The following is a 72089-nucleotide window of genomic DNA, read 5'->3' as shown; positions in this document are numbered from 1 at the left end:
ACAGGGCTCTATCTGGCACTGTGAGTGTCTGTGGCTGCAGTGGGAAGAGGCAGCTGCTGGATGGGCCCTGCCGCTGACCCCATTCATCCCAACAGCAGGTGTCATGTCGCGTTGCCCTCACATGCACACAGATGCACACACAGATGAGGGTATATGTGTGTGTGTGTGTGTGTGTGTGTGTGGGGGGGGGGACCTGGAACTACTTACAGCATAGCTGAGAACAAAGGGGGGAAAATAAGGAACAAATGCAGCCTCTTGGAATAACTCTCACCACAATGCCCAGACAGAATCCCAAACTCACCCCCAGAAGCGCGAGAAAACCTGATTTCTCTCTTTCAAAGCAGCACAAATAGAAAACCTTTTAGATGAAAGGTTCCAGACCCCCTTTATGAAAAGGACCTCACACTAAGTTGTGTGTAATTCCTACTAGAAACAGGTTTATTTACCAAAAAATAATAAGATTTAATGCCAAGTGTTAGACTACAAATAAAGGACAACAAGGAGTGGGGAGAGAGAGAGAGAGAGAGAGAGAGAGAGAGAGAGGAGGATCGGGAAGGAGTGGAAAGTTTCTCTTTGCTTGTGCTTGTTGTTCTCCGTCCTGTGTTTACGTGACACAGTGTGTTTTCACATGGAGTAGCTACGGGAACACAGCACTGGGACCGTCTGCGTAGAGAGAATGCCCTCTTCTGAAAAAAAATAGGAAAACAATAAATATGCTAATTGAATTTGGACATCTGCGATGACAACAAGCTCTCCGGTCCTGCGGGCTGTGCTGTGTGTGTGGGGGAATTCAACAACGTCCCTCTCGGCTTTCATTATAAAACAATATTAACATTTTCCGAGCAAGTGAGCAATGGCTCTGACAAGTGCAAAGAGCCAACTACAATACTGGGGAGAGATGGTAGTAAGAAGAAACCTTGCCACCCACGTTGCTGAAAGAGCATGCTTTCAAACACAGGCACTGAACTGCTAAACCACTAAAACCCCTGTCTTACCCATACTGTCCTATTCACTTTAGGTGAAATAAGCCCGTCTTTTCTCCCCTCGGCCTGGCCCATCCGGAAGGGATTTTCCATGTCTAATGCTGTATTATGTACCCGGTGTGGGACTGGGTTGGCGTCTCAAATGGCACCCTATTCTCTATATAGTGCACTACTTCTGACCAAAGCCCTATCAAAAGTAGTGTACTAGATACGCAACAGGGTGCCATTTGGGACTCAGCCTGGGACTGCCACTGCTTCGACACCCAGACAGTCACTCTGAGTAATACAACACAGTCACGGTGTGTTTCCATGAATGAATAATTAAAATGATACATGCTGACCTGGCCCACTCCAGGGAGCTCCGGCACAGCTTCAGATCATGTCATAAAATGAGAAATCTTGTTAGAGGACCATTTGCTCCTGATTTTAGCTCGCACACACACACACACACACACACACACACACACACACACACACACACACACACACACACATACACTAGCTCTGCAGTAGAGCAGGCGTGATATACAGTTCTATTACACAGCCTAGTGTGACACTCTTTCACAGGTTCAGAAAGTATTCAGACCCCTTGACTTTGTCCACATTTTGTTAGGTTACAGCCTTATTCTAAAATGGATTAAATCATTTTCCCCCTCATCAATCTACACACACCTCTCAAGCTCTGTCAGGTTGGATGGGGAGCGTCGCTGCACATCTATTTTGATTTTGATGTTCGATCGGGTTCAAGTTCTGGCTCTGGCTGGGCCAAACAAGGACATTCAGAGACTTGTCCCGAAGCCACTCCTGCGTTGTCTTGGCTGTGAGCTTAGGGTCGTTGTCCTGTTGAAAGGTGAACCTTCGCCCCAGTCTGAGGTCCTGAGTGCTCTGGAGCAGGTTTTCATCAAGGATCTCTCTGTACTTTGCTCAGTTCATCTTTTCCCTTGATCCTGACTAGTCTCTCAGTCCCTGCTGCTGAAAAACATCCCCACAGCATGATGCTGCCACCACCATGCTTCACCGTAGGGATGGTGCCAGGTTTCCTCCAGATGTGATGCTTAGCATTCAGGCAAAAGAGTATCTTGTTTCTCATGAATCGAGAGTCCTTTAGGTGCCTTTTGGCAAACTCCAAGTGGGCTATCATGTGCCTTACTGAGGAGTGGCTTCCGTCTTGCTACTACCATAAAGGCCCGATTGGTGGTGCTGCAGAGATGGTTGTTCTTCTGGAAGGTTCTCCCATCTCCACAGAGGAACTCTAGAGCTCTGTCAGAGTGACCATCGGGTTCTTGGTCACCTCCCTGACCTACGCCCTTCTCCCCCGATTGTTCAGTTTGGCTGGGCGGCCAGCTCTAGGTAGAGTCTTGGTGGTTCCAAACTTCTTCCATTTAAGAATGATGGATGCCACTGTGTTCTTAGGGACCTTCAATGCTGCAGAAATGTTTTGGTACCCTTCCCCAGATCTGTGCCTCGACAAAATCTTGTCTCGGAGCTCTACAGACACTTCCTTCAACCTCATGGCTTTGGTTTTTGCTCTGACATGCAATGTCAACTGTGGGACCTTATATAGACAGGTGTGTACCTTTCCAAATCATGTCCAGTCAATTGAATTTACCGCAGGTGGACTGCAATCAGGTGGTAGGAACATCTCAAGGATGATCAATGGAAACAATTTCGAGTCTCATAGCAAAGGGTCTGTTTTCGTTTTGTCATTATGGGGTATTGTTTGTAGATTGATGAGGAAAAAAAAATATTTAATGCATTTTAAAATAAGTCTAATGTAACAAAATGTGGAAACCGTCAAGGGGTCAGAATACTTTCCGAATGCACTGTAGAGTCTCAGATCAGTATATAGAACCTGACAGAGGGCTGTGAGAAACGACTGTGGACATCATGCCTATATCCTCTAGCTCACATCTATATTGGATTTTCCATATGTATCACTGTCTATACACACTGTCTAAACACCTAAAAGGGTTTTCGGCCGTCCCCATTGAAGAACCTTTTGAAGAACCCTTTTTGGTTCCAGGTAGAAGGACCCCTTTTGTGTTCTATGTAGAACTCTTTCCACAGAGGGTTCTACCTGGAATCCAAAAGGGTATTTCTACCTGGCACCAAAAAGGGTACTCTAATGGGACAGTTGAAGAACCCTTTTGGAGCCTTACTGTCTAAGAGTGTATGTAACACTGTCTCCACTGGAACACGTCCATGTACAGATATTTCATCTCCCACACTAGGGTGTGCAGCGCTCTTTTGTTGAAATCCTCATTCATATTACTAACAATCCTGACTGATGAACGTAAACCAGCTTTGCGGTGGGTAACGTCGGTCGGTGTAGCTGAAAAATGTGGAAATACCCCTCAGACTTCAAACCTCTTAATAACTTCACTCCAGGACCCCTTGGTTTCAAACCACACACTCACACACTCACACACACACTCTCCTCCGAGGGCTCCGACTCTGCCCTTTAACAGTGACTCTAATTCATCTACTCACGGCCACACGATGACTTTGAACTCTGTTTCCACAGTATAAGAAACATACATTGCCCACTTTCTTGCCCCCCTCTTCAACGACAAAAGACCCCCCTCCCTCAACAATGTAAAACAATCGGAACACCCAAATCATGGGGGGTGCAATGAAAACTAAGGTCCAGCCATGTCCTGCTCTGGCCGGAATACAGTGTGCCTAAATCATTCCTAATACACGGTCAAGGGATTATCCTGGCAGAGCAGGAAAGATTTCCAGCTAATCTATATCGGAATGCTTGGTGAGGACAAGGTAAAGGAAGTGGCCGAGACTAGGAGGGTTGCTGCTCTTGGAAGCCAACACTCTTCATTATTTTTTTGCATGGCAATTATGGGGTGGATGGATGCGAGAGAGAGAAGCTAGAACCTATTTCTGGTCCTCTGGAACAACAAATTTGCCATGAAATTACAGAAGGAAGCTATCACTATTGTGTAATTTTGTGGTAAGTGGAAGGTTTCCGAGCACCGAACGTGGAGGTTGGCAACGTGGGAAAACTATAACACCAGGGATATGTAATGAACACCTGATAATACCGTGTCAGTTGGTGGCCTGACCTTATATGGTATTTCCTGACTTCTGAGATTATAACTGAGATGTTTTAATTAGGCCAAGATCACCTACTATTATGGCACAATTGGTATTTATATGCCTTGCTGGCAGCAGGGTGCACCACTGCCCTGCGCTTAATTTCTCAAGCAGCTCTGTAAAGGCATACTGGGAACATGAGGTAGGGAGGGGGAGCAGAGCAGAGAGAAGCCCACAGAGAAGGAATCAATTACATGATGATTTAATCAATGGAAGAAAGCGTGAAAGCAGTAAATTTAGTTTACAATTAGGCTGGTCAATAACTCAATTCAACTGTGCAGTGGAGGCAGCTGTTGGGGTGGGTTTAGGAGGGAGGAGGAGTTGGGGGTAGAGGAGGGAGGAGTGTGTGTGTGTGTGTGTGTGTGTGTGTGTGTGTGTGTGTGTGTGTGTGTGTGTGTGTGTGTGTGTGTGTGTGTGTGTGTGTGTGCGTGCGTGCGTGCGTGCGTGCGTGCGTGCGTGTGGGGGGGGCGTCCTGGCAGGGACGGAGATGGGCACAGTTTTAATTAGTTCTGTATTGGAAGTGGAACAGTGGGAGCGTTGTGGAGCGGGACGGAACAGCTGCAGCGGGGTGCAGGGATCGCTGGCTGGCCGACTGGCTGGAAGTCTGGCTGGGCTCTCCCTCCCTCCATCCACCTTCTCCTTCTCTGCTGTGCCAGCTCAGGTGTCTGGGTCTGCCTGGGGAGCGCTGGGTGGCACACATGGTTGTGTGGCTCTGCGTTGGTTGGCAGCGGGTGGGTAAAGGCCTGGGGCTGGGGGCGGTGTGGGGGAATGTATGAAAGGGCTGGTGGCTCGCTGGGCAGGCTGCCCCGAGGGGATCACTGTATGAGAGAGGCTGGGAGCCAAGGGCCTGTCACCGGCCAGCCAGCCCGGCACTCTGCCCTGCTCTTACAGGGCCAGGGCCCAGGGGCCGACACAGACAGGGAGACTACAGTGCCTTCGGAAAGTATTCAGACCCCTTCCCTTTTTCCACATTTTGTTACGTTACAGCCTGATTCCAAAATTGATTAAATAAAACATTTTCCTCATCAATCTACACACAATACCCTATAATGACAAAGCGAAATCAAGTTTTTGAATTTTTCCAAATGTATTACAAATAAAAAAAGAGAAATACCTTATTTATATAAGTATTCAGAACCTTTGCTATGAGACTCGAAATTGAGCTCAGGTGCATCCTGTTTCCACTGATCATCCTTGAGATGTTCCTACAACTTGATTGGAGTCCACCTGTGGTAAATTCAATTGATTGGACATGATTTTTTGGAAAGGCGCACACCTGTCCATATAAGATCCCACAGCTAACAGTGGCATGTCAGATCAAAAACCAAGCCATGAGGTCAAAGGAATTGTCCATAGAGCTCCAAGACAGGATTGTAGAGTGGCCAGAAGGAAGCCACTCCTCAGTAAAATGCAAATGACATTCTCTTGGAGTTTGCCAAAAGGCACCTAAAGGACTCTCAGACCATGAGAAACAAGATTCTCTGGTCTGATGAAATCAAGATTGAACTCTTTTGCCTGACTGCCAAGCGTCACGTCTGAAGGAAACCTGGCACCATCCCTACGGTGAAGCATGGTGGTGGCAGCATCATGCTGTGGGGATGTTTTTCAGCGGCAGGGACTGGGAGACTAGTCAGGATCGAGGGAAAGATAAACGGAGGAAAGTACAGAGAGATCCTTGATGAAAACCTGCTCCAGAACGCTCAGGACCTCAGACTGGGTAAAGGTTCACCTTCCAACAGGATAACGACCCTAAGCACACAGCCAAGACAACACAAGGGTGGCTTCGGGACAAGTCTCTAATTGTCTTTGAGTGGTCCAGCCAGAGCCTGGACTTCAACCCGATCAAACATCTCTAGGAAGAGACCTGAAAATAGCTGTGCAGTGACGCTCCCCATCCAACCTGGCAGAGCTTGAGAGGATCTGCAGAGAAGAATGAGAGAAACTCTGCAAATACAGGTGTGCCGAGCTTGTAACGTCATACTCAAAAAGATTTTAGGCTGTATTCGCTGCCAAAGGCGCTTCAACAAAGTACTGAGTGAATGGTCTGAATACTTATGCAAATGCAATATTTCCGTTTTTTTGTGTGTAGATTGATGTGTGTAGATTGATGAGGGGAAAAATCAATTGAATCCATTTTAGAATAAGGCTGTAAGGTGACAAAATGTGGAAAAAGTCAAGGGGTCTGAATACTCATGAATGTTGTTCTGGAGGCAGCTCTGCAGAGTGGTCACTAGCTGGCGCAGCCACAAAGTCATAACATCTGATTTTAAACCTAACCTTAACCCTAACCTTAACCACACTGCTAACCTTAATGCCTAACCTTAACCTTAAATTAAGACCAAAAGGCATATTTCTGTTTTCATAAATGTTTACAATATAGCCAATTTTGACTTTGCAGCTGGCCTATCTAGCAGATATCGCTAAGTTCTGTGTTCATCCAAATAAACGTCAATCTGCCACACACAGACACACAGACACACACACACACTCCTTCGCACTACACACTGTATTCCTCCACCCATCAAAGCGTTTCTATACACAGGCACAGCAACCTATTGCATCCAGACACGTTTTCGCAATTTTTTTATTCTGCCCTGCGTCGCTGTAGTTAGCCTATCAAAATATCATATCAAAGCCTACCAAAACAGATTATTTTTTTTTATCTTTAAAATATTTGTGCATGACAAAAGAACATGAAAACTTAGCTTAATGAGCCCTAAAAGGTGAACTAGTATTGCTCCATGTTATAGCAACCAGGCCAAACAGAACCTCAACTTCCACTCAAGTCTAAACCCCACGAACAACCCACAACCCAAGACCTCACCTCGACCTAACCACACAGCACCACACTCTCACTCCGGTCCAATGTTGAGATCTTATGAACCAATTGGTTTAGATATTATTTTACTTTCAGCCTCAACTCTGTCTACTTTGGCTCTGTAGACATCAACACTGGCCTGTACTGACTGTACGTTTAGCTACATGAATTACTAGCACATTATTTGAGATTAAAAGGGTTTCTCAGAACTTTGGCTTGTTTTAATGGGGAAAGTGTAAATCATTTGACATGGAATGTTTCTTGAGGACTGAGTCAGAGTCCAACTTTCCGCCCAAAGGTACCAGCAGCGTCTGTCTCACTGTTGGGTCAGATGTTGCCAAGACACTCTCAAAAGCTCCATTGACAAAGCGTTTTGGATTTAGAGGAGAGAGCTGTGGTGATGGTTTTATTTGCCTATGATACAATGCTGACCTCTTGTGGATAAAAATAAAACTGGCATTCTGATCTCCAATCAAATCAAATCACATACACATGTTTAGCAGATGTTATTGCGGGTGTAGCGAAATGCTTGTGTTTCTAGCTCCAACAGTGCAGTAATATCTAACAAGTAATATCTAACAATTTCACAACAATACACACAAATCTAAAGTAAAGGAATGGAATTAAGAATATATAAATGTTTGGACGAGCAATGTCAGAGCGGCATAGACTAAGATACAGTAGAATAGAATACAGTATATACATATGATGACCAATCTGATGGCCTTGAGATAGAAGCTGTTTTTCAGCCTCTCGGCCCCAGTTTTGATGCACCTGTACTGACCTCGCCTTCTGGATGATAGAGGGGTGAACAGGCAGTGGCTCGGGTGGTTGCTGTCCTTGATGATCTTTTTGGCCTTCCTGTGACATCGGGTGCTGTATATGTCCTGGAGGGCAGGTAGTTTGGCCCTAGTGATGCATTGGGTAGACCGCACCACCCTCTGGAGAGCCCTGTGGTTGTGGGTGGTGCAATTGCCATACCAGGCGGGGATACAGCCCGACAGGATGCTCTCAATTACGTGCCTTCTTCATCACACTGTCTATGTGGGTGGACCATTTCAGTTTGTCAGTGATGTGTACGCCGAGGAACTTGAAGCTTTCCACCTTCTCCACTGCGGTCCTGTCGATGTGGATAGGGGCGTGCTCCCTCTGCTGTTTCCTGAAGTCCACGATCAGCTCCTTTGTTTTGTTGACGTTGGGTGAGAGGTTATTTTCCTGGCACCACACTCCCAGGGCTCTCACCTCCTCCCTGGTCATAATCAGAGAAAGGGAGTTGAAGCGAGAGCCATATCTCTGTCCAAAATCTGTCCACTTGAAGCAGATCCTTAATTATTAAGCAGGTGAGGAATTTTTATATGGGGGGCAATAAGAGGGTCGAATTTAATCAAGATCAACATTAATTTATATTTTGATACCTGAGGCTTATTTATTTTAATGCACGTGACATCACGGCAACTTTGAAAAAAAACACACTTTATTTTGGAGTTGTCTCTGTTGAAATTCGAGACGTCTATGCATATTTACTTTTGTTTATATACAGGCGTTTGAGGTCAAAACCTCTCATAGAATATTCCCAAAATTATTCAAATAACGAGATGTATCCACCAATCCAACGCGAGGAATAGGCGGTAGTTTGACAGCCCGCCGTTCCGTTCCGTGGACAACGAATCCCATTGTTAGGGCCTAGACATAAGTATCTTGTCATTGTATCCATATCTCTGCCATAATAACGTTTAGCCAAATAATATTCCTGACCTTTGACCTGCACAACCATTATTAGGAATATTTGTTGTAGGCAATATTTCAGGCCAAACTTCTGGCAATATTTACATTGTACATTAATGTAAGAGCCATTAGTTATAATAGATATTAGTTTTGAATGTTTTGTAATAGTCTTTGACTGACATTGTGGACCTTTGCCTGCCGTTCAGTTGTTATAGCTTGAGCACAAATTACCTCCATGTTGGAGGAAAATGGTAGCCTGGAGAGTTGTCAGCTCCTTTCGAATGAAATTACTTTGATTGTTATAGCCTATTATTGTGACCCAGTCATCACTTAATGTGATAATCTACAGTGAAATTAACGTTTGACCAAGCATGTCGTAATGTATTTTGGTTATTTTTTGCCGTTTCAATGCTAGCTTGTTTGCCATTACTTTAGTTCTCGTGTTCTCGTGTGATCACCGTCCAGTTTTTATTTTAGTGTTTTTATCCTTTTATTTTATAGAGCGGAGTGAGAGTCCTTCAACACTACGGCTGTTTTACGTTGTTTGTCATCACACAGGTACGTTGTTGTTGTTTATCTTGTTGTTAACCAGGTACGTTTTTGTGTTGTTGTCGGCTCATTGTTTTTGTTTATTTGTAAACGGATCATTTTGTGCTCGTTTTCTCTGGGAGAATGGGCGAGTTCGTTTAGCATGGCCCGGTGCCCGGGGTGAGTAGGGATTTCACGTAAGGACCAATGGAATGGTCTAAAATGTTAAACTCCACCCGGGGGGCGGGGCCATGCATAACGAACTCGCCCATTGTTTCCATGTCAAGAAAGGTGGGCGATGCCTCCAATTGGGTCCTTGCTATCTGGGATCTTTGGGACATCATACCCCCCCATTGAAGTTGACATGTAAAATGGTTAGGTAAGGGTTATTGTGGGTATGGTAGGGTATTATTAAACCGACTTCAAAACGTGGGTCTATGTGTGTAACAATCAAGATGTGTTTGATCATGACTGGAGGCATGTGCAGAAGGTCGGAAATACACCTGTTGTATTCGGTGCATCAGCGCATGTGACAAACAATCAAATCAAATATTATATCTGACGTTCACACCCTGCATGCGGTTTTGCGCATGTGCTAGGTGATAGAAATGTCAGTACTGGTGCTTTAAAAAGTTGGGTTAACGATTATATCCTGTGGATATTTTGCCTCAAATTTCGAGCAGTTGATGGACCAACCGCACAGGTAGACAACTTGTAGAGTAAATCGAAATTGTATTCAATATTCTGGCTTGTAAGAAAAATGTCCACGATTTTGCAGTGTTTTGTTTGACTGCATACCAATAATTGGTATCAAAGTATAATTTATTAGGCAACTGGAGAGGATGAGGAGTGTGCCAGAGGCCTTTAAATCCGCTATCAATACACTCTTAGAAAAAAGGGTTAATCTGCTGTCCCCATAGGAGAACACTTTTTGTTCCAGTTAGAGATGTTTTTGGTTCCAGGTAGAAACCTCCGTGGAAAGGGTTCTACCTGGAACCAAATGGGTTCTACCTGGAACAAAAAAGGGTTAATTCATGGGTTATCCTATGGGGACAGCAAAAGAACCCTTTTAGGTTCCAGATAGCACCTTTTTTCCTGTGAGTGTACTGACTACTGCTATTAACAGTAGAGATTTTGTTATTTGTCCTGAAAAAGATTGCATGAGCTCCATCATCGCTGTATGTGCCTACTGTCTGTTGCCTTCAAAGGAAAGAACTGAGAGGTTACAAGGAAGACATAAATACTTTGGACACTGTGTTAACAACCCTCCAGACGAGCTTCAATGCCATACAACTCTCCTTCTGTGGCCTCCAACTGCTCTTGAATACAAGTAAAACTAAATGCATGCTCTTCAACCGATCGCTGCCCGCCCGTCCAGCATCACTACTCTGGACGGTTCTGACTTAGAATATGTGGACAACTACAAATACCTAGGTGTCTGGTTAGACTGTAAACTCTCCTTCCAGACTCACATCAAACATCTCCAATCCAAAGTTAAATCTAGAATTGGCTTCCTATTTCGCAACAAAGCAAAACTGACCATCCTACCGATCCTCGACTTCGGCGATGTCATTTACAAAATAGCCTCCAATACCCTACTCAATAAATTGGATACAGTCTATCACAGTGCCATCCGTTTTGTCACCAAAGCCCCATATACTACCCACCACTGCGACCTGTACGCTCTCGTTGGCTAGCCCTTGCTTCATACTCGTTGCCAAACCCACTGGCTCCAGGTCATCTACAAGACCCTGCTAGGTAAAGTCTCCCCTTATCTCAGCTCGCTGGTCACGATAGCAGCACCCACCTGTAGCACGCGCTCCAGCAGGTATATCTCACTGGTCACCCCCAAAGCCAATTCCTACTTTGGCTGCCTCTCCTTCCATTTCTCTGCTGCCAATGACTGAAACGAACTACAAAAATCTCTGAAACTGGAAACACTTATCTCCCTCACTAGCTTTAAGCACCAGCTGTCAGAGCAGCTCACAGATTACTGCACCTGTACATATCCCATCTATAAATAGCCCAAACAACTATCTCTTCCCCTACTGTATTTATTTATTTATTTTGCTCCTTTGTGCCCCAGTATTTCCACTTTGCACATTCATCTTCTGCAAATCTACCATTACAGTGTTTTACTTGCTATATTGTATTTACTTCGCCTCCATGGCCTATTTATTGCCTTTACCTCCCTTATCTCACCTCATTTGCTCACATTGTATATAGACTTATTTTTCTACTGTATCATTGACTGTATGTTTGTTTTACTCCATGTGTAACTCTGTGTTGTTGTATGTGTCAAACTGCTTTGCTCTATCTTGGCCAGGTCGTAGTTGTAAATGAGAACTTGTTCTCAACTAGCCTACCTGGTTAAATAAAGGTGAAATACAGCATGATGACTCAGATCAGCAACAAGTATCTGTGGCAACCTGATAAAGACAGACATGACCCAATGCAGTCATAAGATAAGGGTGTTGTAAGGGTACTGTATTACACAAATACACCACAACACACACATGCATCAGGAATGAAATTCAGCGTCCACTTTTAATGATGGAATCAAACAATAAATGTCTGGGGTTGGGTATGGGCAGAATCCTAGATGATAGAAAAGCATCACTCCTCTGCTTTTGAGAGAATGTCTGAATTCTGAACCCGAGGGGGAGTAGTTTTGTATAAAAGTTTGTAATTTCCCCCAGTACTTTTTCGAGCAAAGCTATTTCTCTATTTTACATCCTGTGGCGGTGAATGTTCTCTGTGGCTTCATGGCCCAGCATCCTGAGAGGGATGCACTAGACTGCACTGCATTTCCTCACTCAGTTAGTGACACAGTCTACAGCAGGCTACTAGAGTAACAGGGAAAGATAACTATACACAAGGGTTACTCAAAATGGACAAAATACATTTTACGTTTCCCTGTCTGATTGTCCTTTCGGGTAAGCTGCCTCTCTGCCTTTCTCTGTTTTTGCGACATTTACAGTATGTTTACATTTTAGTTATTTCGCAGACGCTCTTATCCAGGGCGACTTACCGGAGACATGTTGATGTGCCCTTGTGCAAGAGCACGTCAACCTAGTCGGCACGGTGATTCGAACCAGAGACCTTTCGTTTACTGTCTAAAAGCTATTTATTTATCTTTAAAATAATAACAAAAATAGATTTTATTTTTTGGGGCTGGCCAAACACTCTTAACCACTAGGTTACTTGTTGAATATTATCTAGTATAACATTACTTTGATGTCCTTTGCTTATTTTTGTATAGTTAAGATCAAGTCTTTGATTATTTTGCACAGGTTATTATACAAATACGAGATTGTTTTCTCAACTGGTTTTGTCAATTCAGTTTATCTGCCAAAATGCTGCTGATGTAGTCAATGCTCTATCTATGCAATGGTTTCTTCTCTCTATATTCTACACAGTGTTGGGGGAAGCTACTCTGAAATCATAGTTTAGCAAACTCCCAGTTACTTTACATTGGAAGAAGATGAGCTACACTAAAGCTGCCCTTACAGGGCACTACGAGGAGCATGGGTGCGCCTAAGTTGAAAAATGCAGGCGCACACAAATAAATTTAGGAGCACAATGAAAGATATTTGCGATATTACATCCTTCATTTTTCTATTCCAGGTCTCACAGCAAAATAATTAGGCGCATATGCGTAAAAAGGTTGCACTGTAGAGCCCTATCTTAAGGGAAATAATTTACTTAAACTTCTTATGGATCGGTGCCCCGTCTACGGGACAGTTGTTGCTCAATATGCATAATGTGACTACAACGTTGTTTTAACAAATAAAAAAGTAGTTTGCCACTTTGTGATAATGATCAATTCTAAATCAGAAATATCGTAGACCAGGGTTTCCCAAACTCTGATACCGAAAAAAAGAAAGGCAATGATTTCCTACTTCACCCATACTTTATTTTCTTATTGCAAAAAACAAGTAGTGTGTAGTTCCAGTAGTTAGCAACACCGCTACTTGGCAACAAAGTAATGAACTACTGAAAACACTACCAAGATGTGAATTTAGTTCAACTACAGAACCACCAAGCTACAGCAAAATGTCATTAATATGACTAGTTGAACTACATGTAGTTCACTACTCCCCAACACTGATTCTAAACCATACCCATGTCTTTTTCCAGGTCTCGTCCTGGCTTCTACCACCACAGCCCAGACACAGCCAGTCAATCCCACTGTAACCCAGCCCACCTCAGCCTCCAACCCAGCCAACGACACAGCCACTCCAGGACATGCCATGGCTGTAGACAACAATGATTTAACATTTTCCGCCATAACCCCAAGCCTTCCTGATCTAATTTTTGATAACGGCTCTATAACCAATTCCACCGGGAGGCCTAACCACACAGTAACCACACCACTGAAGACCAGTTCAGGTAGGTTGGAGTTGCTGCTTTCACTGTATGGTCAGTTTATGGTCAGTGGTCGATACTGGAGATGGAGTCTTGACCTCGTTGTCTTGGGTCTTGAGACCACTCAAGACCAGTCGATACAGTCTCGAGGGGTCTAAGTCTTGGCTCCATCTCTGATCGATGCTAATTTCCTACCTGCTTTGGTGGAGGTAAAGTAACAGTCATTTTTCTCAAGATGCATCTCCAGGACCTACATCCTGGCCCTCACCAATGGAAGTCTCTACATCAAAGCACCCAGCAGAGGCCAGCAGTACAACTACTAGCACTTCTGCTACTAGCACCACCAAGAATACAGGTGAGCTGATCTCACCAGAGTGAAGTGAATCCACTGTGATGCGAATCCATCAGTACACAACTTCTATCTTCTCTTTATTTAAAAGGTTTGGCGGGAACTGCTCAACCAAAACCCTCTGCGAGAAAATCGCCCCACATTGGTAACGTGATTGCATTTAAAAAATGTCTCAAACTTGCCCAACGGTGTGTGTTCTGACACCAAATCTGAATTGGTTATCATTTGTCAGACTAACCCACATTAAATATAACATTAACATTTAGGTCCAGAATGACTTGCATGGCCTTTATCTTGTTGCTCAACAATTGATTGTTTGTTTTCTGTTTCTTAATAGGATTGATCATCTTCATTGTGATCATCATCACTGCCTGTGTGCTTGTAGCAGCATGCTTCATTACAAAGAAGACATCAAGGGTGAGTAAGGTGTATGCTGTTTGTCAAATTCAATTCTGTGATCTAATCAATTCTAACATTCTATAACAAATCTTCAGCTTGACTTTGTACTAACACCAAACACTAGCATTCAACGATGTCTGTAGATGCCTGTATGTTTTGTAGCCCATTGAAGTGTGTGTTGTGTTTCCAGAGGTACTCCCTAGATCTCCGAGGCGGGCATGAGGATCTGCCTCTGAGTACTGCGGGTCCTGATGCCGTGTTTGACAACTCCTCAACACAGAAGGGTGACAACATAGAATTACATAGAATATGTATAGAATAAAACATGTATTATACATCTGTCGTGGTCAAATGGGTAATACGTGTTAGACTAGTAGTAACCATTTTTTATTGAACCTTTATTTAACTAGGCAAGTCAGTTAAGAACAAATTCTTGTTTACAGTGCCGGCCTATAAACCATGACTAATGCATGTTATCTTTGATCACTTCTCCAGGGATGGACACCTTTACCGCCGTGGATCTCAGCAGCACCGAGGTCCTGGTTAAGGGAAGTGAGGGAGAAAGAGGTGAGCTTGATGAAGTAATGGGGTCATAGGGTCAGTTTGCTGGGCCTATGACAGTGTGCCCCCAAAAGAAGAACAATTCTCTATTAGAATGATATATTGGTCGTTTTTCTATGAGTCATTGAGTTATTGCACAGTGATCTGTCAAGTGTGATGTATTGTTTGGTTACTGGAATGGGTTTTGTGTTCAGAGTGGATTTCCTCTTTTGCAACAGCCGTTAAAGAGAAGACAAAAGGAAGTTGAAGTGTGTTAATAACTATACTGTACATTCATAGTTATCTACGTTTTAAAATGGCCAGAGTCACAGCTGAAATAATACATTTTTCAACTTCATTTTAAAACTTCACGATGTCTTGTGTGGCAGGCGTGTGGGAATAATGAGAGAACTTCAAAGAAAAGAGAAGCCCACACACTGCTCTCCCCGGCTCTTGCTCTTATCACTGTTTTGATTCAAGTTTTATTCAAAACAGTGAATCGAGCACTGTGTAAGGTTTAGAGTCCCTAAGAGCTTACATTTACAGTCACGACCGAAATGATTGGCACCCTTGATAAAGATGATCAAAAAAGACTGTAAAATAAATAATGCAAATACTGAGGTTTATTTTTTATTTTTATTTAACCAGGTAGGCCAGTTGAGAACAAGTTCTCATTTACAACTGCAACCTGGCCAATGTATGGGAACATTATATTACTAATACAATTGCTCAGAGAAAAATATTTTGTTTAACAAGTAATAAAACAAATCTAAAAAAGATCAAAATGATTAGCACCCCTAACGAGTCTTATAAATAAAATCAAACAAACTTGAATCAGCACTAACATAGTATTTTTTTAAAAATTAATCTCAGCTTAAAGGGTAACTGTTTTTATTTGTTTTATTTTTCCCCTCTCATTAGTCCAATGTTGATACAGTCCCAAACTGTTTTGCATGTCAGCAGTCAAGTTTTGAAGATATTTGTCCTGTTACACACATGTGTAATGGAAATGTGTTTTTTTGCATATCACAACTCCCCCTGAAGCAAAGTGTCACTGGCCACTTATTCATGGCAACACAAAATGCATCATTTAAAGAACCATTTCTTTAAATGAACCAAAACTTTCATGGCTTCCTGTTTCACTGGGGTAAAAATTAAGTAACACGCATGTAAAATCCATTTGTCATCCATCAAAATGGGGAAAAGGAAACTACTGAGCAACATTTACAAAGTTTAAAACCACTGGAACAGTGGTTAGCAGGTCTGGTAGAGGACCCAACTGTAACTTGTCCCCAATCACAGTGAGGAAGATGGTTAGGCAAAGAAAAGACCAAGGGTCGTCGTTGGAGAATTATCCTGGGGTCACCAAGACTCTAAATCTATAAATAGACGCCGCCTCCATGCCAATAGGAGCCTTTATTGGGCAACAAATGTAAACACCTGGTGTTTGCTAAACAGCATTGGCACTTGGATTGGACACGGGTGCTATGATCAGATTAGACAAAAATAGAGCTCTTTGGTCACACACACCAGTGGTGGGTTTGGCGTTTAAAAGAAGGATGCATATGCAGAAGAAAACCTCATAAGATATGGTGGTGGATATTTGATTTTGTGGGGCTGTTGTTCCTGGGGCCCTTGCTAAGTTCAAGGGCATCATGAACTTTACCAAGTTTTAAAATGTATTTTTATTTAGCCTTTAATTAACGAGGCAAGTCAGTTAAGAACAAATTATTATTTACAATGACGGCCTACACTGGCCAAACCCGGACGACGCTGTGCCAACTGTGCGCCGCCCTATGGGACTCCCAATCCCGGCACGTGGTGATACAGCCTGGATTCAAACCTGGGTGTCTGTAGTGCCTCCAGCACTGAGATGCAGTGACTTAGACCGCTGCGCCACTTGGGAGCCCAAAGTTACAGTACATCTTTGCCAAAAACCTGGTTGCTGCTGCAAGGAGGCTGAAACTTGGCAGCAAGTGGATCTTCCAGCAAGAAAATGACCTCAAGAATACATCAAAATCTACAAAGAAATGGTTAGTTGGCCACAAAATAAAACATTTGTGGTAGCCATCCCATCTCCGGACTTTCAATCATTTTGATACCCATCTTTTTTTTAAATTACTTGTTCAACCAAATATTTTTTCTGTGAGCAGTTGTATTAATATAATATAATTTCCACGAAATGTTGAGCATACAATATATCTCAGTATTTGTAATATTTATACAGTCTTTTTTCTCATCTTTATCAAGGGTGCCAATAATTTCGGTCATGACTATACATTGTTTAGGTAAGAGCTTCCCCACTGGGCAAAAACTGGTTGAATCAACATTGTTTCCAAGTGGAAAAACTGATTGAATCAACTTAGAAAACTGATTGGATTTGAAAGAAGTCATCAACGTTAGGGATTTTTATATATTTTTTCTCCTTACTTTTTAACCTAAATCCAATGAGATGGTGCCATTTTCTTGTCACGTTGAATTCTCGTTAATTAACAACTCAACCAAATGTGTAATGTCATCTTTGTGGTGAGGTGCCGTACCAACATCCGCCACTGGATGGAAACAAAACCCTAGAGAATGAACAGGAGAGTAAAAGCACAGAGCGAGTTGTTCATTGGTCTCTGATGGATATGTAACTACAGCTCCTATGGTATAGGCTACCTTTCATGTTCTTGTGTTATAAGACATTACCTTTTTATACTTTGGTCTATTGTTCTCAGTGCTTTAAACAGAGGACATTTCAAAATAGTGACAAGTTTTGTGTCAGAAAATGCCATAGCTCTAATATGCTGCTCAGCTGGCTGTGGATAACCATATCCTCTTTTACCAGAGTGCTATCTTGTCAAATAAGTGTATCGTCCTCAACCCCATCTTATCTGCAAAGTAAACATGTTTATGTACTAAATAGGGCTGGCTCTACGCTGACCTTTTTTAGAAGGAACACGTGTGCACCTATGTTGAAAAATCTTGGAGCGCACGCAAGAACATTTAGGAGCACAATGAGAAATATTTAAGATATTAAAGCTTGAATCGTACATTATTATAATTTTTTTTAAATATGTGCACTGGTGCTCCAAAACGACAATTCCAGGTCGCACAGCAAAATACTTTGCCACATATGCGAGAAAAATGAACCCTGCTAAAGAATTCTGGATGTCAGGCATCAGACACCTGTGTAATAAAACACACACAGTGAAATAATGGAAACATCAACCATTATAGTAAGAGAAGAGAACACCATGCACATTAGCTGTTTTAATTCATTCTCAATCTGTGATAGTCCTTCCTTTTGATGTAACGTTTCATTCAGGTTGAAAGTGGTTGGAATTCTTATTTCTCTCCGGGATCTTCCCAGGATTTGTGACTGTCGTGGGCATGTCTGAGCTTGTCTTTCTCTCTTTGCCCTGGGTCACACTTTGTGGAATGGGTCAGTTTTGATTGGCGCTTTTAAAAGTAACTACCTTTTTTCCTCTCCTCTCCTTTTTTTTTTTTTTTTTTTTTAAATCTTCAACTCAAGACGTTGCACTGGCATCAAACAAATGAAACCATGGTCTGGGGAGGTGTGAATTCCACTGTTGTAAACTGCTGCCCCATGACTGTAAAGTCAGTCTGTTAAAAATGATAGACAATTGTCACTAGGACTGGGTTTGAGATGGACATCATGAAAAGGATCTTATGTGTATGAAACAGAGTAATGAACAGTTTAACTCCTTTTAGAATGAATTACGCACGCACACACACCAAACGCGCTCAAACACAAAGGCCCACAGATACACAATTAGACATGATCTCTATTTCTTAACCTCTCTGGGGTATTTATGGGTCAGTGCCAAGATTCTTGCAGTGCAGTCCGTCTCCTTTACTAGAGGTGTGGAGAGAAAGCCCTTTTGAAATATTTTGTTTGTTATCGGTCCTTTATGTATTTGTTCCTTTTTATGGTTTGGCTTGACCAAAATGTCCTACATGTCCGTCAGCTGATCGATTTGGTCGACTTCGACTTTGTAGGATTGTTTTTCAGTACCATGATGTAATGGCTAGATTGTGTTACTACGTACTTGGTTTGATGTTGTAAGAGCCTCTTGTTTAGGGAGATATGTTCTCTGCAGAAAAAGGGGACACTTCTCGTTTTCAATAGTTCTCTGCTTGCGGAAGTACACACACACACACACACACTCTACCGGAAAAAAGTTTTAGAACACCTACTCATTCAAGGGTTTTTCTTAATTTTTTTACTATTTTCTACATTGTAGAATAATAGTGAAGACATCAGCATTATGAAATAACACATAGGTAATCATGTAGTAACCAAAAAAGTGTTAAACAAATATATATATTTTAGATTCTTCAACGTAGCCAGCCTTTGCCTTGATGACAGCTTTGCACACTCTTGGCATTCTCTCAACCAGCTTTACCTGGAATGCTTTTCCAACAGTCTTGAAGGAGTTCCCACATATGCTTAGCACTTGTTGGCTGCTTTTCCTTCACTCTGCGGTCCAACTCATCCCAAACCATCTCAGTTGGGTTGAGGTCGGGGGATTTGTGGAGGCCAGGTCATCTGATGCAGCACTCCGTCACTCTCCTTTTTGGTCAAATAGCCCGTACACAGCCTGCAGGTGTGTTGGGTCATTGTCCTGTTGAAAAACAAATGATAGTCCCACTAAGCGCAAACCAGATGGGATTGGCGTATCGCTGCAGAATGCTGTGGTAGCCTTGTTGGTTAAGTGTGTCTTGAATTCTATATAGATTACCGGCAGTGTCACCAGCAAAGCACCCCCACACCATCACACCTCCTCTTCCATGCTTCATGGTGGGAACCACACATGCAGAGATCATCCGTTCACCTACTCTGCGTCTCACAAAGACACAGCGGTTGGAACCAGAAATTGCACATGGACTCATCAGACAAAAGGACAGATTTCCACTGGTCTAATGTCCATTGCTCGTGTTTCTTGGCCCAAGCCCAAGTCTCTTCTTCTTATTGGTGTCTTTTTTTAGTAGTGTTTTTGTTGTTGTTTTTTTGTTGTTGAGCAATTCGACCATGAAGGCCTGATTCACGTAGTCTCCTCTGAACAGTTGATATTGAGATGTATCTGTTACTAGAACTCTGAGGCATTTATTTGGACAGACATTTCTGAGGCTAGTAACTCTAATGAACTTATCCTAACTCTGGGTCTTCCTTTCCTGTGGCGTTCCTCATGAGAGCCCATTTCATCATAGCGCTTGATGGTTTTTGCGAGTGCACTTGAAGAAACTTTCAAAGTTCTTGACATTTTCCGCATTGACTGACCTTCATGTCTTAAAGTAATGATGGACTGCTGTTTCTCTTTGCTTGTTTAAGCTGTTCTTGTCATAACATGGGCTTGGTCTTCAACCAAATAGGGCTATCTTCTGTATACCACCCCTACCTTGTCACAACACAACTGATTGGCTCAAATGCATTAAGAAGGAAAGAAATTCCACATATAAACATTTAACAAGGCACACCTGTTAATTGAAATGCATTCCAGGTGACTACCTCATGAAGCTGGTTGAGAGAATGCCAAGAGTGTGCAAAGCTGTCATTATGGCAAAGGGTGGATATTTGAAGATTCTCAAATATATAAATAAACATATAAAAACACTTTTTGGTTACTAAGTGATTCCATATGTGTTATTTCATAGTTTCAATGTCTTCACTATTTATTCTACAATGTAGAAAATAGTAAAAACAAAGAAAAATCCTTGAATGAGTAGGTGTGTCCAAACTTTTGACTGGTACTGTATATATTTGTAACCATATTTTACAAACTATGAAAAACCTAACATTATCATTAATCCTAGCTAGCATGCAGAGCAATGCCTTGGCCTCACTAATTAGTCAGCCACTCTCAACTTGTACCTCTGCCTGTCGCTCTCTCATTCTTAGCTTTGGCTCCAGCTGTGAGGGATGACTTGAAACAACCTTAATCTCTACCAACTGCTCCGGCGACCGACCTTGACACTTTCTTTTCTCAATTATCGAGTCTGGTCCCAGAGACTGATTTAGCTCTCATCAAGGCTAATTACAGATCTCACGCTCCATTCCCACATTCCCTTGGACAGTAAATTATCGTGTTGGTTTTGAGTGAGTCGGGGGTCTGGAAGAACTAATGACGGGGATTAGCGATAGCAACCAGCCACTGAGTGGAGAGGTGGGGGGCTGAGCATCAGACACGTACACACAGCTTTGTTTTCATGCATTTTCAAGACATTTTGGGGGGTAAAAATGTATTCCCATTCAAAATCCTATTTTCCTAACCTTAGCCCCCGAAACCTAACCCTTAAGCCAAAAATAGGATTGTAACAAATTCAGGACATGGAAAAAAGTAATGACTTTTCAAAATGTCTTGTTTTCCTACCTTGTCAGAACATTCTGGTGACTTGTCAGGACATTGTGGTCCTGATAAGGTAGGAAAACATGTACACACACACAGTAGCCAGAGGTGTCACGCCTGCTCCCGCTCCCCCTTTCCGCCAAGCTGCCCATCATTACGCACACCTGTCACCATCGTTACGGGCATCAGCGCTTCATTGGACTCACCTGGACTCCATCACTTTATTGATTGCCTCCTCTATATCTGTCTATTCAATCAAATTTCAATGAAATATATTTATTAAGCCCTTTTTACATCAGCTGATGTCACAAAGTGCTGTACAGAAACCCAGCCTAAAACCCCAAACAGCAAGCAATGCAGGTGTAGAAGCACGGTGGCTAGGAAAAACTCCCTAGAAAGGCCAGAACCTAGGAAGAAACCTAGAGAGGAACCAGGCCATGAGGGGTGGCCAGTCCTCTTCTGGCTGTGCCGGATGGAGATTATAACAGAACATGGCCAAGATGTTCAAATGTTCATCGATGACCAGCAGGGTCAAATAATAATAATCACAGTGGTTGTCGAGGGTGCAACAGGTCAGCACCTCAGGAGTAAATGTCAGTTGGCTTTTCATAGCCGATCATTCAGACTATCTCTATCGCTCCTGCTGTCTCTAGAGAGTTGAAAACAGCAGGTCTGGGACAGGTAACATGTCCGGTGAACAGGTCAGGGTTCCATAGCCGCAGTTTGATCCCCGTGTCAGCATTAATGTTATGTTTCCCATGTCCAGACGCTGTCTGTGTTTTGTTTCATGTCTGTTATTTATTAAATATTCACTCCCTGTACTTGCTTCTTGTCTCCCAGTGTCTGTCCTCACAAGAGGTAGCAATGGTTGTTAACAGATGCTACAGATATGTCCAGAACAGCAGTGGGGTTACCCCCCCTCCCCAGCCCCCTAGCACCCTTGTCCCCACCAGCCCCCTCAGTCCCCCCCATCACCTTGGGTAAGATAATAACGAGGCGGCCATACTTTCCCACGGCTCTTAACCAGCTGTGTGGTGCTGCTCTCCCAGCAAGGCCTGGTCAGTAATCAGGACCTCATTCGGCGACCAACCGGAGGCCTGGGCCTGGCCTGGATAAGCTCGTTCAGTAGAGGAGAAGTCCCCCAACAGTCAAAGTGGGCAGAAACATTCTTGTAGGAACAGAAAGAGAAACACTGCAGGCCAGGAGACAGATAGGAAATGCTATCATTATAGTAATGCTTAGGGGTAATGACAAAGCACAGTCTTGCAGAGCAAGGTAAATATGCCTTTCTTAGCCAGAAATAGGGTGAACATGTGTTAACTACAGGTATATGCATTAATGGGTGTGTTGAAGTGTGCTGTGGCAAGCTCTTCAGAGATATTGTGTGTATAATTCGACTTTAATATGTTAAGACACTGACATGATTAAACTCTGTACTCCCTCTGCAGCAGATAGTGAGAAAATCTCTGACGACGCTCCGCCTGCCAGCCCTGTGGACAAACCTGATGATGGGGCCCCTGGAGACGTAGCCCCTGAGGCCCCAGCAGGGGAGACTGATGACGAGAACACTGTCTCCAATAAGACCTCAGTGGAGTCAGTGGAGGCCAACGAGAACAACAACAACAACACCATCCCAACCGCCAGGATCAATTCAACTCCAAGAGGTTGGTATCGTTCAATATCTGCTACAACCTCTTCTGACGGGTTGGGGTAAAGAAGAAGACACATTTCCGTTGAACATTTGTATACATCTTCTAACGTCATGGTATCTATGGCTATGGTTAGTTGAATATTGTTCCTCGCCGTTTAAAAAAAGGGGGCTAAACACATCACACCTCTCGTTTCGCTTCTTTGCGTCGTTTGAAAATACAACGAGACAGATTGGTTTATCCACTTCCTCTTTCTCTGTAATTGACTCAGGGATACAATGTTGAACAGAAGTGTTCTACTACGCCTTGAACATTCCTCTCCTGGGGAGAATGTCATTAACACAGCATGGTGATAACACTACAACTCCCAGACTATGTCCATATCTCAGCGTGAAGGATTCTTCTATAATTGGGTGGTGAAGACTGAACCAACAACTCATCAAGACAGTTAGTTCAAGCTGTCGTTTTCTAAAGCAACTTTCAGTTGGGCTCTAATAGCAGTGGTGTTCCTCCCAGCAGTGGAACATAGATGAACGCACACTGGGGACACTTGAGTCAGTTTTAAATATCTGGTCAAAACCGATGGAAAGCATCACTAAATGGTCAAGCCATGGCAAGTGAAAGGCAGTTGTTAGCAGCAGACGTATGTGTATGACCCTTCCCCTTTACTAAGACATGTCGCAGAGCTCAAACCAAGAGAGAACGCCAGTTGTTCTTTCAGTCTTTCAGCGGTCCAAAAATGCATGGGATATTTGTAAACTGTGGCTATAGGGTCACTCGTAAGAATGGCTGTAGGATTCCATTGTTTAGTCCCACTACTATCAGATGGTTCTACAGTATATGATTCAGAACACATGTTCTACCATCACATCAGTATTGAATGTTCTACTTTGGCAGGGATCCTGACTGTAGGTCTGCTGCCATTACTCAAATATTTTCTGGAATGTATGAGTGCAGGGATACAAGCATCCTTTAGTAACCATTAGCAGGAGAAATGTAGCCATAGATCTAGGGTTAAAACTCCCCATGGTCATCACTTCATCTATGCCCTGTCTCCTCATTATTTTGTTTGTCTCACACACACTTTTTCCTCTCGCTCTCACACACTTTCTCAGGACGGGCCATGACCAGCAGCTTCTCTGAGGTTCCTCTGGACAACCCGGCCTAAAAGAGATCCTCCTTTATCTGCAGCCCCTTCACAACCACGGTAAGCCCCCATCGGACCCCCAACCTCCCCCCTGCAGCTGCTGAACTACTTCCCCAGCTCAGGTGTTAGTAAACGGATCACTCCCCCCCACCCCCCCTACCAGCCAGGTCAGCAGGCCGCAAACGACTTCTGCTGGAAGTGCCAGATATGTTACTGAACCGGTCTCCCTGAATTAACATTGCAGTATAAATAGGACGTCATAACCACCAATCTACCGGTACTGCTGGTCATTATCTATCAGTCTTCATTAGATTATTTGTTCCCATCTTCGTAAATCTTCTTGAATATTATATATTCCTTGAAGGGATGTTTGTGGTTGTCGATGCATCTGGACTCAATTCTCCATTGACTGTCATAAGATATTGCAGCATATATCACAGTTGAATTTCTTGTGTAGGGAGGATTTATATTAGGCTCCAGGTTGAGTGAGAGGACACATGTAGGCGTATTTGTTATACCTCTGCAATTTTATAACTTATTTATTGGACAGACGTCGTTTAGCCTCTACAAGAACAAGTCGTACAGTTAGAAGAAAACGACCACAACTTGCACATCAAATATCTTTCACAATCTACCAAACAGCTCCCAACCCTCTTCAAGATCTCCTTGCCCACTTGCCGCTAAACAATGCATTTCCGATTTCCACTCATACTCTCTCATACAATTGTTCTGCTCATAACTCTGCCTCTTATCTCATTTCAATCAGGCACTCCAGCTAGATTCCTCACAGACCCCAGCAGCTTGGGTCAGCTAGCCAGTCAGTCAGTCAGACACGAAGTTATAACTATAGCCCCCTGCACCTGTGTCTCTCTTCTCTCTGAACCCTGCCGCCACTATAATGCTGCTGCCCAGGGCCTGGACCCTGAAGACCTGAGGAATCCACCCCGCTCTTAACAGCTGATGATAGGCCCAGATCTTAGGCCTGCCGCCGAGACGCAATGTGTTAACAGTCACAGGTCGCATCCCATTTCACAAAAAAGCAGACCCCCAGAAATCCCTGTTATCTCACATCCATCAGGGGTTGTCAGTCCCTCACTTTTTCCCACCCCTCTCTTCCTCCCCCCTTTCTCTATCGCTCAGTCAGTAGTTTTGCTTGGCCTGCTTTTTTGTGTGACCCTTAAGATGACGTGTAGTGTTGACATTTCCTCATATAGTATAGTAGAATCACATAATGTAGAAAGATGTCTAGTGACCATCCCTCATAAAACTACATTTACAGCAGAATGAATCAGGTCTCATAACACTACATTTACAGCAGAATGAATTAGGTCTCATAAAACTACATTTACAGCAGAATGAATCAGGTCTCATAAAACTACATTTACAGCAGAATGAATTAGGTCTCATAAAACTACATTTACAGCAGAATGAATTAGGTCTCATAAAACTACATTTACAGCAGAATGAATTAGATCTCATAAAACGACATTTACAGCAGAATGAATTAGGTCTCATAAAACTGCATTTACAGCAGAATGAATTAGGTCTCATAAAACTACATTTACAGCAGAATGAATTAGGTCTCATAAAACTACATTTACAGCAGAATGAATTAGGTCTCATAAAACTACATTTACAGCAGAATGAATTAGATCTCATAAAACTACATTTACAGCAGAATGAATCAGGTCTCATAAAACGACATTTACAGCAGAATGAATTAGGTCTCATAAAACTGCATTTACAGCAGAATGAATTAGATCTCATAAAACTACATTTACAGCAGAATGAATTAGGTCTCATAAAACTACATTTACAGCAGAATGAATTAGGTCTCATAAAACTACATTTACAGCAGAATGAATTAGGTCTCATAAAACTACATTTACAGCAGAATGAATTAGGTCATGTAGGAGAGTGCAATTAGAAGAGAAGGCTACTGCGTAGCACCACTGACAAACATGTCCTTTATGGGTATTTATGAAAAGGCTGGATAAGAAGGGTGGGGATTTGTAAGGCAGCCCGTTGCTTTATCCCAGTGGGAAGAATAGTCAGGTTTCCCCTTTTTCTCCCTCGCTCTTCCTTTATCTTTTCTTTCTCTCGCTCTCCCCCCTCCAGGATGGTTTGAGCAGGAGATTCAGAATGAGGGTCAGTAGGGGGAGAGGAGAGGCAGTGGACTAATGGATACATTTTTATGTTTTTAGAATGCAGGTATGCATGTGTACACTGCATGTACACAAATATGCACAGTGTAACCTTAGTCATTCTTAAAGATGACTGACGTGTCTCCAATCTCCGTCTTTAAGGTAGGGGAAAACGTGAGAGAAAGTCTTGGTGGCTATGCTGTGGCTGTGTATGTAATTACAATTATTGCCTTCAGACCACCATAATTAGTTCATTAGAGGATTGGATAATTGGTCCAGACAGAGCCACTCTCAGAAGAAATTACTACCTTGGTCCAGAGTATTTTACACTACACAAGGCCCCATGCACCTCATTGTCCCAGGATCCATTTCATGTGATTTATTTACAGATGTATTTAACAGAATTGTTAGAGACAGAGTTGAACATGTAGATGGAGAATAACTAACCGTAGATAATATAGGACGACGTTAATAATCCTACATGTGTAATGTAGCAAAATACAACTGTTAAAATGACATGTTTTATGCTAGTTTCTATTTACCTATGTCAGTCATATATAATCACATATACACACCGTTTAACATTTTAGTTCCTGGGGATTCTGGTACGTAATTGCTCCTATACCATTGCCTTCCAGAACTTTCGTATGACTTACAGAAACAGTGAGAGCTGAGGCTACCAGGGCTACCTTCTAGCAGCACGTTATTGATATGGTTTAGAGTTTCACACTGGGGGAGTGATATTGGATCACGGCAACTACAGCGACATTATTTATATTTCGGCAATGGAAAGCAAGTATGCCCGCTGATAGGCTTGGTAGTTACACTCATAGAAAAAAGGGTTCCAAACGGGTTATTTGGCTGTCCCCATAGGAGAACCCTTTTTTTGTTCCAGGGAGAACACTTTTTGGTTTCAGGTAGAACCCTTTTGAGTTTCATGTAAAACCCTTTGTGAAACATTCTACATGGAACACAAAAGGGTTCTTCAAAGGATTCTCCTATGGCACGTGTCAAACTCATTCCACGGAGGGACGAGGATTTCTGCTCCTCCTTTGTACTTAATTGATGAATTAAGGTCAACCTGGTTGTCTAGGTCTTCACTGAAAGGGAAAACCAAAAACCAGCAGACACCAGGCCCTCCATGGAATGAGTTTGACACCCCTGTCCAACGGAGACAGCCGAAGAACACTTTTAGGTTCGAGATGGCACCTTTTTGTCTAAGAGTGTAGCCTATTATTCTCACTGTTGAATTGTAGTTATTAACTCTATATTCTAAATACAGTGGAAAAGACGACGGATGATACAGCAGCTTCAGTTGTGGATTTCACTTTTAGCATGAGGAGAAAATGCCATTCTTGGAAGGCAAGCTGGGCCTTGCTCATAAACAATAAGAAAAGCTGTCTATTTTGTGCTTTACATACATAGAAAACAGACTGAATCGACCTTGAAGGAGACATAAAAAGGAAAGAAAGAGAAAAGCAAGAAACAACCAGTCCTTTCTTCCTTCCACCTGGTTTAGGTAGTGATGAGCAAGCTGGAAAGCCTGAACTTGAAAGGCCTCTTGTCTCCCCCATCCAGGGGAGATAATGGACAGGACCTGACAGCTCATGAAACAGCATAATTAGCTGGTTAGGCCGGCTGTGTTATTTTCCAATCGGGTTTGCTTTCATGCCGTCAGCTCACGGGGGTTATCATACATTTGACTGGAATAGACCGTCGATCCAGAGAGAGAGAGAGGAGAAAATGTGGACAAGCCTAGCTAGTAATTAGTGTGGGCTATTTTATTGTTCAAGAGGGGCTTTCGTTCGATGTGATTGGACACAGGTTCAAAGACGGGGCAAGGCTGTGTAGAGACTCAGAGGTCAAGGGTCAGATTATATCTCATGTGTTTATGAACAGATCTTCTAACTTTGTGCTTAGATATATTTGTCATTCATCGGCTCCAAAATAAATAAAAAATATTGTTTATGTAGTGGCAATGCTGTCACCAGTAATAAAAAAGAAACCAGACCTCCATTTTGGGGTTTGTGACCACCATTTTGGGCGTCCCAATGGCTCTATGGCAGTGTGAGAGGGGGCCTGGGCTCAGTAATAACAGTGGCTGGGTGGTGTTTCCTGCATGTGTGGGTTTTGATGTGGTGATGGAGATGACAGGGCTCTGTCATGTCACCTGACTGGCTTGATGTTTTATCACAGGGAGGGACTAGTGGAAAGGCAGGATGGAAAGGCCCCTTTAAACACACACACACACACACACACACACACACACACACACACACACACACACACACAGGACAGAAACAGCTGGTGTCAGCTGATCCCAAATCTGCCTCTTGTGTCCTGTGCAACACAACAATGTTAGCCCACTAAGCTAAAAGCCTAAGCATTCGCTTGGGGAGCTAACACAAGACTTCAGGCCTCAGGCAGTTACTCATCAGACAAGCTTGATTCCCCAAACCATTACATAAGCAGTGTACTCTCTGCCCTGGCTCACCAACTGAGTTAGACATTGTGCAGGGCTCCACACTGAGAATCATTCAACAATAGACCAGCTCAAGTTGTGTAATATGACAACAGCTGCATGTATCTACAGACTGATATTTATAATGTTATATTAGATTAGTATTAGCTCGTATTATGTGGCTCACATAGCATGAGTAGTCCTCTACCCTGACAATTACCCTGTGGCTCAGTTGGTAGAGCATGGTGTTTGCAATGCCAGCATGGTGTGTGCAACGCCAGGGTTGTGGGTTCGATTCCCATGGGGGGCCAGTACAAGAAAATAATAATAATTAAAAAAATGCATGAAATGAAATTAAATGTATGAAATGTATGCATTCACTACTGTAAGTCGCTCTGGATAAGAGTGTCTACTGAAATGTAAATGTAAAAAAATTATCTAGTTATTACTGTATATAGCCATGAGATTAAACACATATTGTGTTTGAATGAGATTAAAACACACACGTTTGTGTTGGTGGCTGACTGCTGCCTGTGACCAAAGTTTGAAGGTGGAGAGCGTGGAGTCAGGCTTCAGTGTTGATGGTACTTAACTGTCTGAGGGTCCCAAATGCCCTATGACAAAATGGCGTCTCTGCCGTCTAGCTTTTTAATGTGATACTGTTATATACAGGCTCTGGATGTTACTGTTAGCCACTGTTGTTCTGTCAAAAGACATTTCTTTGATCATGAAATGTATGCATCTTGTTTGACATGAATTCCTAACCTGATGTCAACTTGTAATCCCTAAATTCCATTACTGACTGAAAGACCACATAATGAGCATCTTCATAGTCATTGTTTATCACACAACACTGTCAAACGACACCCCACATCTCATTTTGTAAATCCATTACCCTCAACATTTCATACACTCCTTCTTTAATCCCTTGTGCCCTACTTATTTAAACCAGCGCTACACAGGTCTTGAATTGCCTCCCTGTCTCCCTGTTTCTACTCAGCCAGTGTGTTGAGAGATGCAGCGTAAAGGTTCCCTTTGATGCTCAGATAAAGAGTTAAAGGCCTTCAAACATGCCCTATGCTGGCTGGGCTCCGCACACTCTCTCTCTCTCTCTCTCGCTCTCTCTCTCGCTCTCTCTCTCGCTCTCTCTCTCGCTCTCTCTCTCTCTCTCTCTCTCGCTCTCTCTCTCTCTCTCTCTCTCGCTCTCTCTCTCTCTCTCGCTCTCTCTCTCTCTCTCACACACACACACACTGGCCTGGGTCCCCTCCTATGTTGAAGTCACTGGAGGCTGCTGAGGGGAGGACGGCTCATAGTAATGGCTGGAATGGAGTCATTGGAATGGTGGAGACCACGTGTTCGATACCATTCCATTGACTCCATTCCAGCCATTTATTTTGAGCCGTCCTCCCCTCAGCAGCCTCCATTGTTTGACGTTGCTGTGCTACATCCATCACAGATGGTTGATTTCTCTGGAAATCCTCACACCTTGTTTGCTTGCCTCTATTTGTAGTGCTGATCCAGGCCGGATTGTAACGGGATAGGTCTAGCAGTGGATCTATTGACATATACACCAGACACACCTACTAATTCAAGGGTTTTTCTTTATTTTTACTATTTTCTACATTGTAGAATAATAGTGAAGACATTAAAACTATGAAATAACACATATGGAATCATGTAGTAACCAAAAAAGTGTTAAACAAATCAAAAATGTATTTTATATTTGAGATTCTTCAAAGCAGCCACCCTTTGCGTTGATGACAGCTTTGCACACTCTTGGCATTCTCTCAACCAGCTTCATGAGGTAGTCACCTGGAATGCATTTCAATTAACAGGTGTGCCTTGTTCATTTGTGGAATTTCTTCTTAATGCGTTTGAGCCAATCAGTTGTGTTGTGACAAGGTAGCGGTGGTATACAGATATAGCCCTATTTGGTAAAAGACCAAATCCATATTATGGCAAGAACCGCTCAAATAAGCGAAGAGAAACGACAGTCCATTACTTTAAGACATGAAGGTCAGTCAATTCGGAACATTTCAAGAACTTTGAAAGTTTCAAGTGCAGTCACTAAAACCATCAAGCGCTATGATTAAACTGGCACTCATGAGGACCGCCACAGGAAAGGAAGACCCAGAGTTACCTCTGCTCCAGAGGATAAGTTCATTAGAGCCTCAGACATTAGAGCCTCATAAATTGCAGCCCAAATAAATGCTTCACAGAGTTCAAGTAACAGACACATTTAAAAATCAACTGTTCAGAGGAGACTGTGTGAATCAGACCTTCATGGTCAAATTTCTGCAAATAAACCACTTCTAAAGGACACCAATAAGAAGATTTGCTTGGGCCAAGAAACACGAGCAATGGACATTAGACCAGTGGAAATCTGTCAATGTGAGATTTTTGGTTCCAACTGCTGTGTCTTTGTGAGACGCGGAGTAGGTGAACGGATGATCTCCGCATGTGTGGTTCCCACCGTGAAGCATGGAGGAGGAGGTGTGATGGTGTGGGGGTGCTTTGCTGGTGACCCTGTCTCTGATTTATTTAGAATTCAAGACACACCAGACATCAACCAGCAAGGCTACCACAGCATTCTGCAGTGATACGCCATCCCATCTGGTTTGTGCATAGTGGGACTATCATTTGTTTTTCAACAGAACAATGACCCAACACACCTCCAGGCCGTGTAAGGGATATTTGACTAAGAAGGAGAGTGATGGAGTGCTGCAGCAGATGACTTGGCCTCCACAATCACCCGACCTCACCCCAATTGAGATGGTTTGGGATGAGTAGGACTGCAGAGTGAAGGAAAAGCAGCCAACAACTAGGCAAGCATATGTGGGAACTCCTTCAAAACTGTTGGAAAAGCATTCCAGGTGAAGCTGGTTAAGAGAATACAAATTAGATGTTTTTTTAACACTTTTCTGGTTACTACATAATTCCATACGTGTTATTTCATAGTTTTGATGTCTTCACTATTATTCTACAATGTAGAAAATAGTAAAAATAAAGAAAAAGTTGGTGTTGGTGTGTCAACTTTTGACTAGTACTGTACATCTACATGTACAGTGCATTCGGAAAGTATTCAGACCCCTTGACTTTTTCCACATTTTGTTACGTTACAGCCTTATTCTAAAATGGATGACATCGTTTTTTGTCCTCATCAATCTACACACAATACAATAGAATACAACACAATACTAGGGTAGCCTAGTGGTTAGAGCGTTGGGCTAGTAACCGAAAGGTTGCAAGTTCAAATTCCCGAGCTGACAAGGTGCAAATCTGTCGTTCTGCCCCTGAACAAGGCAGTTAACCCACTGTTCCTAGGTCGTCATTGAAAATAAGAATTTGTTCTTATCTGACTTGCCTAGTTCAATAAAGGTCATTTTATTTATTTTACAAAGCAAAAACAGGTTTAGACAAAAAAATTCAAATCACTGAAATATCACATTTACATAAGTATGCAGACCCTTTACTCAGTACTTTGTTGAAGCACCTTTGGCAGCGATTACAGCCTCATGTCTTCTTGGGTATGACGCTACAAGCTTCACACACCTGTATTTGGGGAGTTTCTTCCATTCTTCTGTGCAGATCCTCTCAAGCTCTGTCAGGTTGGATGAGGAGCATCGCTGCACAGCTATTTTCAGGTCTCTCCAGAGATGTTTGAAGTTTTGGCTTTGGCTGGGCCACTCAACGACATTCCGAGATATGTCCTGAAGCCATTCCTGCGTTGTCTTGGCTGTGTGCCAAGGGTCGTTGTCTTGTTGGACGATGAACCTTCGCCCCAGTCTGAGGTCCAGAGCGCTCTGGTGCAGGTTTTCATCAAGGATCTCTCCTGTTATTTCCTTCGTTCATCTTTCCCTCGATCCTGACTAGTCTCCCAGTCATGCCGCTGATAAAGATCCCTACAGTATGATGCTGCCGCCACCATGCTTCACCGTAGGGATGGTGCCAGGTTTCCTCCAGACGTGACACTTGGCTTTCAGGCCAAAGAGTTCAATCTTGGTTTCATCAGACCAGAGAATCTTGTTTCTCATGGTTTGAGAGTCCTTTAGGTGCCTTTTGGTAAACTCCAAACAGGCTGACATGTGCCTTTTTTACTGGGGAGTGGCTTCTTTCTGGACACTTTACCATAAAGGCCTGATTGGTGGAGTGCTGCAGAGATGGTTGCCCTTTTGGAAGTTTCTCCCATCTCCATAGAGGAACTCTGGAGTTCAGAGTTACCATCGGGTTCTTGGTCACCTCCCTAACCAAGGCCCTTCTCCCCCGTTTGCTTAGTTTGGCCAGGTGGCCAGCTCTAGGAAGAGTCTTGGTGGTACCCTTCCCCAGATCTCTGCCTCAACACAATCCTGTCTCAGAGCTCTACGGACAATTCCTTCAACCTTATGGCTTGGTTTTTGCTCTGACGTGCACTGTCAACTGTGGGACCTTTATATAGACAGGTGTGTGCCTTTCAACTGTCCAATCAGTTGAGTTTACTATAGGTAGACTCAAATGAAGTTGTTGAAACATCTCAAGGATGATCAATGGAAACAGGATGCACCTGAGCAAAATTTTGAGTCTCATAGAAAGGGTCTGAATACTTATGTAAATAAATTATTTTCTAATACATTTCTAAAACCTGTTTTTGCTTTGTCATTATGGGATATTGTGTGTAGATTGATGAGGGAAAAAATGTAATCCGTTTTAGAATAAGGCTGTAAAGTAACAAATGTGGAACAAGTTAAGAGTTCTGAATGCTTTCCGAATGCACTGTTTTCATTCAATCATGGACACTTACTGACAGTTGTGGCTGCTTTGTGTGATGTATTGTTGTCTCTACCTTCTTAGCCTTTGTGCTGTTGTCTGTGCCAATAATGTTTGTACCATGTTTTGTGCTGCTTCTATGTTGTGTTGCTACCATGTTGTTGTGCTGTCATGTGTTGCTGCCTTGCTGTGTTGTTGTCTTAGGTCTCTCTTTATGTAGTGTTGTGTTTTGTCCTTTATTTATTTATTATTTTTAATCCCAGCCCTTGTCCCCGCAGGAGTAGACTTTTTGCCTTTTGGTAGGCCATCATTGTAAATAAGAATTTGTTCTTAACTGACTTGCCTAGTTTAATAAAGGGTAAATAAATAAATATTCCACGTGGGAGTATATTCACTTTTGATTGGTAGACAGAAACACTTCCTACAACTGTAACCCAGCTGTCTTTTCCTTTGGGTTTAGAGGTCAGACGTGTTTCGGACGATCTAAATGTGTTTAGAATGCAAGAGGGTAAATTTACAAGAGGGTCACTTGCAGGTGCTAGTTAATCTATTATAAACATACACCCAAGGCTTCCTGTTAGCTTTGCATCTGTCATGACCTGGTCGTAGCCATTTGCCCTTTTCCTGTTTCTTTTTTTTACTTGAATTTTTTTACCAACACCCAGCGAAACCATTAGAATATTTAACCATTACTATATTTAAACGTTAGGATGCAGCCCTGCCTCATAGTACAGTACACAGCTGTTGGTGTGGGTGGAATGTAGCTAGCTAGCTGCTCGCTATTGAAACACTATCACTTTCTGTGGCAGAGATCAGAGCAACCCGGGTGTCAAATTCGTCTTGTGAAAAATCCAATAACTGAGTGAAAGACATTTGCTAGTTCAGCCAGTTGATTTAGTGGCAGTTGTTTGCTATAACAACCCTAAGTATACAAGTTAATCAAAGACAAAATTCAGATAACCCCTTAGCTAGTTTAGATACCGTTTGGCTCATTGACTATTATGGATCTCCACCAATGTTAACACCATGACAACCTTCATTTGTAGCCTGTGCTGGAGGACAAGGCTAGTTGACGCCTAGATGGCTTTCCAAACAATTTAGAGGCAGGTTGTTTTGAAGCAAGCCCCGTTATGGGGTCATGGCTTGCCTTTGTAGAAGAAGTCGAAACCTTGACAAATGGGGTCAAGTCAAACAGATGCTTGAGAGCTATCTATAACCAATAAGGAACTCCAACCACCACCTCCAACCACTGTCTCTTTCTCGCTCTCTCGCTCTCTCTGTCTCTGTCTCTCTCTCTGTCTCAAATCTCTCTCTCTCTCTCTCTCTCTATCACGCTCTCTGTGTTTTGAATTATAGTTTATAGCTGTTTTATTATCATCTTATACTTACACCATACTCATATAGTCGCCTAAAATATAGCCTTGTGTTGCTATCAAACTCTTGTTGTGTAGTAAGCTGATTAGCCTTGTAATCTACAGAAAGCTAATGAACAAGGGAGTATAATTGAGATACTGATTTTGAGTATCTATTGCTAGCCCTGGTCCGTGATAGGCCTGATCACTGACAACGACGAGACAGCCTATAGGGAGGAGGTCAGAGACCTGGCCGGGTGGTGCCAGAATAACAACCTATCCCTCATCGTAACCAAGACTAAGGAGATGATTGTGGACTACAGGAAAAGGAGGACCGAGTACGCCCCCATTCTCATCAACAGGGCTGTAGTGGAGCAGGTTGAGAGCTTCAAGTTCCTTGGTGTCCACAACAACAAACTAAAATGGTCCAAACACACCAAGACAGTCGTGAAGAGGGCACGACAAAGCCTATTCCCCCTCAGGAAACTAAAAAGATTTGGCATGGGTCCTGAGATCCTCAAAAGGTTCTACAGCTGCACCATCGAGAGCATCCTGACTGGTTGCATCACTGCCTGGTACAGCAATTGCTCGGCCTCTGACCGCAAGGCACTACAGAGGGTAGTGCGTACGGCCCAGCACATCACTGGGGATAAGCTGCCTGCCATCCAGGACCTCTACACCAGGCGGTGTCAGAGGAAGGCCCTAAAAATTGTCAAAGACCCCAGCCACCCCAGTCATAGACTGTTCTCTCTACTACCACATGGCAAGCGGTACCGGACTGCCAAGTCAAGGACAAAAAGGCTTCTCAACAGTTTTTACCCCCAAGCCATAAGACTCCTGAACAAGTAATCAAATGGCTACCCGGACTATTTGCATTGTGTGCCCCCCCGTCCCCAACCCCTCTTTTACATTGCTGCTACTCTCTGTTTATCATATATGCGTAGTCACTTTAACCATACATTCATATACATACTACCTCAATTGGGCCGACCAACCAGTGCTCCCGCACATTGGCTAACCGGGCTATGTGCATTGTGTCCCGCCACCCACCACCCGCCAACCCCTCTTTTATGCTACTGCTACTCTCTGTTCATCATATATGCATATATATGCTTTAACCATATCTACATGTACATACTACCTCAATCAGCCTGACTAACCGATGTCCGTATGTAGCCTCGCTACTTTTATAGCCTCGCTACTGTATATAGCCTGTCTTTTTACTGTTGTTTTATTTCTTTACTTACCTATTGTTCACCTAATACCTTTTTTGCACTATTGGTTAGAGCCTGTAAGTAAGCATTTCACTGTAAGGTCTACACCTGTTGTATTCAGCGCACGTGACAAATAAACTTTGATTTGATATTTTTACACACTATGCCTCTCTTTATGAAAGGAAGTATCTCTCCTTTATGTGACCTGAAACCATGCCCCAATCCATTAGTCATATCGGCAGTGCGTTTACCACTGCTATCTGGTCCAGAGATCAGTCAGATCGCGTTTGTATAATACCACACACATCTCACGTGTTCACTTCCTGAACTTGTCTCCACATCACAAAACCGCTAGGTGGGGTCGGTCCAACTTCCTGCTTGGGTTCCTTGACCTTCAGTGACCCTTTGCGGTGGGAGCTAAGTGAAAAGGTCAGAGGTCAGCGCAACCTAATTAAAGGGTATACACTGACCACAAGAAGGAGAGTGATGTACTCCCTGTGTCCTAGGAGACACACCCACATTCTTTAGTGGTCACTGAGACATGTCCATGCAGAGGTTGAGCTAGAGGGAATTGTCCTCAAGGAACCTCTAGACCTGCACACACTTAAAGCTGCAATATGTAACTTTTTGGGGGACCCGACCAAATTCACATAGAAATGTGACATTCTCAACTCTAAGAAGTGGCAGATATGTTCTAGGTGCGTTATTTCTATGCTTCCCGTTCTTATGTTACGTTGTTGCGAAATTTTACTTTCTGTTTCATACATCAGCTTCAAACAGCAACATATTTTTATAAGATATTTCACAGCAGTTTAGATGGTACAATGATTCTCTACACTCTACATGGCTTGTTTGGTCACATAAACTAAAATTAGGCAAACTATTAGAATTTTAGCAACCAGGAAATAGCAGAGCGATTTCTGCATATTGCACTTATAAACATACAGATGCCACACACACAAGCCAGGTAAAGGAAGAGAATTCTTAAGAGCTCACTTTTACAATTTCACTGTTTACCATACCCTCTACCTAACCCATCTTTGATGGATGTCAGAGGACGGTGACCTCTGACCTTTTTTGAGTGTTTATATTTTAGGCTCTTCCCAAGAGTTCCACCGTAGCTGTCACATTTTCCCTTCTCTCTCTTGTATTCCCGCCATGCTAGCAGACAGCTGGTTGCCAAGTGCTGTAAGACACACACACCATTATTGATTTCGCTTTAGAAGCTAAATAATAATAATAATAATATATAATAATACCAGTCTGTCAACAAAGGAAAGCAGATTATAGAAAGGCAATGGCAATAAAATAATATGGCTATAAGTTTGATATGCTATATGGAAATGGTATTTACACCTTGGTAGCTTAGCTTGTCAGCGGTCACCCAGGTTCCATAGCTCTCTAAATAGGGGCCCGTTGTTCAACACAGGGTTTCCCGAATAGCATCTATCTTCATTGCGGCTAGCGGCAGCCCTTGACATCGTGTGTGTGTGTGTGTGTGTGTGTGTGTGTGAGAGAGAGAGATCTGGTAGCATGCTATGATGTGATGCCCACTTTACCCAGACACTATTCCTGGAGATAGAATAGAGTAGTAGCCTCTATTATTGCATCCGGATGTTCCATTGAGCTTTACAAAGGGGACCAGGCCAAAGGGCTGTCTATTGCAAATGTAGGATCTTGATTTGAGACAGTTTGCAACAGGAAATGTGGATTATAATTCATCTACATTTTTGTAGGGGTAAGTACATATTTCGTAAGGGAAAATCAAGTGTGAAATTTCAACGTGGAATTACTAAGCCTTTTTGAACCTCCAAATAGACCACGAGTTTTAAATGTCCTGCATTGCAGGAAAGTTCTCCTGCAACAGGGCTATCAAATTAAGATCTTACATCTGTACCTATACTCTGAAGTTGAAATCCGGTATCCTAGACTAACAATGAAGGACAATGATCCAGTCATTGAACAAAACCCTTACAGTTCCTCTGACCAACACCATCTGTCACTTCCAGTTGTTTTACAGACAGTCAGTGCTTTGAGGACCTACTAAGAGTTCAGAAAATCATTTGTGGGGAGTTGGGAGGTGCAGTTAGTCGAACGTCTCTAGTAGTCAGCAGAACTAAGGTCAGGCTTTGTTTACTGAACAGAATTCCCCTGGGGCAGGATTGTCCAGATAATCTCCTGGGAATTGAGTCCGCCCGCCAAATGCCGGATTAGGGAAGTGGCCGATCCTTTCAGCTCCTCTAGAGCCCCTGGGCTCAGTTTTTCAAAAGTTATCTAGCCGGATTTTGGCAATCGGATGCGATTTAAATTAATAGAACGGGTTTCCCAATTCAAGTCAATAATTACTCTGTTCTATTCATTCTATTTCTATGCATTTAATCCTATCCGATAGGCGAAATCCAGATAGATAACTGGGCCCTGATGATGCCTTCTCCACACCCATCCACAAATACTGTCACCTTTCTATGTGCAAAGCAATAAGTACTGTGGATGGATTTAGTCTTAGTTCCTGACAAGGTATTTCTATTCTCATGAGCCATAACTAAATCTCTACATCAGTCAAGAGAGAGCATGGTCTTTCCAACTATCTTACTATTGCTGGATGGACTGATGTCATAGTACCAAACCAGTCATCGTTCTGATCTCATTGACAGTCCCCATGTGATCAGATTCTGTCCTGGAGGCACACTGTTTGGAAGGAGCAGCAGCCATAACAGCTTCATGTCCATCCCCATAATGCGATTCTGTCTGTGACTTCAATAGTATGTAAGGGATAGACCTGTCACCATCCTCTGCTTGGTGTATTTTCTGCCGGTGTCCCCATCCAACATAATTGGTTGTTTTAGCATTCCTGTCCACTCCTCCTGGGTCTAACCTACTCTTCGGGCCTATGGGCCTACTGTGATCAGAGACTTGGTGAAAGATGGACATTCACCTGCTGGTATCGCCTCAAGCATCAGCTCCAACCTCCAACATTCCTTCCTCAGGCCCAAACTGACGAGTCACACCACGGCTTAATATGCCTGTGTCTTTCGGTGTGTTAGTCATCACAGTTGGGGGACTTTTCTCCCCACTCTCCAGGTGTAAGAACAGTTTACTTTAAATGAACGCTTTAGGTATGTTACACTGCGGCCACTATTGCTACATTTTGATGTGTGTGTATGGTGGTTTTAAAATGGAGATGTTTTACCGGATGTTTGATAGTGAAATGTTACTAGTTGAGAAATGGTAATACAAGTTGACGCAGGGCTGTGCATATTCATGACTATGATGAATTTGGCTTTTGTTGTTGTAATGTAAATGTAATGCATTATGTTTATATTGCACATAAACCTATTAGAAGAAACACTGTACCTTTTTAAATGAACTTGCAGTTGTGTTCTTCCTCAGCAAGCTTTCACATTTATATTTATATTAATACTAAACATGTAGTAAATCGCTGCATTGCTTTGACCTGAAAGCTATTACGATTAACTGCTCAACTTTTCAGCACTTAACCTTTTCAGTTGTTAATCTGTCAAATCAAACCGGTTTTTGCTTCCCTAGTTATTTTCTCTGTTTTTACATGCCCATACTAATAGGTAGGTAATTAGCTTAGACACATGCATTGCCCTTTCATTCAAAGTGTTTCCAAAAACGTCTTTATGGTAACGTCTTCTGACAAAATGGACAATTACAGTTGTATTGTATTCTACCATGCAGTGTAGGAATATTGACTGCATGGAACAGGTCGTTTAGAGGAGACCGTTGTGATGACGAGTGGGCGGTTCCAAAAGGCTAGATCTGCTTTACTGCACGCTGTAAAAGCCCAGGGGAGAGGGAAAGAGCGGTGATAAATTGTAACGTTTGAAACTGTCCCTCTGTGATGTCATAAAGCAATGATAAAACAGGTATATAGTCAGTTTAGGACAGAAAGGATTTCGGATTTCACTTAGTTTCCACCTGACGTTTTTAGAGGGGGGTAAAGGTGAAGGTAGTAAACAGGTTTATGCAGGTTGTAGGTAATGAGACTGAAAACCGGTTGAGGTTTTGGTCTATTACTATCCGTTAATAAAATGATAGGGGGAAACTTACCTCCGCTACAGTTCAAACCCTTGACTCCTAGGCCTTACTACAATGTGAGCAATCTAATCAATTGTAATCACTACTTTTGTAACCCAGCATTTGAGCTCTTGTTCAGAGACCAGATTGAGGAGGTGGTAGTCTCTCGCTGGACTCAGGTTAGCCTCCGTAGCATTTTCCCCAGAGTCACTAAATCCCCAGTGGAATGTCAAGCCTTTCAGTGACTAGGTTTCTCCTTCACTATAGTAACTGCCTAACTGGGGGTTCTCTCCACACAGATCCCTATCTGTTCCTATATGGCTGAACTTTAGCTCAGTTTAGCCCAGCCACTTCACAGAGCTGTGCGAGAGCTCACCTGTCCTGCAATATGCAATCAGACCCTTAGTAATCACATAAAGCTGTTCTCTGTTACCCGGTCTCCTTTTTATTGCATGCATTTGAGATTACCGGGGGTCACATTTGAAAGTGCAACGGCAGGATATAAGAGCTGTGAGGATGAGACACTCCTACAGCATGGCCGGTTTTCATTGATTTGGTCATGTACTATAGACTGCACTCCAGCCATATCCAATAAACACCTGTTAGCTGCCTTTAATTCTTATTTGGGTATGTAGGAGTTTTATGTATGAAATCTGTACACGCAGCTTTTTGTCGATCTAAAAGTGAATCTAGTCTAAGTCATCAATTGCTTTTTAAGGAGTTGAACCACCTCAACTCCACGGTCTTCACACCTAGGGGGCATACACCGGTTCAAAGAATCCATAAAAGGGTCATCATATATCAATTTAATAGAGTTTTTTTTTTTTTCCCATGTCCGGTATCCTGTCCCGCAAACAGATGTTTCAGCACAGGTGTCAAAGGTCAGAGGCCACGTAAACATGGTCAAAGCAGAAGGTATGGCAGGGGGTTACAGGTGACGAGAGCCAGGATAGTGGTGTCACAGGATGACTAAGGACACAACTTTCCAGGAACATCCAGCCAGGTAGGAATATAGATGGAGAAAGTTAAAAAGCCCAGAGAAAGGTAGCCCAGTTTGATCTCCCCATCGTGACGCTCCATCGATTACAAAGCAAGATTAGCAAAGGTTGAAGCTAAGTGCTTTTCAGATGAATAACTGTTCTGCACAACGAAATGAATCATTTGAATCACGAGTGACCCACTGACTTCATGCTGACTTCCACGTTGTTTTCTTTGTGTTTTTTAGGCTGAAGAAAAAACGTAAAAGGTAAATTCATCGGAAACGCCTGAAAACAAAGTATTTCATTCAATTCATATTATATAGGCTAGTTGGTTAAGTTGATGTTTTCTCTGTCTATAAACAATTTAACTATTGTTGTCTTTTATATCTCAGGATAACCTACGGAAATGCTAAGTTAAATTTCACAAATGCTATCATTATATTCTGGTACTTTTATTATACTGTATTTTTGTTATCATAGCCTTCGGAGTTAATACGCCTAATTTTGATTCATTCATTTCAATTCTAAACATATGCCCTGCGTCACAGGGTCCATGTCTCGTGTGTGTGTGTGTGTGTGTATATAGTATAGATAGGAAGTATGTCTTTAGGGAAGAGTAGCAGTGTCAGAATGTGTTCATGTTGTTATTCTGATTTACTTAGGATTTTTACCATGGCATTGTTGAATACTGATTTCTGATTGGCTTGAAGGGCATTCTAGAAAGCTGCATTATTTATTTACATAAACTCAAATGAAGTCATACGAGATGAGGTCATGTATGAACTTAACATTGTTAACATCTTTTTTCCCAGATACATTTTTGGGAAGATCAGTTTCAAATCTTTATGCAGATTTTTCACATTCCCCCTCAAGCTATATTGTCAATTCATTTGTCTTTTTGATAAAACGGCAATACTTCCATCGTCATGTTCTGTACATTTTATTTGCATGGGTTTGATTACATCCTTTTTGGCTGTTTTGATGTCAGTAGCTAGATAAATGTAGTGAATGTGTCACAATGTGTCTGTTATTGGGCGATCTAAGTCCTACTCAGCGTGAAGCGTGTGTTTTATTCATGTTCTTCAACTTCCCCTCGTGTCAGCTGGGCCTCGTTCAGGAGCCAAACGTTGTGGAAACGTTGCAGATAGAAATGTCATGATTAGAGCCGACGTGATTCCTGATTCCTCATCTCAGAGAGGCATGTCTGTTCTGCAAAATATATTTCTGAACGTTTCACCATGTTGTGCCCTGCTAAATGCAGCCCTGGTCCCCACATACAGTGAACTGGACCCTGCTATTGCGAGGCCACCTGTTAATACCCTCATGAATTAGAAACCAGGCTATGGAGCCAATCCACTGCATCTCCATCCAAGAAGAAATCCTAAAGGGCTTATGGGTGGATTGCTCTGGATGCTAATAGTAGCAGATATGCTATAATTTACACGTAGTAAAACACAACAAAAAGAAGGGGAGGAAAGGGAGGCCAGGACAAGATACAGTCCAAGCCAAGAAGATAGCAGTGTTGGTTCATGATCCAGGGGAAATGAAAGTGATACTGTGATATAGCTTAGCTATGACAGAAAGAAACAACTGGGAGAGGTGGGATACGGGCGAGAACTCCAAACTGTTTCCTTTACAGGATAGTTTATCCTCTTTCTACACACTCATTCACAAACATCCCAATGTAGTGTGTCAAAATATACCTCCTTTTTTTTCATGCATCAATTCTGAAATCTTGACACAAATAAAATGTTAAAAGCTAAGTAGTCTAGAAGACGTTTCCATAAATAATGCTCTGTCTAGAACACCTGTTTCTCTTGTTTGTACATTTTAATAAATCTATCAAAAACATCTGCAGCATCTAGTTGTGGTTTTTCTGAAAGTGTGGAGAGCACTTCCTTCTCTCATATTTCTCACGGGGAAAAAAAACATTTCAAGAAACCTTTTTAAAATAGCTGTCATTGTAACAAGGTGCCCCTAGTGTCAAACATGTCATTTCTTCTTGCTGACCGGCCAACTGTCCAACATCCCGCCTCCAGTCCAACCGGTCATGTTATGGTAAGCGTAAACACGGGCTACAGGTGCAAATGCGTTCGCTTCAAAGTGACAGCGTTAAAAGACAGGAATTCCCTGACACTGTGCCACACATTCCTGGGACTGCAGTGCAGCACTCCCTCAAGTCTCTAGCAGGGCTCTTTTAGCTGGACTGGCGTTCAGTAGCTAGCTCATTATCACCGCTAATTAGACCTCGAATATAGCCTTGGAACATGGATCGACCATGACGTTGTGTTTGTAGACTATCTAGCACTCCATCTAAACTCCTTCAGTGGGAACTCCTTCGGCCGTGTGCCTTCTCACACCGCTGGAGGTGTACAGTTATTCCCTGACATTGCACAGTCTTGTGCATTAATGCTTACTTATGACTATCGTGATCATACATACTTTTTAAAGTCTTATGTAATGTAGTTATAGTACCACCCATCTAGTGCCTAGTTTTTGGGCCTGTTCCAGGTGCTATATGAAGCTTGTCTCCAGGGCTTCTGTCCTGTTCTGCCTAGTGATAACGCCAGGTGATAACACCAGTCCCAACAGCCAGCGGACCAATCGGGTGGTTTTTACATCTTAATCCACCATTAAGAGCTGAAATGCTGCGTTGGGCCTTGTGGTGAGTTCGTGACGGCAGGAGAGGCACTGGAATGCAGGCTCATACCCTTCAAACCTGACCACAGTCATGGGGGGCCTCGCGCCAACCAGCTAAAGGAGGCAGAATACTACCCTCCTCCTCCTATCCTCTCCCTGAACTGAACCGGATCCAAATGTATTAGGATCCTTCCTGGTATCCCCTATTTATACGCTGTGTATTTTTACAGGCGGGCCGGATGATTCGGATGCTAGCGTCAAAGGGTGAAAGCAAAGAGAAAGGGGTTATGGTGGACCCTCTTTCTGGGTGCTATTCTGAGGATGTGGAGGGGGGCTTATCAGAGGTGATCAGGGAAAGAAGGTTGCCACTAGAACTTCTCCATGTTCAGAATCTGGTAAATTGGACCTTCTAAACATACACTACATGACCAAAAGTATGTGGACACCTGCTCGTTTGAACATCTCATTCCAAAGTCATGGGCATTAATATGGACTTGGTCACACCTTTTGCTGCTATAACAGCCTCCTCTCTTCTAGGAAGAATTTCCACTATATGTTGGAACATTGCTGCGGGAACTTGCTTCCTTTCAGGCACATGAGCATTAGTGAGGTTGGCCATTGATGTTGGGCGATTAGGCCTGGCTCACAGTCAGCATTCCAAAGGTGGTTGATGGGATTGAGTTTAGGGCTCTGTGCAGGCCAGTCAAGTTCTTTCACACCGATCTCGTCAAACCATTTCTGTATGGACCTCTGTTTGTGTACGGGGGCATTGTCATGTTGAAACAGGAAAGGGCTTTCCCCAAACTGTTGCCACGAAGTTGGAAGCACAAAATGGTATAGAATGTCGTATGCTGTAGCGTTAAGATTTCCCTTCACTGGAACTAAGGGGCCTAGCCCAAACCAAGAAAAACAGCCCCAGACCATTATTCCTTCTCCACCAAACTGTACAGTTGGCACTATGCATTGGGGCAGGTAGCGTTCTCCTGGCATCCGCCAAACCCTGATTAGTCTGTCAGACTGCCAGATGGTGAAGCGTGATTCATCACTCCAGAGAACACGTTCCCACTGCTCCAGAGTCCAATGGAGGTGGGCTTTACACCACTCCAGCCGACGTTTGGCATTGCGCATGGTGATCTTAGGGTTGTGTGCGCATGCTCTGCTAAGAAAACCCATTTCATGAATCTCCCGACGAACAGTTCTTGCGCTGATGTTGCTTCCAGAGTCAGTTTGAACTCGGTAGTGAGTGTTGCAACCGAGGACAGATTATTTTTACGCGCTACTCGCTTCTGCACTCGGCAGTCCTGTTCTGTGAGCTTGTGTGGCCTACCACTTCGCGGCTGAGCCGTTGTTGCTCCTAGAAGTTTCCACTTCACAATAACAGCACTTACAGTTGACCGCGGCAGCTCTAGCAGGGCAGAAATTTGACGAACTGACTTGTTGGAAAGGTGGCATCCTATGATGGTGCCATGTTGAAAGTCATTGAGCTCTTCAGTAAGGCCATTCTACTGGCAATGTTTGTCTATGAAGATTGCATGGCTGTATGCTTGATTTTATACACCTGTCAGCGACAGGTGTGTCTGAATAGCCAAATCCACTCATTTGAAGGAGTGTACCCGTTACAGGTTCAAAATAGCAGATTTGGACACTGATAAGCGTTTAAATTGGACGCAGTGGCTGTACAGTAACATGATGTCAGAGTTCAAGGTCTCCACTTCACAATTCAGTATTGGTTTTGACTGACAGCAGTTCTGAATTTGAACATCGCGAGCAACAAAAAATTGTTGTACAACATACTTTGTTGTCTGAGTGAGGAAAATGCTGTAAATAAAGAGGACTCTATGTATTTTGAGAGACAAAGTGATTAGGATTATAATAAATATACCGCTTTGATGTCATACAAGCCAAACACCAGTTAGTCCAAATGTACACTTCACATTTCTATATCATAAAACTCATGTCTTATACAGTGTCAACGTTTATGATCACTAAGCTTGATGTACAGTTGCAAGATGACATGGCATCATAACCTGGGTTGTTCTGAACAGAATGAGCCCGTTTCTACATCTGCGCTTTTTGCGAAAAATGTGAAAATCTTACTTGTTCTATGAATGTAAATCTGTGATAGATTTTTGGGAAAACCTTGCTGAATATTTATTTACCGTTTTGAACACTACCCATGTTTTTGACATGAAGGATATAATATTGTGACGACCCTGGGTTTATAAGCGCGGAAATCAACTCTGCCGCTTGAGCATGCTTTTGCGGCACAGTCGATAGCGCGCCGGACTTCGGGCTTGAAGGTCGAGGGTTCGAGACCTGCTCCCTGCCTGCTGTTTCATTACATTGGTGTCAGAAGTGGGATCGGACCTTGCATCCACGACAGTGCGTGTGCTTGGCCGGTGAGCGTGTTCCTGTAAGACGTTGAGTCGCAAGCTAGCGCGAGGACGCGCTCTTTGAAAGGAGGGAGTAGTGTGACGACCCTGGGTTTATAAGCGCGGAAAACGACTCTGCCGCTTGAGCATGCTTTGCGGCACAGTCGATAGCGCGCCGGACTTCGGGCTTGAAGGTCGAGGGTTCGAGACCTGCTCCCTGCCTGCTGTTTCATTACATTTGGCGTTGTCGGCAGGATTTTTAATGTAATGAAACAGCAGGCAGGGAGCAGGTCTCGAACCCTCGACCTTCAAGCCCGAAGTCCGGCGCGCTATCGACTGTGCCGCAAAAGCATGCTCAAGCGGCAGAGTCGATTTCCGCGCTTATAAACCCAGGGTCGTCACAATATGTTACTATTGCAATGATAACAAAACCATTGAAATTATAGTGAATTTGTTTTATTCTTGTTGCCAAATACTTTATACACAAACAAAAATTAAATATTTTTGATTGAATTTAATCATCTTGTTAAAACATTATCCATAGTGAATAACATCTTACTGAATCATTATAATGCCATTTTTTTCAGAGTGAATACAATTGTACTTTAATATATATATATTTTTTTGTATGCATTTAGTATTTTCTTGTTTATACCTGTGTTTTGTTTTTGTTAGACATGTTTGATGTAGAGATGTAAGTTGTTGATTCATTTTGTATAATAATAAAAAAAATATGAGCCTGTTTGTCATATTGTGAAGAAGTTTGGCGCGGAACGAACCTCCGAATGCACTCGTGACTATTCTATGCGCACCAAAATTACGATCTGTTTCTTGCTTCTCTGAATTTCCTTGTGAAAGCCTAACACTGTAAGATCGTAAGAATGGCTTACCAAGAAAAACTTCCTAAAGGACTCATTCAAGATAAGAAGAAGTTGGAGCACTCAACAACAAAAAAGACAGCCACTGCATTTTGTAACTTAGCTAGCCATGTTGGCAATAGTACACACTTTCAAATGATGCCCACCTGACCAGATTTGGATTCATAATGGACCTTTTTGGAACGTGTAAACAACAGTAATTGTGTGATGCTGGGAATACAAGGCAGTGTTCAAAAAGTCTGCTTTATCAAGTTCCTCAACAGCAGCTAGGAGAGCTAAAAAAAAAAAAAGCACCTTAAAGACTCTGAGTCATAAAAGTGCATTGGCATTACGTTGGAGAGGTGTGTGGCCACTTGGGGAAAGAAACCAGTTCGTCCTCTCACTCAAACACTTGTCATTTTTTTGTTTTATGTTGTACCTACCCCAAATGTCCCATGAATATTCTTATCATGTTACTGAATGTATCCAGAGTATTTTCAGATTTCGTTATCAACAAATAAGGGGAAAAGTACAGTAAATGTAAAATGCACATAAAATCAACACTGTAATGTTTGGATTCAGTCTTGTCAGATTTACTGTTTTATCCTCGCCTTTAGTCTAATCATTTTCCCATAATCTCCAAATTGTTCATTTTTAATTTCTACTATGGTTATGCATACGCTTTCCATATTTCTTCTGTAAGAAACATTTCAATTTAGCCCTATCCATATAGGCCAATTCCCACAAGTGTAAGCAGTTAAAGTAACTTTATACCTGACAGAATGGGGACAGGATGGACAAGTTGGCTAGTCTGGTCATTCAACGATACAGTACAATGTAACATTCTTATGTAATATACTGTAACTGTGGCAGACAGCGTCCCAGCAGGGTGCGTGGCTTTTGCCTGGACAGCAGCTGCAGACCCAGCTCTGCTATATAGGACACTCCATCCACAACTAAGAAAACATTCCACCCCACTGCAACTGTACTGTCCCCTTCCCTCTTCCCCCAAGATGCAGGGTTTGACCCTCATGTAGCCTACAGTTCCAGGTTTTCCACTAGAAGTGCTAGGGCCCATAGGTTCACTGAAGTAGGATTTTCTATGACAAGATCCAAGTATGAGGTGACTGAATTTAGTGTGAAGTATGAAGGTGCTGAGTATTTGCCATTGCCTTATTGTCTGTGACTTCTAGACAATGACACTGAAACAAATTATTGGTTTGAGAAAGACTCTTTATTCAATGTCACTGCAACGTATCGCCAAGAAGTAGTAAAGCTTAAATTCAATATTTGTATCAAATAATGTTTGTTTTTTTATAGCTACAAGGGACCCAAAATTCAAAATCAAATATCTAAATGATCCTTGGTATGACCATCTTAAAACTATTCCATTTGTTAGCTTAGTAGAACCCCCAATGTGTCCATGTGAAATGATGTAAAACTGTTGTTTATGATATGTTGGGATGTCCATGTGAAATTATGCATTTGTGATAGAAAGGTATTGTGGGCTATCATGTTGGAACATTCCTAGCGGAAAGGAGTTCCTGGAAAGAGTACTTAGGTGCTCAATTTTCCTTTGCCTGGGAGAGTGCAGGCTGGGCAGGTAGCAGGTTGGCTAGAGTCGAGCCATACCTGAGTTTTGTTATCGGCAAATAGTTGTTGCCTGAATAGTTTTTACTGAGAATATCTTAGATTTATTCAAGTCTTTGTCAACGTCCTGTTTGTTATTTTCTGTACAACGTATATTGGCCAATTTGTCCTGCACCTGTTAATATTGTAAATAAAAGCCTCTGAGTGGTGAGCACCAGAACATCCTGTCTGTCTCCTCACTGTTCGATCCTCCGCCTCAGCATCTGCTTCACACTTATTAACAGTCCTGACAAAGCTTGCTCACTTGAGTGCAAAACTGTGGGTGAGTAGGGCTGCGTTTACACAGGCAGACAAATTCGGATCATTTTCCACTAATTGGTCATTGACAAATCACATCAGATCTTTTCACATCAGATCTTTTTCAGAACTAATCTGATTGGTCGAGAGACCAATCAGTGAAACAAAAATCAGAATTGGGCTGCCTGTGTAAAGGCAGCCTCTGTCACGAACAGCCAGAATGCATTGACACTATAATTTGTTGTCTGTTAGCACATCAGCTTTGATGGCGCATTGGTGAGCACTGAGCGGCCTAGTAAAATAACGGTATGTCCTCTACCTACCAGTAATGTTACTCCCCTTCACTACTGACATTGGCCTACAGGGATGCATGTCCACAACTGTCCCGTGCAGCTGTAACTAGCCATTCATCATGATGTAGAGGTTATGAGATGTTCAAGATCTATAAACTTTACGGACTTGTTGAGAATGTATAGAATGTTTTTAAACACGGTGTGAACACAGTGTGACAGATATGACCAGACAACCTACGCGACGAGGTGGTGTTACAGTACACAGCAGTACACAGAAGTAAGTGGTGTCATGGACATGGTTAGGAATTTACAGACATATATAACGCAAAAGTAAAACAAATGTTTATGTCCTTATATGGTAGCCTACACTCTTGGAAAAAAGGGTTCCAAAAGGCTTATTCGGCTGTCCCCATAGGAGAAGCCTTTTTGGGTCCAGGTAGAAACCTTTTGGGTTCCATGTAGAACCCTCTGTGGAAAGGGTCTACATGTAACCAAAAAGGGTTCTTCAAAGGGTTATCCTATGGGGACAGCCGGAGAACCTTTTTAGGTTCCAGATAGCACCTTTTTTACCCCAAGAATGTAGATTCTATAATTCAATTCGTTTTCTTTATATTCTTTTGCCAGGTTACTCTTAATGTCAATTTTACCCAATAATAACTTTATTAATGCATTCATTTGATTACAAAGTGGAAAAAGTCATATACTTGGGTCATTCAGATTTGTGGTTATTTGCTGCCCTGGGCACACAGGTGAGTATTCATATACTGAGTATACAAAACATTAAGAACACCTGCTCTTTCCTTTATTGATCCTTTATTGATGTCACATGTTAAATCCAGATGAAGGGGAGGAGACAGGTTAAAGAATTATTTTTAAGCCTTGAGACATGGATTGTGTATGTGTGCTATTCAGAGGGTGAATGGGCAAGACCAAAAACGTAAGTCCCTTTGAACGGGGTATGGTAGTAGCTGGCAGGCGCACCGGTTTGTGTCAAGAACTGCAACGCTGCTGGGTTTTTCTCACTCAACAGTTTCCCATGTGTATTAAGAATGGTCCACCACCCAAAGGACATCCAGCCAACTTGACACAACTGTGGGATACATTGGAGTCAACATGGGCCAGCATCCAGGTGGAACGCTTTCGACACCTTGTAAAGACCATGCCCTGACAAATTGAGGTTGTTCTGAGGGCAAAGGGGGGGTCCCAACTCAATATTTGGAAGGTGTTCCTAATGTTTGGTATACAAAGTGTACATGATAGATGTTTGACAATGTGTATGCGTGACTAGTCATCTGTTAGGGACTTCTGTAAATCAAATCCATGGAAGATGAAGACAAAATGATGTGAGCTCTTGGGGCTATCAATCAATCAAATGTATTTATAAAGCCCTTTTTACATCAGCCGATGTCACAAAGTGCTGTACAGAAACCCAGCCTAAAACCCCAAACAGCAAGCAATGCAGATGTAGAAGCACAGTTGCTAGGAAAAACTCCCTAGAAAGGCCGGAACCTAGGAAGAAACCTATAGAGGAACCAGGCTCTATGGGGTGGCCAGTCCTTTCCTGGCTGTGCTGGGTGGATATTATAACAGTACATGGCCAAGATGTTCAAACGTTCATAGATGACCAGCAGGGTCAAATAATAATATTCACAGTGGTTGTAGAGGGTGCAACAGGTCAGCACCTCAGGAGTAAATGTCTGTTAGCTTTTCATAGCCGATCATTCAGAGTTAGAGACAGCAGGTGCGGTAGAGAGATAGTCCAAAACAGCAGGTCCGGGACAAGGTAGCACGTCTGGTGAACAAGTCAGGGTTCCATAGCCGCAAGCAGAACAGTTGAAACTGGAGCAGCAGCACGACCAGGTGGACTGGGGACAGCAAGGAGTCATCAGGCCAGGTAGTCTTGAGGCATGGTCCTTGGGTTTAGGTCCTCTGAGAGAGAGAGAGAAAGAGAGAGAGAAGGAGAAAGAGAAAGATAGAAAAAGAGAGAGAGAGAACTAGAGGGAGCATACTTAAATTCACACAGGACACCGGATAAAACAGGAGAAATACTCTAGATATAACAGACTGACCCTAGCCCCCCGACGCAAACTATTGCAGCATAAATACTGGAGGCTGAGACAGGAGGGGTCGGGAGACACTGTGGCCCCGTCTGACGATACCCCCGGACAGGGCCAATCAGGCAGGATATAACCCCATCCACTTTGCCAAAGCACAGCCCCCACACCACCAGAGGGATATCTTCAACCACCAACTTACCATCCTGAGACAAGGCCGAGTATAGCCCAAGAAGATCTCGCCCACGGCACGAACCCGAGGGGGGCGCCAACCCGGACAGGAAGATCACGTCAGTGAGAGCACCAGTAAGCCAGTGACTCAGCCCCCGTAATAGGGTTAGAGGCAGAGAAACCCAGTGGAGAGAGGGGAACCGGCCAGGCAGAGACAGCAAGGGCGGTTCGTCGCTCCAGTACCTTTCCGTTCACCTTCGCACTCCTGAGCCAGACTACACTCAATCATAGGACTTACTGAAGAGATGAGTCTTCAATAAAGACTTAAAAGTCGAGACTGAGTCTGCATCTCTCACATAGATAGGCAGACCATTCCATAAAAATTGAGCTCTATAGGATAAAGCCCAGCCTCCAGCTGTTTTCTTAGAAATTCAAGGGACAGTAAGGAGGCCTGCGTCTTGTGACCGTAGCGTACATGTAGGTATGTACGGCAGGACCAAATCGGAAAAATAGGTAGGAGCAGGCCCATGTAATGCTTTGTAGGTTAGCAGTAAAACCTTGAAATCAGCCCTAGCCTTAACAGGAAGCCAGTGTAGAGAGGCTAGCATTGGAGTAATATGTTCAAATGTTTTGGTTCTAGTCAAGATTCTAGCAGCCGTGTCATAAGGTGAATGCACCAATTTGTAAGTCGCTCTGGATAAGAGCGTCTGCTAAATGACGTAAATGTAAATGTAAAATGTCAATAATTCAATTTTGACAAAAATGCAGATAGAACCTTATAGTCCTAAACTCTCGATGGTTGTAATGGGAAAATTTGGAAGATGGGGAAAATATACATTACTGGAAAGCATGAGTCATGTAAGCTTCTGCCTGGACCTCAATTTGACTTCACCTTAGTGGAACGAACAACTGCTGCAAAAGTCAAGCATGACATAGACAGTAGGAATTCCCAATCTCTTCTTGGGAGGAAAGAGGGGGATTTGAGAATACACTTCAGCTTTGTTCTCCATCCATCATGGGTCATTAAGGGTCTGTCATCGTGTGCCTGTCCCCAGGATGGTGAGGTGAGACCTGGCAGCAGCAGGAGCTGAATGCCCTGGCCCCTGCCCAACCTCTCTCTGTTTACCAAAGGTCATCATTAAGAGCATGGCCCAAAGGGAACAGAGAAGGTAAACCTCACACAACTAGGCCATTGATACAGTACAGTCAAGCTAATGAGTCAGTCAGCACTATGCCATGTGTTATATACTGTTACTGTACTGTGACTCAACAGCTATGGCTAATGCTAACACTAGGCTAATGCTAGGCTTGTGCTAATGCTAGGCAAATCCTAGGGTAATGACCCTTATTAGCAGCATCCACAGGCAGCACATACACTCAGCACAACTCTTTTGGCAGTCACTGCTAGCATTTTCTACTTAGCATTTAACCCCTGGAACAATCTAATGGTCCATAATGAACTACAGTACTGCCTGGGTTGGATGACAACTAGAGAGGAAACCCTATCCTGCTTGGAGCGAAACAGAAATAGCTTCTTAAACCGTAGAAATAAAGTAAATAACCATTGGGGATATACAGTTATATAAAAAGCTTGGTTTGTTTGTTTCTATAGTTACACCATTTGGACACACCCACCGTTCCATTCCTATAACTGTCCAGACGAGCGGAGGTAATGCAGGACTTATTTAGGAGATGTAATGAAAGGACCGAGATGCAGAATGCATGCCATGATGGGTATTCGGCACACGTTAAGGGGCGTTTGTCACGGGAGGAGGTTGCTAAGTGCCATGCAGTGTTGTCCGAAATGCGTCAGCATCTCCAGAAACAGTACAGCCTTTTATTTTTATCAGTGTTATTTAAGGTATAAGTTCAGCAGCTCACCCAGAGTTCACCCACCCATGCGTTGTTCAATGGGCCCCCTTATAAAAATCTCTTCCCCGGGGGGACCGAGTGGCTCAGAGTTCTAAGGCACTGTATCGCAGTGCTACAGTCGTCACTACAGACCCGGGTTTGATCCCGGGCTGTATCACAACCGGCCATGATCGGGTGTCCCATAGGGCGGCGAACAATTGGCCCAGCGTCTTCTGGGTTAGGGGAGAGTTCGGCCAGGGTAGGCCGTCATTGTAAATAAGAATTTAGTCTTAACTGACTTGCCTAGTTAAATAAAGGTAAAAAAATACATTTTAAAAAATGTACAAAAGATTTATGTCCAGTGATTCCTATCTGTATTAAAGAGATTTATAGATTGAGCCCATTTCACCAGAAAGTGATTCAGTGACAGAACAGCCATATGAATCACTTGAAACTGTATTTCATTTGTACCAGCTATGGTAGATCGAATGAATGAGAAATTATTGCTACACTTACATTTCTAGAACAGTAAGTTTGGGTTTCTGCAATAATAATTCCTTATTCTCCTTGAATATACTTGGTAATCATGATAAAAGAGAAAGAAGTATAGAAGACTTGTGTTTTTTAGAATTGAAACTGTGGACCAACGTCATCATGATTATAGCTTAATAGCTATCATACACGTTACTCTATAAAAGGTCACTAAGTATATTTATCTTAACGTGACCTTGCGCCGCGCCATACCGAGGGTGCATTCTCACATTCTCCGTGGATCCCCAATCTGACCGCAACACGTCTCTCTGTGTCATGCTGTGTCGTCGTGACCCCCCATCATGAGAACCCAGCGAACTCTCATGCTTACTATCGTCCAATCGTAGTTTAGATGAAAAATATAATAATCCTAAATAATATAAGACATTGACGTGAGAATGCTGAAGACCTGGCTGCTGGCGTAGATGCCGAGATCATGTGTCGCGTCATGAGATGAGATAAACTCCTCTCCATCTCTCCATATCCAGGGAGGACGGGCCTCGGAGGGGCTTTCCATCATTGCATGGCTTTAAATCTGATGCCAGTGACAGCCCACCGCAAAGGATATATTTGGACTTTCCACTAATAATTTATAGGAAAGGTCATCCAGTGCTTTTTTAACTACAGTAGAGACATGGTCTATTGAATTCTGCAGGTCACTTCCAATCATCAGTAATATAGCCTAGCTATAAACAATTATGACAAGAATCATAAATATGATATTTGCTCATACACATATGGAAAGCCTAGTTCCTCTCTAGGTTTCTTCATACTTGGGAGTTTTTCCTGGACACTTTGGTTCTGCTTCTGCTTGGACTTTGGGGTCTAGGACTGGTTATTGTAATTTATAGATTGATTGACTGATTGATTGAAATGGCTTTTTGCTTACTGTATCTGTCTGATTGTAACATAAGCTGTTTCTAGTCTAGTGTCGTTAATGGAAAGGGTTTGTTAGGGGATGAGGCCAGAGTCCCAGGGTCACTGTCACCCCACCTGTCCCGCTAGGCCAGCTGATGCCAGGTGCTGGGTGGTTCTCAGTCTGTGACCGAGAGGAGTTTGGTGCCGGGGTGTCCCAGAGACCTGACCCTAAAGGGCACCAACCCCGTGAACAGATCATAAACCACCACATGACCAGGTCACACGTCACATTGTTTAACTTATTGAGGCGTTCAATATTTGCCCTGTAGGCCTGTATACCTGGTGCCATTTTGCTGTTGACAGTTGCAGTTTGAAAATGTATTTTGTTCAAGTGAGAGTTGATGTTGAGTTAGGTCAATGTGTACTGTTTGAGTGGACTAAGAGGCTGAACATCCATTTTGTAAACTGATCCTCCAATCTCTACTGTTGTTCATGTCTATTTCCCAGGGATGAAGGATAATGTTAAAACATGGCTCATGTTACCAATAAAATCTTCTCCCTTAGTTAATTTTATATTACACAGGCGTCATATGGAGGACTACATTCAGTGCATTCAGAAAGTATTCAGACACTTTCCTTTATTCAACATTTTGTTACATTACAAACTTATTCAAAAATGGATTAAATAAATGTTTTTCCTCATCAATCTACACACAATACCCCATAATGACGAAGTGAAAACAGGTATTTAGAAATTTTAGCAAATGTATTAAAAAATAAAACAATTCAGACCCTTTGCTATGAGACTCGAAATTGAGCTCAGGTGCATCCTGTTTCCGTTGATCATCCTTGAGATGTTTCTAAAACTTGATTAGAGTCCACCTGGAGTAAATTCAATTGATTGGACATGATTTGGAAAGGCACACACCTGTTTATATAAGGTACCACAGTTGACAGTGCATGTCAGAGCAAAAACCAAGCCATGAGGTCGAAGGAATTGTCCGTGGAGCTCCGAGACAGGATTGTGTCGAGGCACATATCTTGGGGAAGGGTACCAAAACATGTCTGCAGCATTGAAGGTCCCCAAGAACACAGTGGCCATCATTCTTATACGGAAGAAGTTTGGAACCACTGATACTCTTCCTAGAGCTGGCCACCCGGCCAAACTGAGCAATCGGGGGAGAAGGCCTTGGTAAGGCAGGTGACCAAGAACCCGATGGTCGCTCTGACAGAGCTCCAGAGTTCCTCTGTGGAGATGGGAGAACCTTCCAGAAGGACAACCATCTCTGCAGCACTCTACCAATCAGGCCTTTATGGTAGAGTGGCCAGACGGAAGCCACTCCTTAGTAAAAGGCACATGACAGCCCTCTTGGAGTTTGCCAAAAGGCACCTAAAAAAATATTCTCTGGTCTGATGAAACCAAGATTGAATTCTTTGGCATGAATGCCAAGTGTCAAGTCTGGAGGAAACCTGGCACCATCCCTACGGTGAAGCATGGTGGTGGCAGCATCATGCTGTAGGGATGTTTATCAGCGGGAGCTACTGGAAGACTAGTCAAGATTGAGGGAAAGATGAACGAAGCAAAGTACAGAGGTCCTTGATAAAAAAGGAAACTGCTCCAGAGTGCTCAGGAACTCAGACTGGGGTAAAGGTTCACCTTCCAACAGGACAACAACCCTGAGCACACAGCCAAGACAACGTAGGAGTGGCTTCGGGACAAGTCTCTGAATGTCCTTGTTTGGCCCAGCCAGAGCCCGAACTTGAACCCAATCGAACATCTCTGGAAAGACCTAACAATAGCTGTGCAGCGATGCTCCCCATCAAACTTGACAGAGCTTGAGAGGATCTGCAGAGTAGAATGGAGAAACTCCCCAAATACAGGTGTGCCTAGGTCCCCCCCTACACTGCTGCTACTCTCTGTTGTTATCATCTATGCATAGTCACTTCAATAACTCTACCTACATATACATATTACCTCAACTAACCGGTGCCCCCGCACATTGACTCTGTACCAGTACCCCCCTGTATATATTCACACTATTGTTATTTTACTGTTGCTCTTTAATTACTTGTTACTTTTATTTCTTATTCTTATCTGTATTTTTTAAAAACTGCATTGTTGGTTAGGGGCTCATAAATAAGCATTTCACTGTAAGGTTGTATTCACCTGTTGTATTCGGCGCATGTGACTAATAACATTTTATTTGATTGATTTGATTTGTAGAGTCATACCCAAGAAGACTCGAGGCTGTAATCGCTGCCAAAGGTGCTTCAACAAAGTACTGAATAAAGGGTCTGAATACTTATGTAAATGTGATATTTCAGTTTTTTTTTATATATACATTTGCAAAAAAAATTAAAACCTGTTTTTGCTTTGTCTTTATGGGGTGTTGTGTGTTGATTGATGAGGGATAAAACAATTTAATGTGGAAAGTCTTTCCGAATGCACTGTATAGGATGTCTTGGGAACAACACTTAAAGGTTTTCTTTGTGCATAGGTTTTCCTTGTGCATGTGTTGTCGAGTGTTTTCTGCTGCATTAAACATGAATGCTTTGTATGATGATATTCTAAACCTCATCAAATATCATCCCATGCAGCGAAAAATAGACTAGAAGCTTGTTAACCCCAAGGTGTGAGGGGTTGTGGTATGGTGATACACCAGGGCCCCTGAACACAGGAATAGCGTGGAGGGGAGGAAGAGGACATTACTTTACTGACCTTGGCTTTGGGTATTCTCTGGTAGCCTGTCTGTCAGGCCACAGTATGATAAGAGAGATGTCACGGTTCATTAGCATTGGACCTGGCCCTTCTGAAAGACCCCACTGTTCACGTGAAGCACAATGTGAAATGACCATGGCGATCGCTGATGATATAGCCTATCAGAGCACCGAGTTGACTTCAAAGTGTCTCGGAAACTAATGGGGCAGGTTACCTGCCTACCTATACCTCATAATATCTGACCATGAAAACACCCTGAGGAAAACTTTATGTGTGTGATATTTTAAAACTCTTATTACTTTTTTTTTTGCATTTCATATTTAACTGATCATGTTAACTGACTAAATTTGATTTTTTGGGGTTTTCTATTTTGGTTCTATTTTGGTTGGAATGTAGTTCAATAACCGTAGTTCATGTAACCTGCACCAGGTTACCCAATAGAGGGCACTATCGGCAGTGTTCCATAGTGTCATTGCATTGCACTTCAAAAGCTCCTGTTCAATGTTTGATCATGCTTAATGCACAATGAAAGCGGACCTCTAAATCAGCACTGGTGTTTGAATCTGAAATATTTAACATAATACTCCACAAAATCATCACATCCTCCTTAATCAAAATAAATATGCAAACTGTGTCTTTAAATATCAAACTGTGTCTTTATGTAAGGAGGTCTATTATCAATGTGTTCCTCCCGTGACCAAAATCGTCCTCCAACAACCCAAATTAAGAAGAAATAGAGTGTGATTATAGATGAATTTTCATAACCCGCGACCCTTCTCTCACATACATGCCCAGGGCCCACTTTGGGTCCCGACCCACATTAAAGCCAATTCTGCATGTGTTGTCTTGAAAACCTGGACACTGCATTTTTGGAGGTCTTCAACTGATGATTTAGGTTTCTTTCGGTGAGGGGGGAGTGGTTTAGGTAGTTTGTTGGGGGCAGAGGAGGATGGGGGGCTGAGACAGTGAAGGCTGGGGGGGTATAGAGGAGGAGGGAAGGCTGGGAGGGGATAGGCAGGGGGGAAGAGAGAGGGGAGGGAGGGGATAGGCAGGGGGGGAAGAGAGAGGGGAGGGAGGGGATAGGCGGGGGAAGAGAGCGGGGAGGGAGGGGATAGGCAGGGGGGAAGAGAGCGGGGAGGGAGGGGATAGGCAGGGGGAAGAGAGCGGGGAGGGAGGGGATAGGCAGGGGGAAGAGAGCGGGGAGGGAGGGGATAGGCAAGGGTACTGGAGGGGCTGTCCAATGTGCTTTCTTAAATTAGCTGTTGGGGGCAGGAGGCATTCTCTCCGTGTTGTTAGAGGGAGGAGTCTTGGGGCGCTGTCACTGTCTACTGCTTCAGTATTACCTGCACCATAAGATCAACTACACTTTTCCTGTGTGAGTGTGTGTGGACAGAGAGAGAGAGAAAGAGGGAGCAGAGAGAGAGAACAAGAGACCCAAGCTTCAACTTTTCAACTGCCAGAGTGGGGTTTACTTTTTCTCATCTTTTTTCTTCTCTGGAGAGATTTGATTTGAAGGACATTTATTTCTGCTGAGTTATACAAAGTTGCAGGGCAACTGGCAGTGGACATGGCTGGTTGTCTGCAAAGGACAGGACTTTGTAAAGGGCAGGCACATTTGTTGAGATGCCTCTTTATGCTTTTCACTCTGGTCTTTTGCTTTTCCTCTGTGGACGCGGAGCACCACCAATTTGATTCGGCGTTCCTTTACCGACAACGACAAGGACATAATGCTGAGAGCATCATCGTGGCCAACAATGGCCTCCGTGTTCCCTTCGGGAAGTCTGTGTACCTGGACCCTGTCAATGACCTGGTGACTGAGGTGCAGCCCGGAGACCGCTGCTCCATCACGGTCCTGGAGAATGACCCACTGGCCCAAAAACCCGGAATGCTTAGCCCTAAGAAGTTCCCCTGTGCGTTTGGCGGTGATGAGGTGAAATACACTCATTTTGGTTCCCGGAGCCCCAGTAAAGACAGGGTGAAGCTGCAGCTACGCTACGACTCCCAGACGGACACGGTGGTCATCCCCTTCATGCTGGAGGTGGAGGTGGTCTTCCAGCAGCTGGAGGTCCTCACCAGGAACATGCCCCTGGCTGTGGACAAGCTCAACAGCAACAGCAACCCCATCGACAAAAAGGGCCTGGACTTTTCCTTTGAGGATGGTGTCACTCAGTGCAAGGTCGCCACGCTGGTCGGCGCCGGCGGTCTCCCCAGGTATGGCACCCTTTTAAATAATTCCACTAATGGCCAGATGATGGACTGTGATGAGTTTCTTAAGCAAGGCATTCGCTACAAGCACACATCCACCACCAACTCTCCTAACAGAGACTATATCCCCATGTTGGTAGAGCTGCAGGATAATGAGGGAAACACCATTATGCAGGAGCATTTCCAGATCATGGTTAGAATCAGAGAGGGTACAGAGAACACTCCTCCTAAGCCTAGTTTTGTTGCGATGATGATGATGGAGATTGATCAATTTGTGATGACAGCTATCACCAGTGATATGTTGGCTGCCGAGGATGTTGAATCTGATCCAGACGACTTAATCTTTAACATTACTTCCCCCCTGGGCCATCAGCAAGGCTACATCATCAGTACAGATGATCAGAACCTCCCCATCACCTCATTCTACCAGAGAGACATTAAAGATTTGAAGATAGCCTATAAGCCTCCGTCAGAGGATTCAGAAGTAGAGAGGATTTTCCAGCTCGAGTTTGAAATTGTAGATACAGAGGGCGCCGTCTCTGATACGTTTGCCTTTATGATTGTGGTGAAGCCTATGAATACTCTTGCTCCCGTAGCAACCAAGAACACAGGGCAGCTTTTGTTTGAGGGCCAGTCCAGAACTCTCTCCAGCTCTCACAACTTAGAGATCAGTGATGAAGATAACCTGGACAATGTGAAAATCACAGTGGTGGACGGCTTGAAGCACGGCGAGCTGACGGTGCTCAGCGTGCGCAGGAAATTCTTCACACCTGCCGATTTAGATGCCGGCATTGTGGTTTACCAGCACGACGGCAGCGACACCTACAGCGACAACATCATTTTTAGAATGACTGATGGCAGCAATGAGGTCGAGTTTTTGTTCCCTATCACTATAGCCCCCACTGACGATGAACCCCCTATTATCAATGCAAACACCGGCCTGGTGCTTTTCAAGAATGAAATCATGCAGATTTCCCCCTTCATTCTGAGCGCCACAGACATAGACTCAGAGGATTCTACCATTAAATTCATCCTTGAGGCCCCATACTCCACTGTAGGGGAGCTTATCCTCAGACAAGTGGAGCCTCCCTCTAACCCCTCTCTCTGGAAGTTCAGTGAGACAGATGAGATGTTTGAACAGGTGGTGACCGAATGTTTCCAGCAGGACATTCTAGATGGGAAGCTCTTCTACCGCCACATTGGGCCTCACAGCACCACCACTGTGATGGATCAGTTTGTGTTCCGCGTCCAAGACGACAATAACCCACCAAACCAGTCCGGTGAGCATACCTTCACCATTAAAATCCACCCGGTGGATGACCTCCCACCAGAGCTCTACCCAGGGACCACGCTTCACATGACAGTGCAAGAGTATGAGCTGACTCACTTCAAGAATACGTTTTTGCGTTACACAGATCTGGACTCGGATGACAGGGATCTGAAATACACTGTCACCAAGCCCCCCACAGACACAGATGAGAACAACCCGGCCCCCCTGGGTGACATTGTTCTGACTGACAGTCCCGACTCTGTGATCAGTGAGTTCACACAGGCGCAGGTCAACCACCACAAAGTGGCCTACAAGCCCCCAGACCAGGAACTGGGCATCACTCCAAAAGTCCTTCAGTTCACATTCATTGTGGAGGATACTGCTGGGAATACAGTAGATGGACTATTCACTATTTTCTTACAGCCCGTCGACAACAAGCCTCCCTTTATCACCAACACTGGTTTCACTTGCCAGGAGAGAAGCACGTACATCATCACTAAGAAGGAGCTTGATGCCACCGACCAGGACACAGAATATGAAAATATTCTATTCACTGTGACCCAGATTCCTCGCTATGGGCAGTTGCAGTATTTAGGGATCGATATGTCGAACAGTGAGACATTTGTCCTGGAGGACATCGAAAATGGCCATATTGCCTACATCCATAGCGGGGAGGAAAGCCTCATTGACGTTATCAAGTGTGACGTCAGCGACGGCTTCCATGAGGTACCTATCATCATCAAGATCTCCATTAACCCAGTTGATGACGAGACTCCCACCATCAGGCTCCCTGCTGGCCTTCTCGGGGCATCCATCGATGTCCTGGAGAACGGGGCAACTGAAATCACCAGCAACGTCATCCAGGGCCACGATGAAGACACTGACGACCTCATGCTGACCTTCATCGTTGAGGAGCCCCCCAGGCTCGGTGAGATCCTGGTGAGCGGTGCCCGCGCCGAGAGGTTCACCCAACAGGACATCATCAACGGCGTGGTGATGTATGCCCACACTAGTGGTGAGATCGGCTCCTTTAAAGAGCATGACTCCTTCAACCTCACCATCTCCGACATGTCCGATGAATGGGTTGTCGGGGGCAACAAGGTCCAAGGAGTCCGGGTGCTCGTCACCATCCTGCCCGTCGACAGCATCCCACCCATCGTCAGCGTCGGGGAGCAGTTTGTGGTGATAGAAGGGGAGAAGAACGTCATTACTCTGGATCACGTTATGACTGAGGATATGGACACAGACAACAATGACATCCTGTGCACCGTTATTGTCCAATCAACATCCGGGTACATGGAGAATATCTCCCCAGCTCCAGGTTCTGAGAAGTCCAGAGCAGGCACCGCCATCACCGCCTTCAGCTTCAAAGATGTCATCCTCGGTCATATCTACTACGTCCAGAGCATCCACAAAGGTGTGGAGCCTGTGGAAGACAGGTTCACCTTCCGTTGCTCCGATGGCATCAACTTCTCTGATCGCCACTTTTTCCCCATCGTCATCATCCCTGCCAATGATGAGAAACCAGAGATCTTCATCCGTGAGTTTGTCGTGATGGAGGGCATGAGTCTGGTCATCGACACACCCATCCTGAATGCGGCCGATGCAGACATTCCAGGGGACGAACTGGAGTTTGAGATCATAAAAAACCCCAAGCATGGCAAGATAGTTCAGCAGCTTACAACGGGCACAGTCCCTGTTGTCAGGTTCTCCTTGGAACAGATAAATGAGGCCTCCAACATCATCTACGAACACGACGACTCAGAGACCAAAGAAGACAGCTTCGAAGTTAGGCTCACAGATGGGAAACACACAGTGGAGAAGAAGGTTCTCATCATGGTGATTCCTGTCGATGACGAGACACCGAGAATGGCCATCAATGACGGACTGGAGGTTGAGATCGGAGAAACCAAAATAATCAACAACAGGGTCATGAAGGCTACTGATCTGGACTCTGAAGACAAAGAGCTCATCTACGTTGTGCGCTATGGCCCAAGCCAAGGCTATCTCCAGCGTATCACCAAGTTCGGACACGTTGTGGGAAACATCACCCTCGACATGAACTTCACCCAAGACGAAGTTGACAAAAACCTAATCCAGTATGTGCATACGGGCCAGGAGGGTGTCCGTGATCTGCTAAAGTTTGATGTTACCGACGGCATTAACCCCCTTATCGACCGATACTTCTACATCAACATCGGAAGCATCGACATGGTTTTCCCCGATGTTATCAACAAAGGCGTGACCCTAAAAGAAGGGGGAAAAGTGACTCTCACCACTGACCTGCTCAGCACCACTGACATCAACAGCCCGGACGAGTTCCTCAGCTTTAGCATCACACGTGCCCCTAGCAGAGGCCATCTTGAATGCACTGACCTCCCAGGTGTGCCCATCTCCACCTTCACCCAGCTGCAGCTGGCCGGCAACAAGATCTACTACATCCACACCTCAGACGATGAGATGAAGATGGATAGCTTTGAGTTCGAGGTGACGGACGGCTACAACCCGGTCTTCCGCACCTTCAGAGTGTCCATCACAGACGTGGACAACAAGAAACCTGTCCTGAGCGTCCACAAGCTGCTGTTGGGAGAGGGTGAAAACAAGCTCATCACCCCATTCGAGTTGACCGTGGAGGACCGTGACACCCCAGACAACCTGCTGCGCTTTGTGGTCACCCAGGTGCCGGTTCATGGCCAGTTGCTGTTCAACGGCACCCAGCCAATCAACACCTTCACCAAGCAGGACCTGAACGAGAACCTCATCACCTACAAGCACGATGGCACTGAGTCCAATGAGGACAGCTTCTCGTTCACCGTCACCGACGGCACACACAACGACTTCTACGTATTCCCTGATACCGTGTACGAGACACGTAAGCCTCAAATGATGACCATTCACATCAGCACTATTGACAATGGGGTCCCCCAGATCCTGGTCAACAAGGCTGCCCCCTCCCTAAGGGTTCTGCATAGCGGCCACCTTGGCTTCCTGATCACCAGCAAGGCCTTGAAGTCCGAGGATCGAGACAGTCCTCACAAAGTCCTGAAGTACTCTGTGGCCGAGGCCCCACAGCACGGCTTCATCATGAACACCGCCCTGGGCAATGACAGCATCAAGGTCTTCACACAAGGTAAGATTAGAATTTAATATTACATATATAACATTTTTTAAAACAATTGAGGAAAAAGTGAACGAACATTCAAAACAATTAAAATCTGACAAATGTACTATTTTAAAATGTTATTCTAAATTGATTGAAGTTCTGTACTTTGGGAAAATGATGTTTACAATATCAGTAAGACCAGTATTCACACTCCTGCCAGAATCATTATTGTAATGCCTTTGTCTTTGACATAATCTAAAGTGATGCCTGAGGGCTGTAAGTAACCTTCAGTAAAAAGTGGAGTAATCATCTGATGTTCTAAAGAATGTAAACATTCTCCTCCTTACATTTCCAATTCACCCTTTCATGTCATCAGCTGATATCGACGAAATGAAGATTTGCTACGTGCTGCTTGATGGTAGCAACGCCACAAGTGATATCTTCTACTTCACAGTAGAAGATAAAGGTAAGACCCTCTTTTTTAATTTTTGAACCTCATGCTCATTGACGTTGTAGTTTCCCATTACTGCAGACTTACATCACACGGCCTGTAGGCATTCTTTTCGGCTTCAGCCTTCTTTTCAGATTGAACGTCTCTTTGAGATTGAATCTTCCTGCTCTCTGTCAATCTCCAGTGTTTGCATCACAAAGACTTAAACGCAGTTCGCCATGACTGACAGCTAGCACAGAGCCCCTTCTCTCTCCTCGCCCCACCGCTGAGGGTGGCAGGTTTAAAGGGGGTTTAAAGAAGGGATGGAAGAGGTCAGTGGGGACATGGGCCAAACAGTGTCCCTGGGTGTGTTAGGAGTGAAAGAGATGGAACGCCCGGCAATTAAAAAAGCTCTGAACTTTATTGTATCATGAACAATGGGGGTTTTCCTTTGTGGTTTTTGTCCTGGGTTTCCTTCAGTGTTTGAAGTGATAGCATGAAACCAAATTTGCCACCTTCAATGCCTTCAAGGCATTCCAAGAATTCATCAAACCATATGTCCGTTTTTATGGAAATCGATCCTAGATAAATGAGAATATCCTGAGCCTTTGACCCTGTGTGTAGAGGAAACTACTAATTTTGAGCAGCAGTTTTGTAAGGATCAAGGTGACTGTTACGGTCCTGACCTGCTTCATTGCTTCTCTAGGTTAGTGGAACAGAAACGTGTGGCTTCTCAGACACACGTAACTATTTCATAGTGAAGTTAGCAGGTTTTGCATCACAATCCAAAATTCTCATGGAATCGTTTTAAGTGCTTCTATTTTTTGGATTCTATTTTCTGTTTGACTTGTCGTCACCATCCGATATGGTCTTCTGCGTTTTGCTGCCAGATCCATTCCTTACCTTCTCTAGGGATCTTTTGCTTGGGAGGCTTTAGATTTCAGTAGCTGTGTGTATTTATATTCCCCTGGAAATTAACTTTTGGTTCGATGTCATATGAACCGTACCTTATTGGATTTCATAACTATCCACACAGGTTGCATTTCTATTGTGACAATCCTATTGGTGTTTTCAGTATACAGTAATTAATATGCATGATTTTGATGTTAGTGTCTATATAACGTAGCTTTTCTATCCTATTGTCGGTAGATTTCAACTATTGGAGTAAATAAAGCATGTATATCATAAAATATGTTTTTGGTTTCAAAGTATATTCTACATATTCTACACATTTGTGCATCACACACAGACTGTAGAGTTTTGAAATTAATCAATTGTTGGATATTCGTTTGCGCTTTGTTATGGTTCACTTCGTCCAAAGTACCATTATGGACCTACTTTACCCGCATCATGGATATATATAGCAAATGCAAAGCAAAGTAACAAAATAAAGCAGGTGGGGATGGGGGCATGCTTTGCTATTTTAACATCAGCTGTAAATGCTTAACACATTCTGAGGTTTTGAAATGCATCCCTCCATGACACACTGTAAGAAAAGTTTGGGCTATATTTATGCTGGATTGAGGAGCTAGCTAGCATCATCATCATCATCAACATGGTTGTTGGCCACGGAGGGTTTAGGTGTCATGGCCTTTTGGTCAATTCCTCTTGTTGTTTTCACCAAGTTTATCCCCTACTAAGTTAACCCTTTTATCTTCATGTTAGTGTTCACTTCCAGTAATTAACTCTCCTGTTAGGACAGAGAATTGGCTGTGAGAACAGAGTGGGAGAAAGGTTGTTAACTAGTTTATGAAGATATTGCACAACAAGGAATTCTTTTCCCGTACTGTCCCGATCCACACATGCTGAAATACTGAGACTTATTTTCTTAATTATTTCAATTTTTTTAATGCATGGGTCTTCCCAAAGTTTCCATATGTTTTGGATGGACACTTCCTCTTACTCTGCTAAAGCAGAACATGCTGAATTCCAGATGGCCATAAATGGCTGTCGCTCTCAGACAGTATAGCCTTAATGGATAATAGGCTTTCTTTCTCAGGGTTGTCTGTAATTGAGGGTCTGGCTACGACAGGAAGGGGACACAAGGGCTTCAATTAGCTCCACAATCCCCTGTGTTTGTAGTGTAGTCTGTCCCACTGTTCTGTTTGAGATTCCAGCCAGCACATCTGAACCAGGTGCAGGGTTGGCTCTATACCTCTCTGCCATCTGTCTAATGTGACTTTGTTTCTGTCTGACTACGGTTCACATGTGCAGAGCACTGAGTCAGGGCTGGTAGGACACACACCACACACACACACACCGAGTAACATCAAATAAAGGCATGAAAAGGCAACAATTGCCTGAGTCATAAGTCTGTTACTGGGATGTAGGAATAAGTTGACACAGCATTCTGTTGGTCAGCGAATATGCACATAAAAATATGCACATAAAAGTTTTGTGTTTTTTTATGTGTGTGAGAAACAGCGCTGGACATTCTAGATTCTATAGAATAAATGTATGCAGCAGAAGTGACCATGAACAATACCTTAAAACTAATACTATTTACACCCTAAGTGTGCAAAATTCACCTAGAAAATAGTCAAAATGGCTGCGTTGTCTCCCTGTAGAGTTTTATTGCTGCATTGAAACATGTCATAAATAATGTGTTATGGGTAAGAAGAGAAAGAGCGAGAGGTCAGGGTATTTCCCCTGGGTGTTGATCAGGAGTGGAGGTTGGCCGGCCCTAGCCGTATTGGGGGCCCTATGCGAGAGTGTAGAGACTTATTTTAGTTTTAAAGTTAATTTCCTGCAATTCTACACATTTGCCGTTATTCGGCCATGATTACTACAAGTTTAAATAGTTGAATGGACTAACTTACCAATCGAAAAATTGTTAGCTGCCATGGGCTAAATGAGTGACTGTCAGTGACCGACATAATGAGAAAAAACTGCTTATGCACAACCAAATGTCGAAATTGCACCTTGTGTATTCTACTATTCTTACTCTCAATAGTATGTTGAGATCCTGAATTAATTCCTTTGAATGAAGCTCTCCCCTCATCCCTCACCTTGAGGGGAATGTAGTGATATAGCATAGCATAGTGTTAGCATAACCTTTATGTGTGAAGTGGTGATGAAGCGTTAGCATACCTCGGTGCATTAGCATACCTCAAGACAAAGGAGATGATTGTGGACTACAGGAAAAAGAGGACCGAGCACGCCCCCATTCTCATCGACGGGGGTGCAGTGGAGCAGGTTGAGAGCTTCAAGTTTCTTGGTGTCCACATCACCAACAAACTAACATGGTCCAAGCACACCATGACAGTCGTGAAGCGGGCACGACAAAACCTATTCCCCCTCAGGAGACTAAAAAGATTTGACATGGGTCCTCAGATCCTCAAAAGGTTCTACAGCTGCACTATCGAGAGCATCCTGACTGGTTGCATCACTGCCTGGTATGGCAACTGCTCGGCCTCCGACCGCAAGGCACTACAGAGGGTAGTGTAAACGGCCCAGTACATCACTTGGGCCAAGCTTCCTGCCATCCAGGACCTCTATACCAGGCGGTGTCAGAGGAAGGCCTTAAAAATTGTCGAGACTCCAGCCACCCTAGGAAATAGACCTTCAGATACATTGATAGTTGCAGCTGTCTTTAACCTTTTAGGGTCATACAGAGTGATTCTTGGTAGTCTTAAACAAATCTACTTTGCAACAAAAGTATACAACTCACACACATGGTTATGGGCTTAAACAAAGAAGACACCTGTACCATGTCAGATATAGAGTTGAAATGTATTACATTTGGAGTTTGCATCTGACTATTGATCTAGTGTCAGCCCTTTGTTCCGTCACAATAACAAAACTATTTGACATAGAAAAAATGTCATTTCAGTTTATTTGTATTTTTTATCATGTTTATTCATTATGAAATTATGAAAAATATGAATAACATTCCACCCATGAGGCCACAAGGTCATTTGACTGTAGGAAAGGGCTAGCAGTGATTAGCACCCTTTAAATGGATTAGAATACCTGCCAGGCGGATGCATGTAGTGCACCAGACTCCCTGGCTGCATCCCAAATGGCACCCTATTCCCTTCGTATTACAGCACTTTTGAAAAGTAGTGCCCTATATAGAGAATTGGGTGCCATTTTGGAGGCATCCCATAGCTTATCCCATAGCTTTCTAAGGGACAGGCTTGTTAAACACACATCATCACAAACCTGCCTAGCAACACAGGACCTCAGCCTCCCCAGACAGTCAGCCAATACCAATGTGTAGCGGTCTGGTATGCATCCTCCCTTTTCAATACATACTGTACCTACATTTTCTGTACCAGTATATGTGTCAAAGATTAGAAGTCTTGTCAAGCTACACATAAAAAAGAAGAGCCGCAAACTCTAGGAGCTCAGATGCAATAATTTAATAACCTAATATCCAACGTTTAGACAGACAAGCTGTCTTCATCAGGGTATAATGACAAACACTGCGGGCCACTAGTTTATATAGTGTCAAAGGACACACACAGGTGTCTGTAATCATGGCCGGGTTTGGCCTGATATCATTAGTTAATTATCATATATAACAATAACATGTAAAAAACATGAATGTATAGCATACGATCATTGATACAATTTGGCTACATAGGTCTACAAAACATTTACAATGAATAGCAAAATCACATTAATCACAGGAATGGCTTAAGATAAAAGTCTACATTGAGACTTTAAATTAAAGATCCAAGCAGCCTCTCATTTTAACAATAAATTGTCGAGGTCACACCCTCTCCAAGGGAGGGTGACATGTTCGATGCCGATCTAACGTAGAGATGAAATCGAGTGGTTGGCTTCCAAAAAGTGGGAAGCTACACACACTTGCAAGTTACACAGTCTTGCATGCGATGGATGGGTACACACTCAATCTCCTTACCTTTAGAGACTTACAGTCTCCATGGTGGAGAGGGTGGTGATGGGGTGAGGAAAGGGGGATGAAAGAGGGAGGAAGGGGGAGGAAGAGGGGAGGAAGTATTCCCAAGTCCCAGCAGGTGTCGAGAGACACAGAGGCAGCGGCGGCTCTACCCATAGCATGGCTGTGTGTGTGTGTGGGGGTTTAGTGATGACTTCCCAGTGTCTCTGCATTGTTCAAGAAAGGGGTCAGCAGTTGCCACACTGCGGGAAGTCTTGTCTCTTGAAATGGACAGTGGCCACATTCCAAGTCCTGGTAGCATATGCTGTCCTTTTTCTGTCAGGACCCCAGAGGGAGGCCCTGCGGAGTGCCTGTTTAACTTTTCACCCTTCGGGGAGATCCGATGGACGGAGGAAAGCGTAAATCATCAGTCAGCCCTGTGGAGTAGCAATTAAAAAATGTAAATGCATTTTGGAAATGGTTGTTTAGAAACTGATGTCAATGTTATACAACAATAAGCAGACTGACTGAATCATAAGTGACAAACTCAGACAGGTTCCCTTCATTCAAGCCTTAATGTATTATTTGATGAGGGAATACCTTACCCCTTGAGGCCCATAAGGACCCAACCAGCCCACTGGTTCTGTTCTGAGTGGAGATTATGAGGGACTCTGATGGAGAAGGTGAGCTGAGGTATAGACCTACTCCCTCATCTCCAGGCATATGGCTGTGTAGAGATTTCCTCTTCGTTGAGTGATGGACTCAAGGAGGAGTTGTTAGAACAGGTGAGAACGGTTAGGGTTAGGAGGACGCGGTATTATTACATTCACTACACCGATAACTGATTATTGATCAGCCCTCCGTCCCTTCACCTAATCCTGCTGAAAGACACAGCAAAGCCCTGACCTGGAAGGGAGGGAATTCTGCCTCGCTCAAAATGGCCACCTTTGAATGTTTCCTCAACACAGTTTTTGTTGTTGTTGACTATCCCTGTGTGATAATAGGTTTATGACAAGGTGCTTGGATGAAAGGCAGTGTCATTCTATCATAAAAGGCTAGATGTATTTTTCCATTTCCATAGATCTTCTTCAAAATAAACTAGTCTAATGGCACAACTATTACTAGCCTCTGAGCTCTATCCCAATAATGAAGTTCAGTCTGTCAGTTGGGGTTACTCCTCTTCTGTCATCCAGGACTGTCTACAGACGAGTGGTCCATCAGGCCAGGGCTACCCTGCCAGAGGCTAGTAGTAACCCCTTAAACTCGTCCAGACTCGTCCAGACTTCTGAAGGGTTTTTCTTCCTCCTTTGTCTTTTTACCTGTTGAACCAGGAAAAGCCCATTGAGACCTGGCCAAGAAGACAGCAGCATCAATAAAACATTACAACATTAAAAACATACAATACAATCAGCACAACAATACAATACAATCAGCACAACAATACAATACAATCAGCACAACAATTCAATAAAAGCAGCACAACAATTCAATAAAAGCAGCACAACAATACAATAAAAGCAGCACAACAATACAATAAAAGCAGCACAACAATGCAATACAATCAGCACAACACAATACAATACAATCAGCACAACAATTCAATAAAAGCAGCACAACAATATAATACAATCAGCACAACAATACAATACAAGCAGCACAACAATATAATACAATCAGCACAACAATACAATACAATCAGCACAACAATTCAATAAAAGCAGCACAACAATACAATAAAAGCAGCACAACAATGCAATACAATCAGCACAACAATACAATACAATCAGCACAACAATACAATACAATCAGCACAACAATACAATAACAATTTACCCTCCTCCTGAACAGAGTCTTGCATCAGAGTTTTAAACTCATCCAGGTAGTTAGATAGATATGGGAAGTCTACATCAGATTGTTTTAAGAGTGCTCGTTAAGAAAATGATAGGCTAGTGAGTAGATAGTGAATATTAGATCCAGGCAAACTCTCCCAAGGTTAATAGGTTATGCAAGAGGAGGTCGTGCCGTTTTAGTTTTCTTAGCAATAGCAATGATCAAAATGTACATATATAGTCATGCTAATTGGTTGTATTTTGAAAATAGCCTCCCTGTGTTGAATAGAGTGGAATCATTCTCGGTTTTATAATCTGGTAGCTTCCCCTTTCACTCCAGGCTCCTGCTGCATGGGGAATGATAGTAGACCAGTGGAAGAGGTAACAGTGTTATGCGATCATTCCTGGGAACAAGGAATGTGCTTCCTGCCTTCAAGACTCCCGTCTCCTGCCACACACACAGACATACCTGGAAGTGAAGTTGGAACACTAGTAGACAGGTGTATGGGACTGGGAGAGTTCCAGGACCGGCAGTATCCCCTTTCATAGTCCCCCACAGACCCCACTCACAACCCCCAGAAATCAAAGCCAATACTTAGCTAGGAACGTTTGACTGCATTACAGCCCCCTGTTCTGTTCCAGAGGGGTAGAATGCCACTTTTTCAGAGGAGGGAAATAGTATTTTTTAGAGAGAGAAAGAGAGAGAGCGATAGAGAGAGAGCATGTATGATTTTCCATAGTTGTTCCCATGCTAAAACATTTGTTTCCCGAAGGGCTAGTGCACAGCACATAACAGTACTGTAGGTTTGAGTGCTGTCGAGGCAGTGAGAGCCAGTGAATGAGGCTTGAGTGGGTCACGGCCATTTTACACAGCAGGCACCATGACTTCCTAAGTGTGTGTTCGGATCTAACCTGTCAGCCATGTCAACAGCCGGCCAACGATTTACTGTCCCCTGGTGCCAGTTTAAGGTCTACCTTCATGTATACTGTGACTGTGAGGCGGAGGCTTCTTCCTCTCCCTCTCTCTCGCTCTCTCCTTGCCTCCTGACACGGGGCAGATAGATTTATTGGGGTTGGGAGAGTGTTGGGAGAGTGTTGGTGTTGTGATGTATGCCCCCTAGAGGTTATTCATATCTGCTTCCATATGGCAAAGCTGTCTGCTGCTCCCCATACTTTCTTTTAAAAGTGTCTTTATATTCTGTACTTTCCATTATATTCTACTCTCTCGCTGTCTGTTTAAAGATGTGTCACTTGCACACTTGTTCTGCACA

The 72089-nt window shown here is 43.5% G+C and overlaps 2 protein-coding genes and 1 long non-coding RNA gene across 4 annotated transcripts in view; 2 read left to right on the top strand and 1 right to left on the bottom strand.

Annotated features, from left to right (window-relative positions):
* The first annotated feature begins 11839 nt into the window (after positions 1-11839).
* LOC106610211 (mucin-5AC) lies at positions 11840-42753 on the top strand. 2 transcript variants are annotated; one of them, XM_014209413.2, is made up of 10 exons: positions 11840-12098; positions 13303-13554; positions 13766-13885; positions 13971-14024; positions 14217-14296; positions 14469-14562; positions 14774-14845; positions 22620-22835; positions 23936-24027; positions 41148-42753. In XM_014209413.2, exons 1-9 carry the CDS (start codon positions 12053-12055, stop codon positions 23986-23988), a joined length of 987 nt encoding a protein of 328 aa, XP_014064888.1. In that variant the 5' UTR covers positions 11840-12052; the 3' UTR covers positions 23989-24027; positions 41148-42753. The 2 variants fall into 2 exon arrangements, with proteins under 2 accessions (XP_014064888.1, XP_045572529.1); XM_045716573.1 differs by having other exon boundaries at positions 11961-12098; positions 22623-22835.
* Positions 42754-58487: 15734 nt separating this feature from the next.
* Positions 58488-72089, top strand: part of LOC106610210 (FRAS1-related extracellular matrix protein 2) — a 59986-nt gene continuing 46384 nt past the window's right edge. The window contains exons 1-2 of the mRNA XM_045716570.1: positions 58488-63740; positions 64090-64179. Of these exons, the coding sequence (XP_045572526.1) occupies positions 58703-63740; positions 64090-64179 (5128 nt within the window). The 5' untranslated portion in view covers positions 58488-58702. The remainder of the gene's footprint in view (positions 63741-64089; positions 64180-72089) is intronic.
* The window catches only part of LOC123742422 (uncharacterized), a 12904-nt gene continuing 8703 nt past the window's right edge, over positions 67889-72089 (bottom strand). The window contains exons 4-5 of the long non-coding RNA XR_006769559.1: positions 69595-70308; positions 67889-69426 (exon numbers count right to left, since the gene is read on the bottom strand). This is a non-coding gene — a long non-coding RNA (uncharacterized lncRNA). The remainder of the gene's footprint in view (positions 69427-69594; positions 70309-72089) is intronic.

Source organism: Salmo salar, chromosome ssa04, assembly GCF_905237065.1.
Source record: "Salmo salar chromosome ssa04, Ssal_v3.1, whole genome shotgun sequence".
Classification (NCBI taxonomy): Eukaryota; Metazoa; Chordata; class Actinopteri; order Salmoniformes; family Salmonidae; genus Salmo; species Salmo salar.
This window is presented reverse-complemented; position numbering and strand designations above follow the sequence as displayed.

Coding starts and splice junctions, on each gene's coding strand:
- LOC106610211 (XM_014209413.2), top strand. CDS start 12,053: ATGGACAAAATACATTTTACGTTTCCCTGTCTGATTGTCCTTTCGG. Junction 14,563..14,773: donor CAACTCCTCAACACAGAAGG/GTGACAACATAG, acceptor TCACTTCTCCAG/GGATGGACACCTTTACCGCC. Junction 14,846..22,619: donor GGGAAGTGAGGGAGAAAGAG/GTGAGCTTGATG, acceptor CTCCCTCTGCAG/CAGATAGTGAGAAAATCTCT.